Source organism: Miscanthus floridulus, chromosome 8 (genome assembly GCF_019320115.1).
Source record: "Miscanthus floridulus cultivar M001 chromosome 8, ASM1932011v1, whole genome shotgun sequence".
Classification (NCBI taxonomy): domain Eukaryota; kingdom Viridiplantae; phylum Streptophyta; class Magnoliopsida; order Poales; family Poaceae; genus Miscanthus; species Miscanthus floridulus.
Genome location: NC_089587.1, coordinates 55,886,522 through 55,957,792, shown reverse-complemented (window position 1 = coordinate 55,957,792; position 71,271 = coordinate 55,886,522). Strand labels below are relative to the sequence as shown.

The window sequence follows — 71,271 nt, the reverse complement described above, 5'->3', positions numbered from 1 at the left end:
GTCCGCACTTGATGGGTAGTGACGAATATTCAACAACTTCCTGCATCCTGTCCTTCGAATCAATGATAGGACTTGTACAGTGAAACTAAATTTTTTTCAGCCAGGTAGCTAGGTCTTTGTTAATATCAACAATATTTTACACCTACCGATAGATCGAGAACCACTAGTGATCGAACTAACTTCTTCTCTTCTTTTTTCTGTCAAAGAAGCTAGGCTACTTTTGATAAAAGCAAATCCACAGTAGAGGGTGCTTGGATTGTGCCGCAGCAATACTTAACCTGCGTACTTCTCTATTATAGTCGTATACACTTTTTCTATAAGCATTATTAAGAAAATGCCAAGATTTGCATTTTCTTTGAATTTCAGCGTAACAGGGAAAAAATCTTGAACCTGCAGAGACAGAGAGATTCATATGGATACACTATACTATACATTATTTCTTTGTCTGACGTGCAACTGTTCTTATTTTTCTTTATATATCAAAGGCCTCATGTTACACTACCAATGCTGGCCTGTAACTCTCATGTGCTAGTTATCAAATCAGCATTATGGAAGCCAACACGGATATGATCCTCAAGAGCGGCTGCACAGCACAACCGATAGGGAAGTGAGTATTTGTGTGTATATATTATAAGTCGGCGTGAATAGTCAATAAAATTTAGCAAAAACACAAATTGCAACAAAAAAAAGCTCTCGACCCAAAGGTCACCCCTCGTCCGCAATTGTCCACACGGTTAAGCATCACAAGTCTTTTTTTTTTGCATGAAATGTGCACATGTGTGGTTTCCAGGCTTATGTTCGACCTCATCCTTGATGCACTCCCACTTAATTTACTGTCTCACTTGTACTCATTGTTAATACCAAGAAGGCTTTATATTTGTTTGACTAGTTTTGTCTAAAACTTTGGTCTTTTTATTCGGACATGTAAATGATTTCAAATTAAATTTCCAACTGCAAAGTTGTAGGTTTCACAAAAATATATGAATGAATCTAAAAATTCAAATTAAACGTGCTAAAACGGGCAATAGCTATATGTATTGTCTCTTAATAAGAGCCAACTTGCAAAATCAAGGTATACATGTTAGTTCGTGGCACTAAGCTAGCATTATTAGAACCAGTAGTGATTCTAAAGCTGTCACTACCGGGTCCAGCCTCGACCCGACAGTGATATCATCCTTTCACTGCAGGGTCCGGAACCGGCGAGGGTGGGTAAGCTCCATCACTGTTGATTGCCCTCTGCCGGACCTTACGATAGTGATGTCAGGTTTAGACCCGATAGTGATCCACTGATCTATGCTATTGTACAAAGATACTCGAACTTTATACAACCATATGTAATCACACTGGAAATGATGATTATGGTTAAAGAAGAAAGGTAAAAGAGACCTAGATCTTACTAAGATCCTCTAAATCTTTAATTCACTCCCCACAACGAGACCCAAACAACCTATATATATATAATCACCTTTTAGTCTACTGTTATTAGCGGAAACCAAATTAATCAAAAAGCCGTCTGAAAGAGACTCGGACACGACGGGTTATTATATTTATATGTGTGCGTGCACTATATATATATATACACCTGTTGATTGAATTGATTAAGTTTTGCATTGTGTGCAACGCAACATTCATTGATCAATTAGCTGTGTGTAATTAAGTTGACCAACTGCCCTAGTAGCTACCTAATCGTAAAAAGGATATAGAAATGGTAGCTGGTCATAGTTTTATTATACTACGCAATGTGTCTCTTTCACCTTGTTGATCAAGATGTAGATCGTGACAAGATGGATAATATATTTGTATATATGCAAAGGCCAGCTCACTACGGGAATCAGGAAGTTTGCCGAGTGCCAGGGACACTCGGCAAAGCCTAAAAAACCCTCGGCAAAAGGGTTTGCCGAGTGTCGACACTCGGCAAACGACACTCGGCGAATTTTAGTCAGCAAACAGACTTTGCCGAGTGTTTTTTGTCGGACACTCGGCGAAGATTTACACTCGGCAAAATAAAAATGCGAAAAAACCCGAAATTTTTTTTTTTCGGGGAAGGCCACCACCGACCAGCGCGCGCCCGCCTCCATTGAAGTCGCTGCATTTTTGCGCAAAATCCGCAGCTAACGCGACCGGTGGGATTCGAACTCATAACCTCTCCCTAACGTCTCTGCTGCTCTACCACTGCACTACACTGTCACTTATGTCTAGATTCGTTATTTATCCTCATATATTATACTAAACCGAGAGTAAATTGCTTGTTTGAGGCCCTAAACGAATTCAAATCAAAAAGTGGTCAACTATAAACTTTCATAACTTTTCGAGATCTATAATTTTCATTTAGGAAGTTTTTCCATCCGAGGTCGTTTGAAAAATTCGAATTTCAAATTTAAGAGATCCAAACGTAGTTTTGCATGATAAGATGATTTCAAATCAAAAAGTTGCCAACTATATAGTTTCATAACTTTTGGAGATCTACAATTTTCATTTAGGAAGTTTTTCCATCCGAGATCTTTTGAAAATTTCAAATTTTAAAATTTTTAAATTCAAACGTCGTTTTTGCAAGACAAAATGATTTCAAATCAAAATGTTGCCAACTACAAAATTTCATAACTTCTCAAGATCTACAAAATTTATTTTGGTCATTTATTCATCCGACATAGTGGTAGTGACATTATTCACAAATCTTATATATTTCTTCTACTTTCATGAAACTAATGAGAGATGTAGATTTTATGAACAACGTTATTGTCGCTTTGTTAAATGAAGAAATGATCAAAATAAACTTTGTAGATCTTGAGAAGTTATACAACTTTGTAATTGAAAAGTTTTTCATTTGAATTCATTTAGGGCCTCAAAAATTGATTCGAAAAACTGATTTACCGAGAGCCAAAAAAAAATACACACGGTAAAATGCCTCTTTGCCGAGTGCCAAAACAAAGGCACTCGGCAAACTAGATCTTTGCCGAGTGCCAGAAAAAAGGCACTCGGCAAACTGAGAGTAAATTGCTTCTTTGAGGCCCTAAATGAATTTAAATCAAAAAGTGGTCAACTACAAAGTTTCATAACTTTTCGAGATCTATAATTTTCATTTAGGAAGTTTTTCCATCCGAGGTCGTTTGAAAAATTCGAATTTCAAATTTGAGAGATTCAAACGTAGTTTTGCATGATAAGATGATTTTAAATCAAAAAATTGTCAACTACATAGTTTCCTAACTTTTGGAGATCTACAATTTTTATTTAGAAAGTTTTTCTATCCGAGGTCTTTTGAAAAATTCAAATTTTAAAATTTTCAAATTCAAACGTCGTTTTTGCATGACAAGATGATTTCAAATCAAAATGTTGCCAACTACAAAATTTCATAACTTCTCAAGATCTACAATGTTTATTTTGTTCATTTGTTCATCCGACATAGTGGTACTAACATTGTTCACAAATCTTATATATCTCTCTTCTATTTTCATAAAACTAATATGAGAGATATGAGAGATGTAGATTTTATGAACAACATTATTGTCGTTTTGTCAAATGAAGAAATGACCAAAATAAACTTTGTAGATCTCAAGAAGTTATACAACTTTGTAGTTGAAAAGTTTTTCATTTGAATTCATTTAGGGCCTCAAAAATTGATTCGAAAAACTAATTTGCCGAGGGCCAAAAAAATGCACACGGCAAAATGCCTCTTTGCCGAGTGCCAAAATAAAGGCACTCGGCAAACTCCATCTTTGCCGAGTGCCAGAAAAAAAGACACTCGGCAAAGACGAATTTTGCCGTGTGCCGAAAAAAAACACTCGGCAAAATACATTTTTGTCGAGTGCCAAAAAAAAAAGGCACTCGGCAAAGACGAATTTTATCGAGTGTTTTTTTTTGCCGAGTGTATTTTATTTGGCTCTTGGCAAAGACCGTCTTTGCCGAGTGCCTGATAAAATACACTCGGCAAAGCCTCCGGCACTCGGCAAAGTGCCGGTTTCCGGTAGTAGCTCGAGGGTCATGATACATACACCAACTAATAATCAAAGAAAAATTAATTTCGTCGTAATTTACTTTGGTGCACCAACATCATCAGCGGAAGAAAAGAGGGACGAAGAGCAGATTGTCGCTTAGTAGTGGCTCACTTTATTAGCTGAAAAATTGAAAATGAAAGCATATACCTCACATGCATATATCACTGGGTCCCCATGGTGGTTAGATGTGCAAAATCAAGGGCGTTATTTATTAATAATTGAAGAAGGCCAGGGGCAAGTTTTGGACTCAACAGGAAATTAGTTCATTGTCTGGTGTCAAATCTTCTAATTACTTTAGGACACAAAATCGTTCTAGTACATACTACTTCCGTCCATAAATAAGTGTCGCTATGATATTCGTGCCCATCAAACATTTTAAGTTTGACTAAGTTTGTAGAAAATATTAACAATATTTGTATCTCCAAATGAGTTTATTATGAAAATAAATTCAACGATCTATCTAACGATATTAATTATGTACTATAGATATTAATGTGTTTTTGCGTTTGAGCCTACACTTCGTCAGCGCCGCATTAACAAGATGGTGAGGATTTGATATTTGTGTCATATGACATCTTGCATGATTTTTTTGTTTTGTAACAATTGCATTTTTTGCAGACCCCTCCACCGCTCTGTGATTTTGAGCAGTGGATCGACACTGAGATCAAGCTTGAAGATAAGGAATGGATGTAGAAATTGTTGCGTTAGGAGGCAGAGGACAAGAAGATGATGGAGAAGAGACGTGAAGAGGAGGCTGCAAAAAAGGAGCACAAGGAAGAGAAGGAAAGGAGGTGTGTTGCTACGTACAGGGAGGAGAGAGAGAAGAAGCTTGAGCGTGCACGCCGAGCGAAAGCAACGATGGAGGAGAATCCTGATGCCCTAAGAAAGGAAAAGTGGTCTCGTTGCACTCAGTAGTCTCCATTACTTGCTAGTTCTATGGTTTATTCATTAACAATGTTGTCTACTGTTGGCACGTACTTCTAGTATTATTATGTTGTTTAATATGGCATAGTATTGGACTTTTTATTATGTGGTTATTTTCATTATTTATGGTCATAATATTCAACTTAATATTGCGGACATAGTGAAATATGATCACGTGTTGCAAACAAAACCTAACAAAGTAGGGCATTATATAATTCAACACACAAAACATATGAAATGACATGTGAGAACATGTAGCGAACTAGGGTACAAAGTTCCTTCAACTAAACCTAACATGCCTTAGATAATTAAACCAAACAACAAACACATGGATGTGCCATGTGAATAAGATAGGGTCGTCCTAGTAGTGTCGTCACATGCAAATTGTGTTGCACCTTCTCTACAGTAGCCTTCCATTGTTGTTGTTGGTGGTAGCGGGGGTGACGGCTGAGGCCCCTTGTTCTTGTGGTTAGGGCAGGTGCAATATGGATCATTGTAGAGTGCCTTTTATGAATTGGCACTATTGTTGTTGTCGTCCTATTCGTCGTCCTTGTAACCGCTGCAAACTTCCCTTTCTAGATCAAAGATATGGTCCTATAGGTAGTAGATGTACTCCGCATGCGGATAAATAGGTCGAGAATCGACCCACCTAGTGAACCCATAGTTTTCTTTGATCAAGGAAGACTGCAATAAGTATGTCATGTAAATTGTATAGAAGAGGAACATATTGAAGAAACAAATAGTAATAGCAATTACCCATGCTCACATGCATTTAAAGAAATGATGACCTCCATCTATTCCCTCGGTGAACATCTGCACTAGGCAGTCCTCACCATGCATGCATTTTGGCCACTCTTCTTTCCGTTCATCGTATCCTCTCAGTGGTGCCTCTTTGGTGAAATCACTTTTGTTCTCAACTGGGAACCTCTCATAAAGAGCTTCCTCAAAGAAATTAGGACCAAGAGAACCCTCCCACACAATGGCAGTTCCCTTCTCCTTTCTTCTCCCTCTGGACGACCCTCTAGACATTGGTACTACAACGAAAGAAAATACTAGTTGGGCAGTAAGTAGCAATGCATCCAGCATTGCGTATATATAGGCAGAGGCAGGTTTAGTTGTCATTTCAATGTGTTATAACTAGTCACAAGAAGCCTAATTAGTTTCACTAAAGAGCGTATTTCAATGGACACTGAAAAGTCTTGATTTGTTTCCTGAAAATTCTATTCGTCATTGATATGATAAATCACTAAAAAGCCTAGATGCTATAGGTGTACTATGTAAGTGAAGTGATAAATTGCTTCTCTCATCGTACTTCTCGTCCTTGTAACTGAAAAGTCTATTTTCATTGTCTAAAAAGCCTAGATTCATTCACTGTTACTAAAAAGCCTAGATCCTTCTGCAAAGTGTCTGTACGATACGGTTGGACTATACACGTTCTAATGAGTTTCTCTTGTTTTAGGAGCATCCACGGTTACAAACAGAGACATCATTATATAATCCAAACATTTAATCTTTCAAAGAGCACAATACAACCACATCGAACATCACAATCAATATAACATATCCTATATAGTCCAAATAGTCCATAATGTCCATACAGTCCCAAATAGTTATAGGAAAGTAACTACAAAGTCCATAGTCTTATCCCCACTGCCTCCTAGTCTTACCCTTACCCTTGTGACCAAGAGCGATGGTACCTAGAGTGTAAGGGTTAGGTGGACGGCATCGCCTAGTGCCTAAAGGCTATGTAGGCTAAGTCGAGGGGGCGTCCTGGAGCTAAGATGGGCCAAGCTCCTCGTGCCTCTGGTCCACATCATCATCGTCATCGTCCTCATCCTCGTCCCCTATAGGTGCTTGGCTAGAGGAACCTAAGCCTCCTTTGCCTGTGGAAGGAACATACACGGCTTGCATCGTGGCTGTCCTACAACCACAACGAGCAGCCGCACGGCGTAGCCGAAGTGACAGCCTCTGTTGTACATAACTATGTTAACTGAAAGAATCTAACGTATTAATAATATGTTTGAAAAAAATATTTTGAATCTTACATCTAGGAAGCTACGCGTGTCGTCATCCCTGACTCTCGGATAAAAGCGCTCAATGTCTTCAATGGAGCATTTGAGGGTATTGCCCTGCAACAAAGTTCTCAGTAATAATACTTCTCAACAGATAGCAACAAGTTTTGTTTTCTTTTGTAGAAGAAAAATCCACTAAATAACTACTAGGACTAAACCCATCCGAATTTGTACCGTCACCTATAGGTCATCACAATATCCATTTGGTCATGCATCAAACTCCATCCAGTCCTCTTCTGAAGGCATGATTATGTTGCATGATTGAATTAATTATAAGGATGCTACGACTCGAAGGTGCCACTAACTAAAATAGATACCTCTAACACATAATGTATTGGTATGCAACTTAACATAGAAAAATAAGGCAATTGACTTACCACTCTATCCAAGATTGGTCCTGTCTCCACCTGCCTTCCTACACGAGTAGCTAGATTGGTCGTACGCTGTCTTTTCATCGTCGAAGGACTCGATGTTGGCGTAGTCATCTTCTGTCCATTGTAGCCTCAGCCTACAACGTGTTGCACATTGGTACCAAGCTTGGTAGCACCTGAACTCACGGTTCATGTGCGGCTCATTGTTCTCATCCATGTTGTCGTGTAACAGCTCCCATTGTTCAATGTAGTACTGGTGGTGCTTCTCCCAGTCAAAAATCTTTCTGTTCTTCTGATGATCCAACCTACACATATGTCATCATTACTTCAATCCATGTACATGTCACCATATTAATAGAAATGAACCATCACGAGACAATTGAAATAGCAAAACACTTACTTGTGTAAGTCAATGCCAGTTGAGAACAGAGCCGTTGGCCAAAGCTGTCTCACTCCAAATTGGCGTGCAACTCCATCTGGTAGGTGGAACTCGACATCATAGAAATAGATTAGAGGACACCTCATCCTATAGAAGTCATCGTCGCAACCACACATGTTGCTCAACTGCTCCTACGGCACCTGCAACATGTCCAAACAAGATGTTAGATGCTATACTAAACCATTTCAAACTAGTATGGGAAATAAAATTTACTTACACTAGACGCCGTGAGCATGTCTAGATCGTTCATGAACTCAATGTATGCCCGCTGTAACCTCACATGCGGAACCCTAACCAGGTCCCAAAGGTACGCCCACATCGACTGCCAACATGGGGGCTGATCTAGGAACCACTCACGACGATCCAAAACCTTGGGACGGCCAACTAGTAGACGAGCCCACATCCACAACTGGAGCAGGTACACGTATCCACATGTGATGCTGAGGACAAAGTCCGACGACATGCCTCACAAAGCTGCCGGTAAAGAAAACCCAACACAGCAAAACCCCAGCTGTACTGACCCACCTAGTCCCAGTCACTGAGGTAGTGGACCCACATCCACGATGTAGTGTCACATGTGGCGTCGGGGAAAAGAACATAGGCAAATAGGTGTAGGATCCATGCCCTGCAGTAGTACCCAACTGTCTCCTCATCTGTCTCCTCGGGGCACTGTTCGAACTCTTGCCAGAGCTAGGAGATTAGAACTCCAGAAGTGTGAGCCCCTTGCTTGCCAACCTCACGCCCAAGAAAGGCATCTACTCGTGCTCTCCAACCTTCTGACCTGCACTGCCCAGTCACTGTGTTGCCGTGAATGCTCAGACCTAGCATCTTCTGACAGTCCTAGAGCGTGACCGTCATCTCTACAAAAGGCAAGTTAAAGCTGTGAGTCTTCAGCCGCCACCAATATTTTAGACAAAGCAAGATTACATGTCAAAAAGACAAGCACATGAACAAATGTGTGGTAGAACCGTCTAATCTAATGCCTCCTAGGAGTACTGGTCTTCCATTAGACACTAAGTACTGAAGGGAGGGCACCAAATTACGCAGTTCCATCGAGCACACCCCTAGGGAGAACCTGAAAATCCACATTTTTCCATCAGGATCATAAATAAGAGAATAAAGCCTACAACATTCTTAAACCATTTCTTACATCACTTGCCATATAACATCAGAGTATAATATTTATCATTTATAATAGCAGAATATGAACATGTGATTAGAGTTATGAACAATTTAAGTTAACAGTGGAATATAAACATGTGATCAGAATTACAGCGGAAATAAATATCTATTCATGACATGATGAAGCATTGATATGTAAACTATGACAACAGATTATAAAATTTCCATTTATAAAAACATTTAGGGAGAGTTATAATTAAAAACTATGATCATAGCGTAAAAGAAATCCTCTCTGAGCCTACCAGGAGGAATCCACACACAAAGGTCAGCTCTAGCATCCACCTGTCACCTGCAACAGGGGGAAATAAAACCTTGAGTACTCAATTGTACTCAGCAAGACTTACCCGATAGGAAGAAAGAAAAGACTCCAAGGATATGCAAGGCTATCTAGCTTGTGGGTTTATTGCATCTGCAGGAGCATTACTAAACATGCGTCCTTATATTCAATTTTATTAGTAGTCATCATTAGTTCATTAACCAACCATTCTATGTAAGCACCTATATTACTTTCAAGCAGATGGTAAGCAATAAGAGTCATTTTACCATCTTTCATCTTCTAGTTCTTACTACGTTGCTAGACTGTAGACAAGTCATACCAGAACGCCAGCAATTTGCGAATCAATGCCCCTAGCTAAGTACCCCAAAATACACACCCCGCTTGTACCCTAGGCATAAGTAGGATCAACCCATTACCCTCCTATCATGGGGTCTAGGCCCTCGTCCAAACTTGGACAACAAGCCCCAGCCCCTGAGTCCTGGACTCAGTACGGTGCAAGGACCTCCACCCAAAAACCATCCTGAAAGTCGGTCCAGAAAGAACTAAAACCCATGACAAGAGAGTAACAAGTCTTCCTTACGCCCATACCTAAATATGTGCTCGGGATAATAAGTCGGTGACCTACCTAGAACCTAATGCAACGGTCGGTCCTTAACCGACATAGACAGGGAAAATGTGTAACCAAGCTATGCCCTATTGGCCGCAGGACACAACCTCTTACACCCACCAATATCCATACCATATCCCTGCTCGGTCTCTATTTTTTCTTTCCACCATTTTATCATAAGTGATAAAAATATAGTAACAACAATAATATATTTCCTATCTCTCGCGAGTGACATGCAATCGCTCGACTTCTATCGGAGTCCTGTAGCATAGCAATCTACACGATCCTATCATACTAGTAAGACTCATAGGATAAAGATTTATATATGCAAGTGGGTTTCATTCAACTCCTTAAAACTTAATGCGCAACTATAATTTAAAGTGTAGAAAAAGTAGGGGTTATGCACCGGGGCTTGCCTAGGTAAAATATAACCAAAAGTGAGCATTCCATCTTGGCGACATGATCCCTAAAAGTACCATTTCACCAGCAACTCTCAATGACTCCACGATCCATCGTCGTCCCTATTATGGTATGCAATGCGATGTAGAGTTGATGCAACAGTTAATTAACCAGGCAACAACAACTCTTAAAACATAGTACATACTACGAACTAACAAGCTAGCTCTAATGACTAACATACTAATATACGTATCAACATCGTCAAGAAAGTTATCATTTCCCGACAAGTGTTTTTGTTATACAAACCCAAGTTGTTTCGTTATTCCGTTCTATCGATTTAATCTTTATTCGCAATAGGGCATTATTATCAATCTAGCAAACTAATTATTCTGGAGCTACAAAAATTATAGGGAGCAACTAATAATATTAGTAATTTACTTTAAAATTTTTAGAGTCAACATTTTAAAATAATTAGAGCAACCCTAGAAACATTTTAAAACTAGATAAACCAATTACCCTAATAGATAGATCATGATTTTAGGAGCCTAACAAAATTGGTTTTATAATTTTTGGACAACTACACAAATTTATATTCATTTTACAAGTTTACCTTATAAGCTAAATTAGAAATTGCTCTAGAAATCGAAAAGGGCCGGCGTCCATGACCTTGGCCCAACACGAAATGCGCACACGTGGTCTAGTGGAGGCTAGCAGCCCACACGGACACGTGGCCTAGGTGGGGCGGGGCGCGCATGGCCCAGCAAGCCAAACGCGGACGCGCAGCCTAGGCACGGACGGCAGCAGGCCGGCAGCGCAATTCGGCCCTTAGGCGCGCGCGCGGCATGAGCGACCCAGGTGCGGTAGCGACAAGCCAGCCCAGATGGGGTGCTGAGCAGGTCGTAGCCACGAAGGCGCAGGGTGAGCAGCCCACAGGCTGGCCCATGCGCGACGGCAGTTTTGCAAAAACATCCCAATGCTTCTATCTAATTGGTATGCTACTGTTCATATGAGTCACAGCTTCACACCTAGCCCCTTGAAAAATCTTTCATTTATAGTTCTACGTCCTCACCTCCACCTCCAGAGCAGATTACACGCGGGGAAGCCATCACCAGTGGCCACATCCGGCTGTGAGGTCACCGATGGCGGTAGGGAGGCGGCATCACAGCTTACCCGCTGCCGGGCGCACCCACTGGTGGACGCGGCTCGACCATAGCTGGAGCGTGGAGCCCTGGCCAAGCGTGTCCACCCTCGGGAGGGGTGGCACAGCGATGAGGGCGCGCCGGCGGTGATGTGGTGGTATGGGAGGAAACGTAGAGGGTCTACAGCTCTAGCGTGGGGCCGAGGGGGTGCGCGCACGCTCGTGAGGGACTAGGCCACGGACGGGCGACGGACGGCATGGCCACAATGACGGTGCTCCAGGGCTCGTGTGGCTATGCCGTGGTGGAGGGGTAGGGAGGGCAGCGCTGTGGGCTTGCGCATGCAAGGAGCCGGGCGACGGTGCAGCAGTCGCGATTGGAGGCGACGTGGTGCTGCGGCCATCTTAGTCGTAGGCACGAGCAGTCGTTGCCCGGTCGGGCGCTCCATGGTGGCGAGGAGCAGAGAAGGGAGGGGCGGCGCTGCGGGCACATGGGAGAGGCAATGGTCTAGAGTGGGCTGTGGGGGCTCACGTGCACTCGCATCGAGGATGGCCGGCATAGGTGGGTGTAAGGTGCGGCGACTGTGGCCTCGGCAAAAACAAAGTTGAGCGCACGCCAAGCAGGCAGGGAGGGAATGCAAGCAAAGTAGTACATGGCAGCAGCAGTCCGGCCATCATTCTTAAGGGCGCTCTCCGAGAAAGGACGCGAGGGAGCATGCGCACATGGCTCCTACTGCGCTCGTTTAGTGCGGCAGCGGCACCAAGCAAAGCAATCGAGGATAGGGAAAGGCTGGGCAGCAATGCAAATAAATCAGATGACTAATTAAGAGCAGGGGAAAGCACCACCGTCGTATCGGCGAGATGGGTGAGATGAGTGGCCAGCGGCACTCTCGTTTTTATTTCTATTTTGTTCATATTAACTTTTAAACTAATAGCATCACATTGACACTCGAACAAGCATACCCTCATATTCACGATGTTCATGTCTTGCTGATGATATAATCTTTCCTGTTTATATTTTATATTATTCTAACTTCTAAAAATTTATTTTCTAAAACAACTTTATGCATGTACGAGCATAACTAAAGCTCTAAGGTTTTATTATTTAGCAAATTTTACTTTCTACAAATTTTTGTTTATAGAAATTGTTTTTTCATGCCTAATCAAATAAACAAGCCATTCGCTATTTATTTGCCATCAGGCATTTTTAAGCACTAGTCCACATGTCATACTAACTCATAGAAACAAAATATCTAGGAACTAATTAACCCGTTGTTTAATATAATTTGCCAAAATTGACACTTTTAAACATAAGTTAAATTTTAAAATCTGAAAAAAATCATTTCGGTAAATCCTCTTAGGTCTAAACCTCGGTGCTAAGCAAGCTCGTAACACCAGAGGTGTTACAAAATAGCCATGAATGGAGGCAATGATAGAAGATAATACCTATCAACCAACATAGTTATGGCCGCTGAGTTGAACTTGGGCAACCCATGACGAACCTGAAAAGAGATGACATCCAGGCCAGCTCTTTGTAGGAAAGGAGTGTACCTATTGTCGTACTACATGTCCAAGAACCCATTGTGGGTTCTAGGACAAAGGAGCGAAAGGCCCTGCATGGAATAAAACATAGTCTCCTGTTACTTCATGAACACATGTACGCTCACAAAAATTTGAACAAAATATATAGATTATTACCTGCCCCTCCACTATGAGACGTCCTCGGTGGGTCGCCTCGTACGTCAGGTCAAGCAAGTGGAATTGCACCATCCTACAAAAAAATCAATGAAATAGAAATTCAATATATAATGAAATATAAACTTAGAAATGTACAAGTAATTGACACAATTACAAGCATAAATTGAGACATGCATAATTAATTGAATGAATACAATAAATATAAAATAATGAAAACAACCAAGTCGCACCTCACTAATCTACCAATGGCAAGTTCGTGAATTGTGGCCCAATCTACCATACTTGTCGCACTCGTACTGCTCAGGGTCAGTAAGAAATGGGGTTCCTCTCCCACGCCTCGTTCTTCTGGGTATCTGATCCATAATCATCATGTGCCTCGTGCTCTTCCTTGATCCACGCTTGTTCCAATGGTAAGCGGAATCCGTAATGTACTTTGTCCTATCATATGGAGGACACTCTCTAGGGTCCCGAAAAGGCACAAAACGAAGGCTCCATGTGTGCACAAGCGTGTCGACACTGAACTCATGAGGTATCCTACTCTCGATATTATAGTTGTGATGCCTAGCTGCTGCCACCAAATGAAAACATAGAAAGTGGTACTGCCTTGGTTTACCATAAGTGCATGTGAAATCTTGGAGGATTACCATATGCATCATTGACCCTCAGACCTCACTATCGGACGTTGTACCGCCCGTATGCTTGACCTGATAAGTCCTCGTGGTGTGGTCAAAACATGTAACCTCATGTGTGCCAGCCCTTTCACTTGCCTTCTCTAGGTGTGCCTTTGGTTTCAGAGTCCATATCTCTCCATCACTCTGCAACTTCAATGCATGGGTGTGTCTATCGTTGAACTAGGCAACAAGCTTATAGAAGGTGAATTGAATGATTACATTCACGGGCATACCACGTATCCCTAATAGCAACTTATTGAATGACTCTGCCATGTTGCTACACTAAAACTCGTACCTCCATCCACCGGCGTCGTGAGCTCTTATCCATTTCTCCAAATCCAGCATCAAACTTGTGAGCCATTGTCTACCTTGTGCATTTGATGCGGTTCTACCCTGCTCCAACTTTTTCTGAAAGTACTTGTCCTCAAGCTGTCGAGCAGCCTCCTGGAACAGATCAAAGTTATCCTTCACACCATCCTTCCGGAGCAGATTCTCGGTAAGGTGCTGAGTACACCAATGATGGTGCAAAGGTGGATACCCCTCTATCTGCTCTCGCACGGCATTAAGTATGCCCTGGTGCCTATCAGATATGATGCCAACCTCCCTGCTAGGCCCAACCACATGTATCCAGACTAGCCTCAAAAACCATCCCCAACTGTCATTGTTCTCCTTCTCAACCAAAGAAAATGCCAAAGGAACCAACTTGTTGTTCGCGTCATAGGATATGGCTATAAGAAGTGCGCCCTAGTATTTACCAATCAAGAATGTATCGTCAATGGAGAAGAAGGGACGACAGTGCCTAAAGGCCTCGACACACTAAGGGAAGCACCAGAAAGCACGGAAGAATATTTGCCTCTCCATCCTTCCATGTATTTGGTTTTGGGATGTACTCATAATGCATGCATGGATTCACCGCTTTGATTGCATTGAAAAGTACTGGCAGTTGCTCATACCCATCCTCCTAGTCCCCATATATCATCTTCCACGCTCGCTGCTTAGCCCTCCAAGCTTTACCATAAGTTATCACATAACCTCCAAACAACGCCTCAATGGTCCTAATAATTGTCATAACCTTTATGTTGGGTTCTCCCTGCAATATTTCCATCAACCGCATGGCAATGAGGGTAGATGCAGCGGCGAAGCCAGTGCATATGTGTTGGGGTCATGTAACCCTGATAACTTTGTACGAATCAGTGGAACCCCGCATATTCCGACCAGCTACGACCCCATCAAATTGAGTTCATGAATCTGTACGACCCCGGTAGCAGTTTAGTCTAAATTCACCGCTGGGTAGATGTCAACTATCGATGCTTTAGTGTCAGCACATGGTCAGCACAAATGTGTGGCCCAAGAACTTTTGTGATCTTCCACTTTCTGGTGACCTTTTGCTTCCTTGCACAAACCCTCCATGGGTAGCGTTCTTTATCACACACAACTGTGTAACGGCGCTCCACATATGAATGCAAGACCTTGTAAGGTCTCTTTCGTATCACTGTAAACACCTACAACCACCTCTTCATTGCAGGGAGGTCCTTGAATACCCTCCCATTCTCAATTACCATGTTAGGGCCGGCTTCAGGAGATTGTAAGAACTCATCATCATGTCCTTCTACACATGTCTGATCGGAATGAGCAAGATCGCTGAACTCATGAACTCTAGGATCACGACGGCTAGGAAAGATACGCCTCAGCATCTCAACATCACTCTCTGTTAGCTCTCCAACAGGACGATCATCATCAGAATCAAGAACCCTTGCCATCTCATATGGCTCCAAATTATTTATAATTTCAACACTATTAGAGCCACAAAATCCATCTCCACATAGCACTTGCGCAGCAACAGTGGGCATATCCATATTGTCAAGAATGTCTACTGCAACATAAGTAGAAAAATAAGAAAAGAATAAAAAATTGGATGTAAGGAATGGGGTAAGCTCCCAATAATCATGCGGATAAGACACTCACTCGGATGATTCTGTGTCAAAGGGATCTCATGAGGAGGATCTGCCACAACATCATGAGTCTGACAAGCATCTTCAACTAGCATATTGGGGGCAGATTGAGCATCAGGAACCATAGGTGCAACCTCCACATCCATATCAAGTTTCAGGACGGGAGGATCGAAGTGTGTCTGCTGACCCATTGGTGGGAAAAACCCATGAGGGGTGGGATCAACTAACACCCGACGCACAACCACGTCCAAACTTTGAAACTGGCACTTCATAGCCGATCTAACATAGTTCTCCTACTGGTATGCACACCCAATTAGGATCATCTTCCTAAGGATGTTGGGAGGGGAACCTAGGTGAAGTACACTCTCCACTGCGATGCCATCATCATCATCAGCTCCATGGCAATATAGCTCCTCCCGAGCCCTTGCAACCAACTCACTAAACGATGGCTTCTCATTGAATAACACAGGCACGTTTTGCATCTCAACAAATTCAACATATCCATAACGATCTCTTCCCACGGTGCCTCCATGATATATGCTCACTAGATTATCCATCTAGTAGTTCAAACAAAAATTAAAATACAGTTTGTTTAGTCCCAATTAGCTGTTATATAGTACCTCTCTAATAGATACTAACCAACTACACCATAAATAATTATGTCACTAGCTATCTAACTATATTTATCTAACTATGTTTATCTCACTAACCAAATCAACTAGCTATCTAACAACTATATCTATGTACCTATGTCACTAGTTATCTAACTATATTTATCTAACTATATCTATCTCACTAACTAAATCAACTACCTACATCATGTCATTTACTAGAAACTACCAAATAATCTAAGTAGCACTACAATTCAAGCTAACTAAGTACCTACATTGCATATTCAAAAAATTTACCTATCCAAGTTAATGCAACGATGCGACGCGGAGGTCGCGGCGCGCTGGGAGCAAGGGCCATGTCGCGGGCAGGCGCGGGCGCAGCCGGCCGGGGCTACGCGCAGTGGCGGCGGTGCGGCAGCACTGGTTCGGGGAGCGTCAGAGAGAGAGGAAGAGATAAAGGAATGGAGGGCCCATACATAAGACAGGGCTTGGCGCCAATAACCACGGCGCAAGGTTGACGCCAAGATCTACGGCGCCGAGCTCGGCGCCAGGATCTATGACGCTAAGCTGTCTGCCAAGTCACCACCACGTCTATGTCGAGCCCAAGACCTAGGCGCCAAAATCTATAACGCCGAGACATGTAAGCTCGACGTCACCAATAATAACGCCGAGATAAGGGTCTAGATTTTAAAATCATAACTCTAGAGATATATTTGTGAAAATAAAAAAAAGGCTAAAAAACAAAAAAAAATGGTTTGGATTGCGCGTGCGTGCATGCGGGCGCTGCTTCTGCATGCATACGTGTGGCACCTGTGCATGTGCGCGGGCGTGCGTGCGAGCGGGAGATGGGAGGCACGTAGGCGCCTGGAGGTGTCGGCCACGAGGGTGCCCATTACTCGCCTCGGGACTCGCAATGAGCTCGCTCGCAAGACTAGGGCCGCGTTTAGTTCATCCGCCGATTCGGCGCCGCCCAAAAAACAGGCGCACTGTAGCTGCAGTACTATTTTATTTTTATTTGATAATAATTGTCCAATCATTAACTAATTAGGTTTAAAACGTTCGTTTCGTAGAGTACAACTAAACTGTGTAATTAGTTTTTGATTTTGTTAATATTTAGTACTTCATACATATACCGCAAGTTTGATATAACGGGAAATCTTCTTTTTACATAGTGTCAAATTTTGAAAACAGGGAACTAAACAAGGCCAAGGAGCTGCAGCAGCGCCCCCGCAGATCCCGGGCGGGGCAGCACCTGCACCTGCATGCCACCTGCACAGCACCGGCGCAGACCCACCACCCCGCCCGCCGTCCAATCGCTACCGGTCAAGTCCCAGCTCGATCGATGGCATCGATCAGCACGGCATGGCCGCGCGTGTGCGTGCGTGCGCGCCTGCCTGTATTTGCGGCAGCACCGGTCAGTGTCCCCATGCGCGCGCGCGTACTCCGTGCATGTGCACTGCAGTCTACTAGCTCCTCTGCCTACGCGGCGGTCAAGCAAGGGCCTGTTTAGTTCCCTTCAAAACGCTAAATTTTTCAAGATTTTTCGTCACATCGAATCTTTGGACACATATATGGAGCATTAAATATAAATAAAAAATAAAACTAATTACACAGTTTAGACGAAATCCACGAGACAAATTTTTTAAGCCTAATTAGACTATGATTAGACACTAATTACCAAATAACAATGAAAATGCTACAGTATCGTTTTGCCAAAATTTTTGATAACTAAACTGAGCCCAAGTGCAGGTAGGCAGGCACTACCCACGGCTGCCATGCCGTCGTGCTTCGTGCGCGCCCATGTGCATGCCGCGCGCTTCCTTTAAGTAGCTCGTTCCAACACCAAAACTTTAGGCCGCATCCAATATTTAAACACATACATAAAATATTAAATATAGATTAAAAAATAGTTAAATACACATATTATAACTAATTTACTAGACGAATTCTTTAAACCTAATTAGTCCATGATCAGTGCTACAGTAATATATGTGCTAATAATGAATTAATTAGGCATAATAAATTCGTCTCCAGATTTTATAATTTATTTTTTTATTAATATTCGAATACACATACAATATCTCTATATAATATTTGATGTGACGACTAAAACTTCATGCCTTTGAAACTCAACGAACCAGCCGTGGATCGTCATCATCGGGGTCTCCCACGCACTCCACCATCCTCTTGCCCGGCCTGCTGCCCTTTCCTGTCCTGCCGACCAGCCATGCTTTCTACTGTGCTAGTTATAGTTGCTGCTGTGTCCTAATTTTCAATGGACGTCAATCACCTCCGTACCAATTAATGCAAAAACGTTATTCCTACTGCTTCATCAGCAGCTAAATAACTGTCGTTCTTTGTTTTTTATCGTAAATTTGATTAGATTTATAAAAAATACGTATAATATTTATATCTTTAAATAAATTTATTATAAAAATAAATTTAATAATCTATCTAATAATATAAATTATATATCATAAATATTAATAATTTTTTATATAAAATTAGTCAAAGTTATTTTCTCGGAAAGCGAGAATGACATTTATTTAGAGACGGATAGACTATACCCTAAAACAAGTTACTGCTAACTACAACAGTTGTAGTATGATAAGAGGGTTTTCGGGTCTCTAGGAGTTATACCTAACCATATTAAAAACTTGTTTGGTAGAGCTCTGCGTAGCTCCAACTCACCCGTAAAGCCAGAATGATAATAGAAGGGACAGTGAAGATTGCTGCCCTACGAGGAGCTGAAGCTAAAATGAGCCCTCCAATTTGGGATCTTAGTATAATTGTCGGATATCTATACCCGGGTATCCAAGCCAAAGGATTAAAGAGCACCACGTCGCCTCATTCGATGGTTAAAGACGCAACTACGGCCTCGTCCGACTCCGAGAGTGAAGTTTCCGCATCGTCCGACTCCCAGGGGCCGGGACACGCCTCGTCCAGTCCCACGGGGAGGGCCCCGCCTCATCCGACCCCCGTGGGTCAGATTTCGTCTCGCCGGCTCCCAGGGAGCGATTTCCGCCTCGCCCGATCCTTGGGGATTGGATGTGCTACCGGATCAAAGTAGTGATCCCAGGGTAGGCTCGAACCGCTTCAACCACTACAGCATGGAAGCGCACGCCCGGGAGCACATCTCGGGCATGTTCTGATGCAACTGGCGGTCGCATCGGGCCATGCTGGGAAACTCACGTCGCCCATCGCGTCAACAGGCCAGCACTGTGCTGCCAACTCCCTGCCTGACCATCGTCCAACGCCAGTCAACCGGCGTCCGTTGACTGGCACTGTACCGTTAGCCACCCGTATGGCTTCTGTCAGAGGACCCTCTGACCATTCTGTCCGCTCGGATGGGACGACAGACAAGAATGGCGCATGACGCCCGCACGTAAGCTGCAGCGGCCAATAGGACCCTGGTACGATGTCGTTGCCACCATGATCTATAGAGTCAGCGGGACCCATGTGAAGAGGAGAACAACGCACCTCCGGGAGCCTTATTTCTCTTTCCTTTTTTCCTCTTCCCTTCGGCTGTAACCCTGCTTTCCCTTGGCCTATAAAAGGGAAAGTAGGGCGTCCCACTAGAGGAAGGGTGATTCATCGAACAAACACACCGCATCACACCCGAGACTTGGGAGGTACCTCCCTCCCTCACCAGTTTGTAACCCCCTATTACAAACTCAGCGCTAGTAACACGAGCAGCTCGAAACTGGACGTAGGGACATTCGGCCCGAACCAGTATAATCTTTGTGTCATCTTAACACACCATCCGAGTCAGACGCGGAATATACAAATTTACTAGCTGGTGCTTACTCGAAACACCGATAGTTGGTGCGCCAGGTAGGGGCCTTTTGCGCGTTTCAACATCAACACCAGGCCTCGGATGGCTAGTCACGACATCAGTTGAGTCTCGGGCGCCCACGTGCGCTTCGAGGACCTAGACATCATCGTCATGGCGGAGGGAGAGCTAGTGAGAGCGCCTGTCATTGCCCAACCCCTCCACTCCACCGGCCTCAACACGATCACCGAGGCACTCGAGGAGCTATGGCTGCATGTGCCGGAGGCCCGTACCCCCGACAGTGGGTAGCTCCTCGACTTCAACTACGGAAGGTTGGAGCGTCAGCTCGGTGTCTTCCTAGGACCCTAACCATCCTGGGATGACCTACGCCACCTCACCTTCTCATTCGCCAACATCGTGACCTAGCTTACCGGGGAAGAGCCGCTCTCCCCAGAATATCTCATTCGGAGCACCACGATAGTGCTCCCATTCAGTCTCTGCAACGCCGCAGAGACCGTGTTTCATCCCCCACAAGCAATGAGTTCATGGGGGTGATCGAATATGTCGCATAATCTTTCCATGACCTCCTCATAGAGGAGCTAGAGTCGCTATTTGGCTCTGACTCCAGTAGGAGGAGCCATCACCCCTCTCGTCAATGTTTTATGACAGGTACCCCCAAGGGGCATGTCGAGAGCATCCAGAGGAGGAGGCTACCCCGACCAACAACCTTGACGACAAGGTCGAGGGGGATGCAGGAGCCCCACCTCGCCTATGGGTGGAGCAGCTGAAAGCCCGACACCTAGAGCTTGAGGAAGCATGACTCCAACTCGAGAAGAAACGCATGGAGCTCGATCGTGAGATCGAACGCCACAGAGACACAGGACGCGCACGCGCCATGGCCATGACGTGAACCGAAGGATCATCGAGGATGATCAAGCACTCCCACACTTCGTCTAGGCATGCTAGAACATCATTGCTGTGGTAGCCTTGCTTAGGGGGCTTCCGGAGCCCACGACACCCAAGGATCGATGGGCCCACCATGAGGTTCGAACACTGCTCGATCATACGGCTGTGTAGCAGGCTGAGAGCTCGCTATCTCAGTGATGGGAGCTCGACACCAGCCAACACTCGCCCTCTATGTGGCCCGATAGGGATGCAGCAGTCCACCAAATGTTGCACAGTGGTAGGTCGCGCATCATGGTTCTGGTGCAGGAGCGCCTCAGCCGTAATTGTGATGCGTGTGACACCCTTGATGCCCGCCGGTGTACCCGCAACAATGCGGGGTAGGGGGCTAGCCACGGTTACCACCCTCGATGGGTCAGACGATATGACTGCGAGGAGGACCGGAGTCATAGCCCTGAGCCGACGGGGCCTAGACTTTCAGTTGGCATATCCTCAAGGCAACACTCCCACCCCGATACCGCCCGCCGACTAACGTCCCAAAATACTCTGGGAAAACAAACCCTGGCTTGCGGCTCGAGGACTACCGGCTCGCATGCTAGGTCGGTGGTGCGGTCGATGACAACTTTGTCATCCACAATCTCCCCCATGTTCCTAGCTGATTCAGGGTGAACATGGCTGGAGCAGCTTCCGCCCAACTACGTTTAGGGTTGGGCATACCTAAAACAAATCTACCTAGGGAACTTCTAGGGCACTTACACACGTCTTGGGAACCCTTGGGACTTGAAGAACTGCCGACAGAAATTGGGTGAGACTCTCCGTGAGTACATCTGACGCTTCTCTTGGCAGTGCAATGAGCTTCCCAATGTCGTCGATGTCAACATCATCGGAGCCTTCCTATCAGGGACCACCTGTGAGTCCCTGGTCCACAAGTTGGGATGTTAGGGCCCATGACCTACCAAGGAACTCCTCGACATCATGACCAGCCATGCTTCCGGTGAGGCGGCGGTTGGAGCAATTTTTTATCGCTCCAGAGGCAAGGCAAAAAGGGATGAGAACACCGACGAAGGCCCCTCCGAACGCTCCAATAAGAAGAAGAACCAGAAAGGGCGCGAGGGGCTTGCTCGTGGCCACCACCGAGTAAAAAGCCGATCGAGCGACGGTTGAGGGCACCCCCAATCACTTCTACAAGCTGCTCGAGGAGCCATGCCCAAACCATGCTTTCCCCATCAAGCACATGTACAAGGACTGCTCCCTCATGAAGCGTTTCTTCATCGGCGGCTCTAAGAAATGGGAGCAGAAGAAGAAGCCTGAGGTGGAAGCCGATGACATCAAAGAGAAGGATGGTGGCTTTCCATCGCTAGATGGCTGTCTCATGATCTTCGATGGGCCAGAGGCATATGGCTCCAAGTGCCAACAGAAGCTCAAACACTAAGAGGTCTACGTAGCTGAGCCTGTCATGCCTATTTTCCTCAAATGGTTGGGGTCTCTCATAACCTTCGACCGATCTGACCACTCGGATAGCGTCACACACCTAGGCAGGTACCCGCTCATGGTCGACCCTATCATTAGCATGAAGAGGCTCACCAAGGTACTTATGGATGGAGGCAGTGGCCTCAACATCATGTACGCTGAGACTTTTGATGCCATGGGCATCGACTGGTCGCGTATCAGGCCGACCATGGCACCTTTCCACAACATCGTACTGGGAAAGTAGGCCATACCGATTAGGCAGATTGACCTACCCGTCACCTTTAGGAATCCATCCAACTATAGGATAGAGACCCTCACCTGTGAGGTAGTCGGGTTCCCCCGGTCTGCCCGCCATTTTGGGGCGACCATGTTACGCAAAGTTCATGGTCGTCCCCAACTACACCTACCTTAAGCTCAAGATGTCGAGCCTGCATGGGGTCATCACCATTGGCACTTCCTTCTAGAGGGCCTATGAGTGCGAGGTCGAGAGCTGCGAGCTCGCTTCGGCAACCCTAGCTTCCGAGGAGCTCGTAGCCATCAGGAAGGACATCACCGAAGGAGAGCCCGACGCAAAGTGGGTGGTCGGATCCTTTGAGCCTATGGAGAACATCAAGGAGGTCCTCGTCGACCCTGACAACTCCGCCAATAAGACGGTGCGCATTGGCACCACCCTCTCCCCCAAGTAGGAAGGCGCGCTCATCGACTTCCTCCACACCAATCGATATATCTTCACATGGGAACCCTCAGATATGCTGAGAATTCCGAGGGAAGTCGCTGAGTATGCCTTGAAGATCAGGCTAGGCTCTAGGCCGGTCAAACAATGCCTTAGCCGCCTCAACGTGGAGAAGCAGAGGCTCATCGGTGAAGAAATTGCTAAGCTCTTAGCAGCCGGTTTTATCAAGGAAGTATACCACCCAGAGTGGTTATCTAATCCTATTCTTGTAAAAAAGAAAAGTGGAAAATGGAGAATGTGTGTCGACTACACGAGCCTCAATAAGGCATGCCCAAAGGATTCATTTCCTTTGCCACACATAGATCAGGTAGTTGACTCGACCTCAGGGTGTGAACCCCTATGCTTCCTTAATGTGTACTCCGGGTATCATCAGATCATGATGAAAGAGTCTGACCAGCTCGTGACCTCTTTCATCACCCTATTTGGGTCATTCTGCTACATTATGATGCTGTTCGAACTCAAGAATGTCGAGGCTACATACCAGCGCTGCATGACCAAATGCTTTGGAGACCTCATCGGGCAGACCATTGAGGCTTACATGGACAACATCGTAGTCAAGTCCAAGCATATCAACCAGCTCATGGCTAACCTAGAGCAGACCTTTAGGAAGCTCTAGGAGGACAGCATCAAGCTCAACTCCAAAAAATACATCTTTGGGGTCCCAAGGGGCATGCTACTTAGATTCATTGTCTCCGAGCGTGGCATCGAAGCCAACCTAGTAAAAATCTCAGCCATCATGAAGATGGGCCTAATTCCAAACCTAAAGGGAGTTCAAAAGATTACTTGGTGCCTCATAGTGCTTAGTCGCTTCATTTCATGCCTTGGTGAGCGGGGCCTCCCCCTTTATCAGCTCCTAAAGAAAACCGACCGGTTCGTGTGGACGCCTGAGGCTCAGGAGGCACTTAACAAACTCAAAGTGCTCCTAATGAAGGCCTCGATTTTGGTCCTGTTGGCTAAGGTAGAGCCCCTCCTACTCTACATCACATCTATGACTCAGGTGGTCAGTGCCGCCTTGGGTGTAGAACAAGGAGAAGAGGGACACGCCCTCAAGGTACAGCGCCCCGTATACTTCATTAGCAAAGTCTTGTCCAACTCCAAGACATGCTACCCCTTGATCCAGAAGCTCCTTTACGCCATCCTGATCACCAAGAGGAAGTTGTGCCACTACTTCAACTCACACCAGATGATCATTGTGTCATCCTTCCCCCTCGACGAGGTTATCTAGAACCGGGAGGCCACGAGGAGAATCATGAAATGGGCGCTCAAGCTGATGGATCAGGGTGTCATGTACGCCCCATGAATGGCCATCAAGTCTCAAGAACTAGCTGACTTTGTGGCTGAATAGACTAAGACCCAAATGCCACCGGCGGCCATCGATCAGGAGTACTGGATGATGCACTTCGATGGATCACTAATAAAGAAGGGTGCTGGCATCAGGCTTGTTTTTGTTTCCCCCCTCGGGGTGCGCATGAGGTAAGCAATTTGCATCCACTTCCCGGTTTCAAATAATGTGGCTGAGTATGAGGCACTCGTCAATGGCTTGCGCATCACCATTGATTTGGGCATCCGATGGCTTAACGTCCGAGGTGACTCATAACTGGTCATCGACCAGGTTATGAAGGAGTCAAGCTATCACAATGCCAAGATGGTTGTGTGTTGTCATGGAGTCTGGTAGATGGAGGACAAGTTTGACAGCCTCGAACTCAACCATATCCCGAGGCAACTCAACGAAGCAGCCGACACATTAGCGAAGATGGCATTGAGCCAAGAGCCGGTCCCTACCGGCATCTTTGCTAGCGACCTATATAAGCCCTCAGCCCGATACGAGGAACCCAAATAGGCTGGCCATGAGCCACCAGTTCTAGGCTCGAGGCCTGACCAACCCTCAGTCCCAACCAACCTAGAGGTCATGGAACTCATCGAAGACCTAGTGGCAGAGCCCAACCCTTCGACCGACTGGAGAACACCTTATCTTGATTGCCTCCTCCATGAGGTGCTCCCTACCGACAAGGCAGAGACCCAATGGCTCGCGCATCAAGCCAAGTCCTTCATCATCATCAAAGGGGAGCTCTACAAGCATAGCCTCACCGGGATCCTATAGCGCTGTATCCCCACCGAGCAGGGGAAGGACCTGCTAGAAGACATCCATGGAGGGGTCTATGGACATCACGCCGCACCTAGAACCTTGGTCAGAAACACATTCTGGAAGGTTTCTACTGGCCGACCATGGTGGCCGACGCTGAGCAGGGCATACGCACCTACAAAGGATGCTAGTACTATGCTCGGCAAACTCACCTACCGGCTCAAGCGCTCCAGACAATCCCCATCATGTGGCCATTCACAGTTTGGGAGCTTGACCTAGTAGGGCCCCTCAAGAGGGTGCCCGAGGGCTTCACGCACTTACTTGTCACTGTGGACAAGTTCACAAAGTGGATAGAGGCTCAGCCAATCACCATGATCAAATCTGAGTAGGCCGCATTGTTCTTCACGGACATCATCCACCGATTTGGAGTCCCAAACTCCATCATAACCGAAATGGCACACAGTTCATGGGGAAGAAATTCCTTTGGTTCTACGATGACCATCACATCCACGTTGATTGGGCTACCATGGCGCACCCCCCACATGAACGGATAGGTCGAGCATGCAAACGGCATGGTCCTACAAGGCCTCAAGCCTAGGATCTTCAATCGTTTGAACAAGTTTGGCAAACGGTGAGTCGCCAAGCTTCCTGTGGTACTCTAGAGCCTAAGGACATCCAGCAGTCGGGCAACCGGTTACACATCATTTTTCATGGTCTACGGCTCCAAAGCCATCCTACCAACTGACCTCGACTACGGAGCGCCAAGGGTCAAGGCCTACAATAAGCAGGGAAACGAAGCATCTTTGGAAGACGCCATGGACCTACTTGACAAAGCATGTGACATCGCCCTGCTCCGTTCAGCCAAATACCAGCAGGCGCTACAATGGTACCATAGCCAACGCGTGTGGGGTCATGCCTTTGGCATAGGCGATTTAGTCCTTCGCCGCATCCAAAGCAACAAAAATCACCACAGGCTTTTAGCACCATGGGAAGGACTGTACATCATCACAGAAGTACTCCGACTCGGCACCTACAAGCTCAAGACTAAGGACGGCAAAGCCATCGCCAACGCCTAGAACATCGAACAGCCACATCACTTTTACCCTTAGTCTTCTAGTTCCAAAGCTTTCAATATGCTTATCAAACTAAGTGATGTTTCTGCAAAACCAAAAAATGTTACCTTCTATCGGGTTCGCTTCCGATCTGATCGGATTGCAGTAATACCCAACCTCGGCAACTACCTAGAAATACACAGAAACATTTTCTCATCCAAATCTCCTTTTTATGACAAGACCTAGAAATAAGAATTGCCAAAAACTAACGATGAGTAAAACTGGTCGGAGTGCAAAAAGCCTACGCCCCGACGGCTATGGCATCGCTTTGCTCACCAGCGTGATCATTACTTAGTCGCTCGCAACCTAAGTTTCTATTGCCTTAACATAAAACAAGGGTCAGATCGCAATGAACTTTATGTATATATATATACATATATATATAGGGGCCAAACAAAGTTTCCAGCCATAATAAAAGTCTTTATAGAAAGACCGATGCCAGACTCGGCTATCTAATTAAACATTCTTGGCAGGATTTCTTCTTTGAACTTCTTTGCTAGGTCTCACGCTGGGGGCTCCACTTCCTTCTCAATTTTGTCTAGCTCGGCATCAGTGTAGCTAGCCACAAAGCCCTCATCGATCACCGGCAGGTCGATGTCTATGTAGTGGGAGCGGGCAACGGCAAACGCGCAATGGACACCGGTGTGCAGGGCCTCCCTTGTGAGCGCACGGGCCCGATCCAAGATCTGGGTAACCTGCACTGCGAGTGAGCTCGTGTCCATGGCCGGGGCAACTCTGAGGTCATCAAAGACCAACCCAATGGCTGCACGTAAGGCGTCGTGGTTGTCGCTCTCCAACTGGAGTTGACCCCGCACCTCGAAGAGTTGCCTCTGAAGGGCTGCCCAAGCCAAACACCAAAGAGTGTCAGAAAATCGACTTTGAATGACAACCAAAAGGGTAACCAGAGCCTCACCATTCACTTGCTCCTCGAGGACCGTCTTCTCCCTCTAGAGCATGCTAACATCCTTGGCCAAGGCGGCGGCCAGGCCCTCGGCTTCTTCCTTCAACTTTTGCTCATTTTCGAGCACGCGCCGAGCAAGGTTGAGGGCTGAGCGGAGTTGTCCAAGCTCCGCGGCATCTTCCCTGGCCTTGACGACCGTAGCCTTGAGCTTGTCCTCATCCTTGTTCATGTGTTGACGGGCTTCCTATTCCTTGGTCTAGAGGCTCGCCACTTCCTCCTGCAGCCATGGCACTTCGACAGCAAGCCCCCAGACCTCCCTCTCCTGATGGAGGAATAGGGACTTCTCTCTGCTGCGCATCACAAGGGACTACGAAAAAGTCAGGTTAGAATCATATAAACAAGGCTCAAAAGTAGAAAACACGAAGACACAACAAACCTAGCCACCCAGGGCGATGTCATCCTTCAGCACCCCCAACGCATCAGTCAAGGAGCGGACTACGAACTCAAGTCCCGAGCGCACACTCGTCCAGTCCTTCTCCTCCACTAGGTCATCAAGGGTGAACACCGAATCACTCAAGTCTAGCCGCCTGGATAATCAGAGCTGGCCTCCTCCCCACGCAAGCGGATCGTTGCCCAGCTAGATAAGGGACTAGGAGGACCTAGCCCCAACCGAGGGGTCAGCCGTGGCAACCGTCGACGTTGGCCCGATGGGGGCTAATGGCACCCCCTCCGTCACCGGTGCTCCCTTAGGAGTGGACCCTCCGATGACTGAGGAAGCTGGCAGTACAGGCTCCAAAGTCTAAGCCATCGTTGCTTCCACAGGGGATGCCTCGATCACTCCTCATCTCGTCTGCCCCACTTCGGGCGCTGATTCCACGAGCGCCTCCCTGGCACAATCGGCACCTCTGCCTCCCCCGCTTCCTTAGGTCACGCCGTGTTCGCCTCGGCACCATCACAGTGTGCCCCTGGCACCATGCCAGCCAGCTCTCATGGGGTTGGCCGATGCACCAGGATCTTCTACGACGCCAACGTCAGGGGTCTGCGGAGGCCGGTCCTACGAAAAGCACCAACGTCACACAACAAAATCTAAGAACACAACAAAAGGACAAAGAAATTATTAACTCACCTCGACGCCATTACCCAAAGTCATTTTGGGGGTTGGCCGCTCAACTCTGACTCTGCCACGTCGATGATTGGCTGCTTCAATCCCCCGGTAGGGCCGATCAGAAAAGGGCAGACTTGCTCTGCCAACCTCAGGGGTACGTCCTCCCCCAATGATCTCGGAGGCACATTGGGGTCGGTCGGAGCAGGGTAGACTTGCTCCACCAACTTCAGGGGTGTGTCCTTCCCTGCCAATCTCAGAGGCGTGTCCTCCTCGGTTCACACCAAGGCGTGCTATGGAATCAGGGTCAAGTTGACCCACCCCACATCGGCCTGCTCGTCCTTGAGCACTAGCACACCCCACGGAATGTTAGGGTCCTCCTCCTTTTCCTCCTCCTCATCGTCGTCACTCTCCTCCCAGCCTTGTCGACGCCTTCCACGCTAGAGCTTCGCTCGCTCCTTCTTTGCCTTCTTTCGATCCTTCTTCGCCTTTGCCGCCTCAGCCGTGGCGCGGTTTGCCACCCTCCACGTCATGTCCTCTAGCAGTGGCGGGTCAGAATCACAGGCGATGAGGCTAGGCTACAAATTCTGGTGGTTAGAATTTGAGAACAGAGGAGGGGCGGCCAAGAAAAGAAACTTAAAGAAGGCTTACCAGTTCGACGAAACCCTCGTCCAGCCGCATCACGGGATGACCTGGGACTAGGTACACCGGGGCAAGATCCATCGATGGATCTGTCAGGAACTCCATCGCTGTAGGGACCGTGACGTCTAAGAGGGGGGTGTGAATTAGGCAACTTAAAAATCTAACTCTAAACTATGGTCTCTTTTTCTAACCCTAGCAAAACCTATACAATAGATAACCTATCTAAATGTGCAACTATGGTTTTGCTAGTGTGTTGCTGTCTCTACCGCAAAAAGCGTAATACGATCAATGTAAATGCGAAAGCTAAAGAGCAAGGTAGAGATATGCAAACTCCCGTCGATGACTTCGGTATTTTTACTGAGGTATCGAGAAGCGCGCAAGCTTCCTCCTAGTCCACATTAGAGCCCCTCGCAAGGAATCCCTCGCAAGGGCCAAGCTCCCAATCGGGTAACTCTGTGAATAGCCTTGGGCCTTCCCCACGCACAAGTGGGTCTCCGACGTACCTTCCGACAAGCCTCTCTAGGATGCTCCCCGCCGTCTTCACTATCAAGCTTCCGGCCAAAACGCCGCGGGCCTTGTTCCCTCTAGTATACGGTGGCGGCCACACCACAAATGCAGTTGGTGTGATCTCGCAAGACTACAAGCCCCTCCGATATACAATAATGGTGCTCGCAAGCACCGAGTGATAAGAGGTATACAAACCTCACTAAACACTAGACCTAAACCAAGAGCAAGTGCATAAGCGGTAATCTAATCAACATAAGCACTTCGCAAAGCACCTACGCTAATCACCTAATAAAACACTAAGCACTATGCAAGTGAATATCACTAAAATAGTGTATCAACACCCTTGGTATGTTTCCTCAGCTCCACACACCTCAAATGGCCAGTTGGGGGTCTATTTATAAGTCCCACTGAGAAAGTAGCTGTTGGGGACAAAATCCCACTTTTCTGCTACTGATCGGACGCTGGAGTCGTCCTGATCGGACGCATCCGGTCGTCCCGACTATTGGAGTCGCGAACAACTAATCGGACGTTGCCAGCGTCCGGTCACTTGCCACCGAACACGTCCGGTCACAAGTTCGCCGCTCTAGAACCTCTCTGTACTTGATCGGATGTTGTTGTCCTACATCCAGTCGGTTTGCCGCTAGCGTCTGGTCCAGCATCCGGTCGCTGCTGCTGTTGTTGAGCCTCTGATCGGAGCGTCCGATCGCTTTTCGTCCAACGTCCGGTCGCTTCTGTGAGCCCGTTTCTTTACGATCTTACGTGCAGCTTGGTTCCTATCTTCATGTTTGGACTTTACTTGATATCTTGAGTCTTCTCTTGTGCTCCTAAGGTCTTGCTTGAGATGTTGATCATCGGATCATCACATCGCCTTTGTCCAAGTCACGTCTTGCACCCTATTGAACTACAAAACAAACACTTGCAAATTCATTAGTCTAATTTGGTTGTGTTGGTCATCAAACACCAAAATCTAAAGTAAATAGGCCTAGGGTCTATTTTCCTTACAATCGCCTTATTGAGGCGCTGTGCCATTTTGCCGATGTTGAGAGCCTCGTCGGCGACCATCACCGTCCCTTCGGGCGAGGAATCCGACTTCATCTTATACATCGGAATGGGGCGTGCCATTAGTGGCGCTAGCCTCCTGACATGGTATGCTCCGATGACGCTGGTCCCACGAAGGCCGTGGCGCTTTAGAGTCACAACGGCCTTGAGCAGGTCACTGAGCCTCTTTTGCTCCTCTTGATGGGCCCGTATCTCCATGCCCCCAGCACCTCCTCGATCAGGCGGTCGGTGAAGATTAGTGGGGGGCAACATCGTCTTTCTTTAGGTAGAACTAGAGCTTATGCCACCCCTTGTTGGACTTCGACAAGGGGATGGACATATACTCCAACGCTCGACTGCCCCGTAGACGAATGCTCGCACACCCCATCGGCACCGCTTGCTCTGGCTTCTTCTTCTGTAGCTCGACGGTGAAGAAGTACTTCCATAGCTCGAAGTGGGGCTTGATCCCCAGATACCCCTCGCATAGCACGATGAAGGTCAAGACATGCTTAATCCCGTTGGATTTCAAATGTTGTAGCTCTAGCCCGTAGTAGTGCAGTAGCCCTTGGAGGAATCGGTGGGGAGGAGTCATGAACCCCCGCTCGTGGAAGGGGATGGAGACGACATAGACATCAGGCGGCGATGGCACATCCTCGCCACCAGGTATGATCCACTCATTTGTCGCGGTCCTTGCGCAGAGAAGGCCCTTCTTGACTAGACCCTCCATGCACACGCGAAGAACGCCAGAGCAAGGCCATGGCTCCATCGAGGAACGAGGATGGCGATGCAGAGATCTAGCGGCGACGTAGGGCTAGAGAGCGAGAACTTCGTCGGTGGTGGAGTGGAAATAGGGAAACAAAGGCTAGGACTCAGGAACGAAAGGTAGAAAGATTAGAAGGGCAAAGGATGCGGCTGCGCGTACGGAGGCTGGGGAGAAACCGCTTCGTTTATAAGGTAAGGGTGAAACGGGCAAGGGGCAAACCGTCCGCCTAAATTAATGCGCCACATGCCCTACCAGATCAGTTTCCTTCGGAGCCCGAGCCCTCATTATTTCTCGCAGCATCAGTCACCTCACCGCCTCATGAGATGAGCGCGTGCCTACCCTAATCTTCCCCGCAAAGGATATGTCAAGCGATGGTTTGACTTCAAAGGCCATGGGCCACCGCAGGTAAGAGGGATACAGAGCTAAAAATGCTCCTACGGCCCATTAACGCCTAGGAGTTCAAAGGCTGGCCCACTAGTGGGTTCACGAATGCTTTAGGGCACCTTAGAGTGAGGGGAGGCTAAGGACAGGCCCGCTAGTAGCCAGTACCCAAAGCGCATGAAGCGCCACGGGTGCCTGACCCTCGTTTCGAGTCTTGGATGATGCACGGTCCATGATTTTTCCCCGAAGAAAGGCATCGAGCCGTTAGACTAGTCAAACGGATCCAGGAACTATATGGACCGGCCACAAAGAATCTAGAGTCAGTCACCAGATGACCTTGAATCAAACCCCCATGAAGGGTATGCTGAGACTCCACTCGAACAAGCCTATTAACAACTCACCGAGCACCGCGCTCCGTCCAGCGAGAAAAGCACGGCCCAGCTCAGCCCTTTTGTTCTAGCGAATGAACGCATGAGGGATGACGATCACAAGATAAACTGACCCCCTGACCGGGGCCCTGCTACGCACGGGAGCTCAGGGGCTCGGCATCGTAAGGAGACAGAACACGCGGTCGTAGACAAAACGACGAGTATCATACGCAACTTGCCATCCTACAAAACGACAATAACAAACAGTACTCTCGTGCGCCCTCAAGCAACAAATCACGGGAAAAGCCTTTGCAAGAGTGTCTCACTCCTCCGAAGGCTCGAGGGATACACCCACCAGGTGCGCTCGTGCGCATCCAGTGGAAAATGGATTATCAGCGCGTGTCCTCCCTAGGGGCTGGGCGTCCATGTCCACTTTTGCCAATCTCCCACATAGAGGCTTGGTATCTAAATCCTACTCGGTTACCCTACGCGGATTAACAAACCGAGGGGAAAACGTCGAAATTCCAATAACGACCCGCCTCCATGGCATAACGGCCATAGGAGCAACAAATCGAAAAAAGCCTTTGCAGGAGTGTCTCACTCCTCTGAAGGCTCAGGGGCTACTGTCGGATATCTATACCCGGGTATCCAAGCCAAAGGATTAAAGAGCGTCACGTCGCCTCATCCGATGGTTAAAGACGCAACTACGGCCTTGTCCGACTCCAAGGGCAAAGTTTTCGCCTCGTCCAACCCCTAGGGGCCGGGCCACTCCTTGTCCGATGTCGAGGACGAGGTTTCCATCTCGTCCGACCCCCAGGGGTCGGGCCATGCCTCGTCCGACCCCGGGCCACACCTCGTCCGACGCCGAGGATGAGGTTTCCGCCTCGTCCAACCCCCAGGGGCCGGGCCCCACCTCGTCCGTCACCGAGGACGAGGTTTCCGCATTGTCCGACCCCCAGGGGCCGGGACACGCCTCGTCCAATCCCACGGGGAGGGCCCTGCCTCGTTCGACCCCCGTGGGTCGGATTCCGTCTCGCCCGGCTCCTAGGGAGAGATTTCCGCCTTGCCTGATCCTTGGGGATCGCAATGCTACCGAACCAAAGCAGTGGTCCCAGGGTAGGGCTCGAACTGCTTCAACCACTACAGCATGGAAGCACACGCTCGGGGGCATGTCTCGGACGTGTTCTGATGTGACTGGCGGTCGCTGGGAAACTCACGTCGCCCATCGCGTCAACAGGCCATCACTGTGCTGCCAACTCCCTGCCTGACCACCGTCCAACGTCAGTCAACCGGCGTCCGTTGACTGGCACTATACCGCTAGCCCCCCGCATGGCTTCTGTCAGAGGATCCTCTGACCATTCCGTTCGGTCGGATGGGACAGAAGACAAGAATGGCGCATGACGCCCACACGTAAGCTACAGCAGCCAACAGGACCTCGGTACGACGTCGCTGCCACCATGATCTACAGAGTCAATTGTGCTTCCTTGAGCCACCAATACTCAAGTCTCCACTATGAATACCCATTCGCCAATCCAGATCGGCGGGTTCCAACTGAGCATATCTCTAGGAGCCTTACCACAAAGTCACTCCATAGGAAGTTCACCTAGTTTCCCACCCGGCCCTATAGGTGTTTGAAAATACCAAGAGCAATAAGTCTTTAACCTTCACTTTATAAGAATCTAAGCCAAGCACTCAAGATGTACACTAAGCATACTTTACACAAAGTGATGATATGATAATCCTATTCATGCTATTTTTCCGATGGATAGAAAGGAAAATGCAGGAATATGTTTTGCCAGATGATACGCCGGGGGACCACATCACATGCACCACCAGATCATACGGCAGCCTCCAGTAGGTTGGCCACTTAACATACAATCGAGAGCACCATTATTGGATAATCTTCCAAGTACCACATAGGTACACTAGATCAATCGATGAACTCCAGTACCTTAGTCACTTGATACACATTCAAGTCCCAGGCTCACCGGATGATCCACCGAGTGCCACCTAGGCACACCGGATCATACAGTGAACTCTAGTACAGTGCTACAAGATGATCCACTAGGAGGGTCAAAATCATCCGATGCACATTCTAATGCATATTTTCAGCCTGTTTTAAGTTTGATCTTGTTCAAATTAGCTTCTTTAAGATCCTAGACTTAAAACCTATCCAATGGGGGACACTATTGCGGCCTAACTTGGCGAGTTTATACCGTAGCATGTGTGCATCCAAATGCTCTGTACTTGACTCCCCATCAAACTACAGTCTGGAGTCCCCTTAATAGTACATCCAAAGATAAAAAAACAATTACCTAACCACTACGTAGAGGCCACTAGATTTAAAAATAAATCTTTTGCTATTTTTTACCTCATTTGTGATTTCTAGAAAACGAACGTATAAAAACAGTTGGGCTAGTCATCTCATAGAAGCTTACCAGTCACCTCTATAAATCATGGCGGTAGTAGTAAGATATCCTTGTGGTCATACATCGTGGGCACCTAGATAGTTTAGATTCCAATGACTATATTGCCCTGGATACTTGATGGGTAATATTGTCATTGTACGCCTGACTATATTGCCCTGGATACTTGATGGGCAATATTGTCATTGTACGCCTCAACGTTGAAACCTATATCCAGTCCAATGAACTTAAATTCAAGATCGGAGGGCATAATATAAGCAAACACGCCCTTAGATGCACGGTAAGACCAACCGTTGGTCCGTACCGTTCTCCGTTGGCATAGGTAGCATCGACGGGCTAGCTGAGAGCGAGTCTTGAGAGACCAGCTGCTAGGGTAGGAGCTGGTTCACAGAAACGGATGCAGCTAGATGGCCAGAAGCGTCTGAATTTCCTCGATGTTATCACCTGGCACACGTCGGCCTACACGACCGAGATACAGCAGCGGTGGTTGCGACCCGTACATGCCCGGTCCGTTCTCCGTTGGCATAGGTAGCATCGACGGGCTAGCTGAGAGCGAGTCTTGAGAGACCAGCTGGTAGGGTAGGAGCTGGTTCACAGAAACGGAATATAGATGAAAAAAAACTAATTACACAGTTTGGTGGAAAATTAGAAGGCGAACGTTTTGAGCCTAATTAGTCCATAATTAAACACTAATTGTTAAAAAAATAAAAGTGCTACAGTAGCCAAATTCCAACTTTCACCTCAAGTAAACAAGAGCGTTATCAACTGGCACACGTCGGCCTACACGACCGAGACACAGCCGCGGTGGTTGCGACCCGTACATGCCCGGTACGTCTCAAAATACTTCGGACGATGCCATCCCTTACATATACACAATCAACGCCTACGTGGCGCTTGCGTGTGTGTATATAACTGCTCTTCGTCAACTACTTTTGTCTTTTCAGTTCTCATCAAGTGCGGCCTAGCACTGCTTTGACAAACCAGAAACGATCCAGTCGCCCTCGGCAAAGATGAAAAAAAAGAGGAAAGGAACCGATGCATAGAATTTACCCTTTTAGGACCTGTGGCCATATCTAATGCATACCTCTGGACATTGGTTAGGCTAGTTCCCATCATCACTCTACTTCTCTTCTTCTGGTCATTCTTTACCCTTGTAAAATTCAGTTACTTTCGCTTCTCACTAGATTTTGTCCGTTAATTAATTAACTCAAGGTAATAACCAAATTAAATATGGGCACTCCTATGATGGCTTATACAGTACTCCGTCTTTATCTTATTCCTGACTGAAGATGCATTCTTATATTACCATGCACGTAATATTCTAGCTGTGTTTAGTTCGTAAAATTTGGGAATTTGACTATTGTAGCACTTTCGTTTTTATTTGGCAATTAGTGTTCAATCATGGACTAATTAGGCTCAAAACGTTCGTCCCGCGATTTTCAACCAAACTTTCAATTAGTTTTTTTTCGTCTACATTTAATGCTCCATGCACGTATCGCAAGATTCAATGTGATGGCTACTGTAGCACTTTTTGGGAACTAAACACAGCCTCTGTCACATTGGGAAACAGGAGTATTTAACAATCAGATCAATCCGGCACTTTGGATTCTTTTTATTTGATTTCTCCAATGGAGTGTCCAGGACAAAAGGTTTCTTCTTTTTGCCATTTCTTTAGTGCAATGTCACATATAAGTATATTGCGTACGTGCACCTGATATGTTTATAGGATAAGATTATTCGAAGCAATAACTTGCATTATATATGTGCACACATGTGCTCATCTAGTTCCAATTACGTTTGTTAAATGTTTGCGCTAAGCAAAAGATTCCAATCCGCAGCCGTTTCGCAAGAACATTCCTCCGACCGAGCAGTTTGATAATGTTTTGTTGCCATCGGTTTGTCATTATACATACACTTAACAAAAGATGGCATTTGTACAATTTGATTCTTTCCGGTTAATAGTATAGTGCATCCTCTCTCTAGAAGATGTAGAACGCTTTTTAGGAACGGACAGGCTAGCGTCCAAACGTCCGGTCCTAGGCCCGCGTCTGGATGCTGCTCCCCGCGCCTGCTTCGTGCCGCACGCCCCGCTCGCTCGGGTTTCGTGCCACTCTAACGACTCGCGCCCCACCCACGCCACCCGCTGCTCCCCACGCCATGTGCCTGCTCCGTGCTGCACGCCCCGCTCGCTCGGGTTCCGCGCCACTCGAACGACTCGCGCCCCACCCACCCACGCCGCCCGCCCCCACGCGGGTCCACGCCGCCCGAACATCACCAGCATCGAGAAAAAGGAGACACCGAGTCGAGGCAGCAGAAGGCGTGGACAGAGACGCAACACCCGATCTACTTTTAAAACAATCAGATACAACACTTGCAACATATGTACGAAGACAGATGAAACGTTTGAAACATGCATCTGAAGCACTTGAAAAAAAATACATGAAACACATGAAAACCATTGCAACACATACGCAACATCCAGATAAAACACTTATAACATATGTGTGAAACATAAAGCACTTGCAACATATGTGTGAAACATATGCAACATCCCGATAAACACATTTGCAACATACGTATGAAAAAACAGATGAAACATTACGAACAAACGTTTACAACATAGGTGTACACCCATTGCAATTTACAACATATGCAACATCTCGATCTACTTTTGCAACATCCATACGAAACCCTTACAACATAATTCTGAAACAATTGAAACACATAAAACACACGCTTACAACATGCGCTTTCAGCGCAATGTCACCTTGCTGCTTGGACGAATGGAGCTTATCGTTGTGAAGCTCGACGCCGGCATGGAGCTCGATGCCACATAGAGAAACGAAGTCGCCGGTGCCCGTGATGGACCACAAGCGGAAGAAGGCCCTGATGCGGATGTCGTCGAGCCCCGAGATGCGATGGTCGTCGAGGCAGCCGTGAGGTTGTCGCTGAAGGCGGTGAGGTAGATCCTCGCGGGTAGCACGATGCGGCAGCCGGAGCGGAGGTCGACGGCGAAGTCGTGGGAACCGACGTCGAGCGTGTAGGCACGCGCGTGTTGGCCAGGAGCAGGCCGCGCGGGAAGCCCCGGAGGCGGAGCTCGTCGTACGCGGTGGTGGCGGACGGTGACGAGGTGGAGTCTGGGCGGGCGAGCGGGAGCAGGAGCGACGCCGCGAGGAGGGCGGCGCGCCATCGCGGGTTCGTTGCGCGGGTCAGAGACCGGGGGGTGGAGCTGTGGATGACCTGGAGGGCGGAGGGGAACGGAAGACATGTGGGGGCGGCGAAACAATCCGGAATGGGAGTCGACCCGTTCAAACGTCTGGACGGGAGTCGAGGGATGGACTCCTGCGGTTACCTAGGCCGCCCGTCCGCAGGTTTAGCAAGGGCGTCCGTCCTAACCCAGCATTATCGTTTTAGGAAAGCATCTCCGATTTATTGGACTTTTTGGGCTGTTTCATACAGAACGCACTGGTCAATGGGCAAAGAGCAAGGCTGGGGTATCCAGCTAAATAATAGCCCGAAAACAAGAACCAACAAAAGGTCACGGACGCACCTGAACAATCCGCATTCAGCCAACTGTACAGGATGCACCATGACTTTGAACTATATGCTCTAGCACACAAATTACGCAAGCATAGCAATGAGACTGAGTTCCACGGAAGAAGACTTAAGCTGTTAAGCATGTTTACAACAGTGACAACAGCAGGACAAGCAGAAACATAACATAAGACAAACACCCTGCATTGTGTCGAGACAAGGTTTTGCAATGCTAACTAGATCTTTCTATGCCTGGTAAACCTTCACCAGCTGAAGCAGAGTCGGACAGATACTAACAGCCTCCCTTCGGCCTATACCATAGATCCTTCCTACTCATTCTCATCTATCCAATCACCATAGATCCTGCTGATCTTGTCAGGGCCCTTCCACTTCTGAATGGGCCTCTGCAGTTGTCCAGATCTCTGGCTGACGATGGTGGAGCGCTGGGACTGGATGCCGAGATGGTACACGTCTGCATGAGGGGGCATAGCAGTGGACGCAGCAGCAGACTCTGCAGGAGCTTTAGCAGAAGCACCAGCTTGCTTCGAGTCAGGAGTGGACGCGATATCCCTGCCATCTATGTCCACAAGGCCCCCTCCATACTTGTGAAGTTCTGCAATTATAGCTAAAACATGTTAAGACTTTTAATAAAACAAAGAACTTGTATGTCGTTGTGCCTAAATGAACTAGCTGGTGTATTAAAAAAATAGTTGCCCATGATCCAAGCACCAATCATCCACCTGACTGCAATTCTGTATTTGCAATGAAAAATATCCTTTCTCAAAGGATCACCTCAGGCAAGACATGAAACAGAAATGTGCTATGCAGGATGAAGGACTGCAACAGCAATACCATATGTCCATAACTGATTTAAGGCAGCACAAGATAAAAATTGCAACAGAAATACCACATGTCCATAGCTGACCCTGAAGCAGCACAAACACAAACCCTCAAAAAGGCAGGTAACTGGGCAAGTGATACTTTTTGTACGACACCCAATAGCTCATTGGCTGAACAGAAATGAAAACTTGACACAGACAAAGGCCAAAATTTATGAAATGCTTATGAATAATTGCATTACAGCTTGTAGTACCACGATTGTAGAAAGCTATCGGATAAGCTTATTTTGCTGCCACCGAACCCAACCCAGCATAATAATGTCCACAAAATCGAAAACAAAAGGCAGACTATGGAACTACATTCTGATCAATGACACACCCTCACTCAGAAATCACAAACTTTGAAACCAACCAAACCCCGCAAGAATTCAGTATATGCTACATGTCAACACCTACCGGCATGGTTCACTCATAAACCATAAACATCTCACAGCCCAAACATATTTCTTCTAGGAATTCATTAGTGTATTGAGAATCGCAGCATATACTTCCAATCATATGACTGAAAAATAATTGACAAAACAGTAGTTCAAATCAGAGATACTACTATGAAGAAACTACATAAACCAGCATGGTTTACTCCAGAAACCATAAAGATCTTATAACCCCCAACATTTTTTTTTCCTGGCGATTCATTAGCATGTCAGAAATTATGCATAAACTTCAATCACACGACTGAAAATTAATTCAATGAAACAACATTTCAAATTATACTACCATGTATTGTCGCCAATTATGAAACAAAATCAGTAATCCAACCTATGAAACTTAATACTGTGGCTAACATTAAGGACTACAATGTTTCTACTAGAAGTAAACAACAACATAGTATCATGCACAAACTACTTGAAAGAAACACGAATCATAATTGAATAAATCAGGTCCTAAATTGATGGAGCAGGAAGTATAACAATTTGATGATTAAAGGCTCATACGAACCAGAGACTCACCAGCAGAACCATGAGCAAAGTGGCATTTGCTCCCAAATGGGCAGTATCCAGTCATCTCCCACTTGTTACAGATCCTCGTCTTCCAGTTGGACGGCTTCTGCACCATCACTCCATTGGCAGAGGCAGCAGCATTGTATCCCCCACCACCAACCGTTGGCGAGAGACTGATGGCCACGCTCTCCCGCGCCTTGGACTGCTCATCGTGCAGGAAGGTGCACGCGTCACCATAGGGGCAGCCCTCTTCAGTATAGAACTTCTTGCAGTGGCGGCCCTTGTACGCCCTGCCCCCCTGCGAGCCGCCGCCGCCACTGTCTCCAGCGACGACACTTCCAGAGGTCATGATGGGGATCTGGTGCTCCTCCCGCTGCTCCGTGGCCTCCTCGTGGGCGGCCACGATCTCCTGCCAGTTGGGCGGCGGCTTGCGGAGCTCCTCCATGCCGTGCGCGAAGTTGCAGTTGGTGACGTAGGGGCAGGTCCCGGCCCGGAACTTGCAGCAGAGCTTGGTCTTGAAGAACATCTTGCCGATGGCGCGCGACTTGCTCGTGCTGCTCCCGCCCCCACCATCGCTGCCGCCGCCCCCGCCGCGAGCTTTCTTGCCCGGCGGCGGCTGCTCGCTCCCGGCCCGCGAGGACGGGTTCCGGTCGCCGTAGCCCGGGTCGGCGTTCCACTGGCGGTAGTCGTCCTCGGTCGCCCAGATGGCGGCGTCCCCGCCCGTGGACGGCGCCGCGTTGGTCCAGGCGTCGGGGCCTGCGGCGTCCGGGATGATGTGGATGGCGTTGGTGTAGTCCATCGCCGCCGCTGTTAGTGCTGTCCCCGAAGACGAACTTTGGGGCCCAAACCCTACCTTTCGATCCCGCGCGCACGCGCCGGAGAAGAAGAGAGAGAACCTAATCTAACAGACCACAGGTGGATGGATAATTCCGATCAATGAGAGGCCGCATCTAAGAAATCCGCAACCAAATCAACTGGATAGGGACGAAGGAAGAAAGAGAGGGATTTGGGTTTGGTTTGCTCACACCGAGGAGAATCAATCCCCAAGTCGCAGTCCCGCGTGTCGACGCACCGTACCCCGTCGCTGCGGGGCCGACGCCGGCCTACGCGCCCGCTAGTCACCGCCCGTCCTCACCTGCTTGCGGCCGTCGTCGAGGCACGACGGTGCCGCTGAACTGAACTGGCCGAGCATTTGGGGGCTCCTTTTCCTGCGTTGGTTAGGGTTGGTGTAAGCCCATGGGCCTAATCCAGCTAGCCTCGCCTGCAGGCTTGCGGCCCAGCACCGCTAGAACAGAAGCTGTTTCCACTGCTCTCGCTCATCGGGAAAAGGGGCTAGAGAGAGATTGAATTGTACGTGTGGTTCGGTGGATTTTCGGGTTACTCTAGTGCAACTCATATACTTTCGAGTCACTTTTAAGTGCAACTTATATACAAATGATTTGAGTTGTGCTTGAAGTCCACTCATTTTTGGCGTACCATTCTGATTCAAAAAATGTAAATAAACTAAAATTAAAGGTATAACTGACCACGGAAACAGAACATGCAAAACATGAACGCCTGATTTTGCTATCCTCTTGCGGACTTGCGGTGCAGTCAGTTTGTTGTCAGCACAGTTCAGAAAGTAGGAACAACAAAGCAAACATAAAAGATCATATCGACAGATAGAATAGAACGCTACTCCACAAGCATATCAGAATGACAAAAAAGCATGATGAATCATCACTCGTCAGAATTCAGGCATGCAATTTCACATTCTTGCTCAAGCACACAGCATCATCCATGTTTCCTCAGGTTCAGGAAAACAAATCTTACCGATTCATCTGTTCTTTTTATAAGCACCAAAAAAAAACATATGAGCAGCATAACAGGCACACTTCAGGAAAGATAAGACCAAGCGGCGAAACATTGCTTTGCACGCACGCTGTTCATGGAAAAACATTATTGATGATCGCTCATCAGGACCCCAAGCATACCATTTCATACACCATTCAAGCGCTCAAGCACATTCTAGAATGATAGAAAGGTAAAATTGCCCCATGATCATCCATATTTTCTCAAGTTTCAGGAAACCAAGCCAAATCCTACCAGTTCATTCATCTATTTTTCCTAAGCAGCACCCCTTTTCATACGGTAAGATCGAAAAGGAAAGAAGTTACAGCAATGGAAACATATGACCAAGAAGTTTGGCCACCTCAGCCACCACCAAGACCAGCTGCAGCTCATAGACATACCTAAGGTGCCCTCCGCTTGCAACAGTAACAACAGTGCATCTGAAGACCAAAACAAGAGCATCACTGCACCTTTTTAAACAGATAAAAAAAACACTAAACAGAGCACACAAGTAATGAAGGGTAAATAGGACCAAACCAACAGAGAAAACTATAGCTTCTCAGCTTCCCAATAGGCAAATCAATACGTACACCTGGATTAATTAGACCATAGTCACACAAACTTTGAATTGCCTCTCATAAAAAGGGAACATTATCCATAAACAAGCAAATAATAAGATCAGTTTTCAAGGTGTCATAACACAACCAGCACTTTCAAAACCGCACCAGAAAGCTGGCCACCTTCCTTCGCATTACAGCACTTGGTCACCGCCAGTGTTCTAAGCCTTCTGTCCAAAGGCAATGAAAACTCAATCAGTAGAAATTGCCAAAATACCCCGACAATTTCATAATAATCATGTGACATTAAGTAACCATATCTGCCTTATAAAATAGTATCAAATAAAATAAAAGGCTGCAGACAGCAAGAGCATCAGAAGTAGCATTCGATCGAGGGCTTTGCAGTGTGCAAACCATTATATAAGCTGCAAAAAAAATCAGAAAGCTGTCAGTGATAACATACATAATAAAGCAAAAACATAGCATAGAACAGACTAATGTCATGCCGAATATAAGACAGAAATGAGAAAAGCATCAGTTGGTTATGTTATGACTGTGACAAGTGTTCCCAGCTTGAAGTAACAGAAGGAACTAATTTGTATACTATGCCCACACACCAGTAGCTAATATTCAGTTTATCGAATGCATACCTTCTAAAAAATACTCTGCCATTTTGTTATCTACTCTGCAACTCAAATAACAGAATATTTTCCAGTTTGAGCAGATCCAGGAAGATTTAGTGCCTGGTTGGCACAATCCTCAAGGACACGTTTCAATTCTGCTTTCGCCTTCTTCACAGACGACTCTGTCGGGCCCTCAATAAACAGGTAGAGCTTGCGCTCATTTGCACCAACAATTTTTCCTTGAGGAATATATGTTCCCCTTGTAGTGATAGCAGCACCAGTCCAGTCCTGGATAGGGGCCAGTGTCTCTTTGTGAGTGATCCTCCAACGGGCATTCTGTGGGAAATCATTAATCTCAAGTTCAGCCTCATAGTGTTCTGGAACTGCATGGGCCTGTATCCTTGCAAGATTTTGTTGTAAGTTCATTGCAGCCTTAAGTGCCCGAGCAGTGGCCTCATCATTTTGCTGGTTTGTTGCTGTGAGTAAAGGAATCAAGGGGACTGTCGCAGACCCTGGTATTTGCTGACTAACATTATTAGCAGCCTTGTTTGCAACCAAAGCAGCAGCTGCATGAGCATTGGCAATAGCTTGTGCTGCCAGGTCACCTCCTGCCTTACGCACTCCCCCCTCCTCATCAGAATCTGAATCTGACTTGTCCTCCTCATAACCATATTCCCTTGCCTGAGCCTTCTTTGCGGTCTTCCGTGCTTCATCTTCTTCCTCATTAAACTTGAAACCACTACCACCATAGCCTGTACCATGGGCCTGCTCTGTTCCCTGTTTCACCTTAGCCATAAACCTATCAGCCAGGGCTTTTAGGTCCTGTGGAACAGCCTGCTCAGAGAGCTCCAGAGCCTTAACAAGGTCTGGTGCATACCGCTCCTCCTCCTCAGAAATAAAAGTCACGGCAATGCCCTTTCTACCAGCACGCCCTGTTCTACCAACACGATGGACATAGTCCTCATAATGGTTAGGGACATCATAATTGACAACCAGTTCAAGTTCTTTTACATCTAAACCTCTAGCAGCAACGCTAGTAGCAATCAGCAAGCTGCAGACGTTGCTCTTGAAATCAGCAATAGTTGATTCACGGTCAGTCTGATCTTTGCCGCCATGAAGGGACAGACATGGATACCCGTGCTGGAACAAGTCTTTGAGTAGAGAATCACATTTATCTTGTGAGTGAACAAAAACAAGGATTTTCCCCTTAACATACCATTCACCAAGCAACTCTAACAGCCTGAAGAACCTCTCGGTGTCTGGTCGCACCTCGACCAGTTGTGTGATATCTTTGTTCACGACACTCCTCCCACCCACTTGAATTTCAACAGGCTTAGTAAGCACCTTGCGTGCCAGTATCTCCACCTGCCGTGGAAATGTGGCAGAGAAAAGTACCGTCTGCCTATCTGGCCGGGTATTCTGAACTATGCGAGTAATCTGAGGCTCAAAACCCATGTCAAACATCCTATCAGCTTCATCCATCACCAAGAAAGTCACTCTCCGAAGGTTAGTTATTTTTCCACTGCTAGTGCAAAGGATATCAATCATCCTTCCTGGCGTACAAACAACAATTTCGGCACCCCTCTTCAATTCGCTGATCTGCTGTGCAACTCCCGAACCTCCATAGATTGCAACACAGTTGATGCCAAGCACCTTAGAGAACTTCTTAATGTCTGAATGTATCTGCACCACAAGCTCTCTAGTAGGAGCCATAATGAGCCCAATAGGGCCATCTCCAGGGACAACAGGGGGCTGATCTTTAACATGCCTCAGCATCGGGAGGACAAATGCTAGAGTCTTGCCAGATCCAGTTTTTGCGATGCCTATACAATCACGCCCACTCATTATGATCGGCAAAGCCTGTGTCTGTATAGGCATCGGTTTCTCAAAACCAAGCTTCTTGATGGTGTCAAGGAGCTTGCTTGTCAGCCCACTCTGCACCCATGTCTTTATTGGCTTGGGCACGTCTTTACCATGCACCTTGAGCTCCAAGTGCTTCCGGTAATCTACCACTTCCTCAGATGTCATCTTGGAGATGTCCTTCACCTCAATATAGAAATTCTTCCGGAACGGTTGGTAGTCAATCTTCGAATGGTCAACAATTGCCAACTTCTCAGCCTTTGTCTTCTTGACGCGCTTTATGAATTCCTCATCATCCTCGTCCTCCTCTCCAGCCCCATCATCATCAGCGTCATCGTAGTCCGATTCTGAATCATCCCCTTGCATAATTCTCCCCATAGCCTTCCTTGACCCTTTCTTATCCCCATTACTAAAGGCATCCTTTGAGCTCTTACCATTCTTGTCATCTGCACCTACAGCAGGGGCGGTGTCCATTGCTGCTGCAGCACTCTCCAGCTTGGCAACCTCTGGCAGCACCATGGAGTTCATGAAGGCATCGAGCGGATCAATCTCGTCCTCCTCCATCCCAGCACCACCGTTGGCATCGCCACCCCCATTGGGCAAATCCACATCCATCTCACCAGCGCCGCCATTCTCCTCAGCCTTGTCGTCCTCCTTATCCCCTTCCTCATCAGACTCCTCGCCATCCAAGGTCCACTTCTTCCCCGCCGCCTTGACGCCATCAGCCTCGGCCGCCGCCGCAGCGGAAGCGCCACCGGCACCGCCGCCGTCCTGCTGCTGCTGCTCGCGGCGCTTCTCCTGCCACTCCTTGATGCGGCGGCGCCTGCGCTCCATCTCGTCGTCGAGGCGCTGCTGCTCGGCCTCCATGTCCTCCTCCTTCTTCCGCTGGCGCCGGCGCTCCGCCTCCTCGGCGTCCACCTCCTCCTCCTCCCGCGACGCCGGCTCCGGCTCCGGGTCCCGGTGGTGGTGGTGCGAGGACCGGCGGCGGCGCTTGCGGTCCCGGTCGTCGTCCTCCTCGCCATCCGCATCGCCGCGCCGCCTGGACCTCTCCCGCTCCTCGCGGTCCCTCTCCTCGCGCCGCCGCGCCCGCTCGTTCTCCTTCTCCTTCTCCTTCTCCCTGTCCCGCTCCTCCCGCTCCCGCGCCCTCCGCTCTTCCCGCTCCCGCTCCCGCTCCTTCCGCTCCTCGCGATCCCGCTCCTTATCCCGGTGGTGGCGATCCCGCTCCCGGTCCCTGTCGCCGTCGTCGCGGTGGTGGCGCGAGGAGGAGCGCTCACGCTCGCGGTCTCGCTCCTTGTCGCGGTGGTGGCGAGACGAGGAGCGGTCGCGGTCCTTGTCGCGGTGGTTGTGCTTGGAGGTGGATCGTTCGTCGTCGCCTGAGCCCATGGCGGCAGCGGCGGCCGGCGGCGAGCGGGTGATGGCGCAAACCCTAGACCAGGATGTGGTGGTGGGGATTTTCCTCTCTTTTTTTTCTCCTCGTGCTGCGATTTTTTGCCTCCACTAGTGTTACGAGTTTTCTTTAGCGATAAATATTTGCGTGATTGTATCGAGGAAAGTCGGAAACTGGAGTGGGCTTTGTGAAGGCCGCCGACTTCGGTGTCTGCGGCCCGGTGAGCTGCTTTATTTGTCAGGTTCCGGACGAAACAACTCCGCCGTATTCCTTTCTGGGTCGGGTTCATCATGTGAACCAAATTATTCCTAAAATGAGTTATTTGGTTTCGATCGATTAAAGTATTTTAGACTAAAATTTGTATTTTAGTTAGACTAAATAGTCAAACACTTAATTAAAAGTGGACTAAAATTATTTAGTCTTTAGTCCACAAAACTAATGGGACTAAAATAGACTAAAAGGTGTTGGGGACACTCATGCCTCTTATTTATTGTCCTCTCTCTCTACTTTAGTCCATTTTAGTTTAAGGAACCAAATACCACTTTAGTTCACTTTTAGTTCATGGACTAAAGTGGATTAAAACTTTTAGTCCATGGACTAGAGAACCAATCAGGAACTTAAATTTCTCAATGGAGTAAATTTCACTTTCCTCCTGATCCTGTTACTTGCACATTGAACATCGAGCTCCATAAACTTATCAGGTTTTATAGCGGCATTAGTACTTGTACATTGTACATTCGACCTCACGTGTTTTGAATTGGATTTCACTGAGCTCTAATATATTATCAAACAACCCTATCGCTTGCAGGTGTCCTTCTCGCAGTCGAGGATTGGCCCGCCAAAAAAAAACCACCTAGGACCTATTTGGATCCAAGGATTTTCAAAGGAATTTTGGAGGAATAAATTCCAAAGGAAAGGAATCACTCCGTAGTGTTGGGAATGAAGGAGTATTGAATTCCTCTGTAGTAGTGCAAAACAAAGGAAATAATACATCCACTCTAACCTAAGAGAAAGAATCTTTGCTCTTCCTCTTTTGCTATGCTTGCGCATGTTCGTAGTTTTTCCCCCTCCATTCCAAACACCTCGAAGTATTTATTCATGTGTTTTGAAATCCTATAGTTTTCCACTATTCACTCTATCTTATTTCTGTGTTTTTTTCATTCCTCTATTTTGTATTTCTTCATTCCCTACTTCATGACGAGGAGGCAACCGATGACCTTGCGGAGAGAGCCCAGCGACATCCACCACAGCTCGATGCCCACCACCAGTGTTGAGATGGTAAGGACGCATGTTGTCATTGCAGCCGCCGTTGTTCCCCATTGCCAGAAGCAAAGACAGTAAGGGCCCAGTCAAATCAGAGTAAAAAATAAGAGTTTTTTCCCTTTTGAAGGGTGAAATCAAGAAATGAAGTATTTAAGAACCAAATCAAGAGGCGCTTCGGCTAGACATATAAAAGCAGCGAGCATTGGCGGAACCCACAAATGCTAGCAACATAACGGGTTTTCGAAGAACCAAAACAAAAGAGAAATTCTAGCAGTTCAAGAAATTCAAGTACTCCGGCATAGAGAAATCCTTGCCTTCAAGGTCCATGTCATACACGATGGGGCACTACTCCGACAAGCTCTTAGCACGAGTCGTCAGATGACACTCCGGTCGCCGCCGCATGTGCGTGGATGGTCAACATCAGCTCCAACGCCGTGGTGCAAGAGACAGCAAGCGTAGCCATCGTGGCTGCAAGAAGTAGCTGCAATAGAGTGTGACGGTGGTCGGATGAGCAGGCCGACACCGGAGATGACGAGTGTTTTAGCGGCGATGAATGGCGTGGTTGGGTATTGAGAGAAGTCATGCTTCGGTAGACACTTGCTACAGGACTGTGTCTTCGAACTTTTGAGAAACCCAAAGGAAACGATGGGTTGAAACAATTTCAATTCAAACCACTCACAGCTTGAAACCGAACCCGTCTAAAGCTTTTGAAGACACGGCCTAATTAAAACCAGCCAAAGCCAACTCAAAGCAAAACTCAAAACTATCAAGCCCATTTCTATATCCAAACTGTTACACACAAACATATTTGCTAGTTAATTAAATGTCTGTATCATTGAACTAATTTAATGCAATACTTATTTCTTATTTCCTCGAAAATGATATTTAGTACTCCCTCTATTCTAAACTATAGGATATTTTGACTTTTCTAGATACGTTATTTTATAATATATCTAGACATAATGTATATATATCTAAGTGGAACGCTCAGACATGGAAGTCCGTCCCGTCGGACGTGGCTCCTCCTACGCAGCGGACCGACCTCTCAAAAAAAAATCCCCCACTCTGCTCATCCACCCGTCGTGGCGTGGCTCGGCGTTTTCGGGCCGCTCATCCGTCCGCCCCGCCGCGCCCCCTTCCTCCACCGCGCCGCACCCCATCGCCAGCTACGCCACAGCCCATCCCTGCGAGCGGACGGCACTGAACGAATGCGGCAGAGCGAGCAACAACGCTGGAGTAGCAGCAGCAGGGCCGCGCGCACTGCTGCACTGGCGAGCTCGAGGAGCCGCCGTCGAGCTCCACAACGACGAGCGTCTATTCGTCCAAGGAGCAACGTCCAAGGAGCAAGATGACATTGTGCTAAAAGCGCATGTTGCAAACGTATGTTTCAAGTGTTTCAGATATTTCATCTAGATGTTGCAAGTGCTGCCCGTCCGCGACAAGCCATTCGTTTCTCAAGAAAATACGTACGTTCCTAGCGTCCGCGAGAAACCACATCAACACCGACACGCACAAGCACGGCGACTCGACTTCGACTCCTCGTTCGCGGCGGCGACGCGGACGCGAGACGCGCGGCTGCGGGCTGCGGGCAGCGGCGCGACCGCGCGAGACGCAGGACGCGACGTGCTGCGATTTCCCGACTGACTCGAATCGGATGTTACCCGTAGACTTGGCAATGCTTACGCCGTGTGTTATTTAGGCCCAACTGTTGTTGGCGGTGGTGATTTGGGCCGGGTTGTTATTTTGGGTTCGGGCCCGCTTTGTGAAAGGCCGTTAAATGGCCGAATGAAGCGCCGAAGCCCAGTTGGCTTTGTTTGAGGCCTTTTGTGCCTGGCGAAAATACAACACTCAGGAATCAGAATGCATGAGAAAGGTTTTACTTGACCAAACTCTGCCGTTGCTGCATTGACTTCAGAAATCAGAATGCAATCTGGGGCCTACAAGCTATGATTCCTGAGAGAAATGTCAAGGTTAAAACAGTCCACATGAAATACACAAGTGACTCCTAGTCCTAGCTAGGAGATGCTAGCTACATCTTCAATGTAATCCACAAAGATAGGTGTTTTTTTATAGGAACAAAAAATGGTTATCGCTAGCAATGACGATGAGTCTAGCAAATGGATGGCTATATGTTTGCGTTTAGAATTTGATTTCTATGATCTACCTATGTCTCTTTTCTTGCGTGTCTCGTGAAGTTTAATGTTGACGAGTGAAAATATGAGCGTCAATTTAGTAATAGTAAGATATACTTATATGTCAATATGTATATTTTTTGCAAGGATTACATGGCAATAGCATCGATGCCAGAATCAGAATTAATGTTGTGGTCTGTGGAAACTTTGCGCAAGAGAAGTGAAAACGAAATAGAAGACGCTGATGACAAGCGGGCAAGGCCGCCATGCATGCGTGCATGTTGATTATGGCTGATGCCCGTTGATAGGCCAAGGAACACTGGAGCAAGAGAAGTTGACAAGTCTAGAACAGTGCAGCGGTCTGCATTGGTTCCTCCTAAATCCTAGTACGTGCTGCTCCGCCTCGTCTCTAGATCTGGTGCAAGTATGGGCATGAACCTCTTGCACTGAGCACAGTGCTAAACGAATTACAATAATCCCCAATGCAAGTCAACGATGCCGCATTCAGCATGAACACAGTAGTGCTACTTGTTCTAGTTATTCTTGGGCATGTCTCCTCCCTGACCTTTTTGCACTCCATGGACGACATCTCATGGTCATGGAGTACGTGTCGACTCGACTGATAAACAATTTTTTTTTGAATGCGTCATGAACACACTGTAATCGATCGACGATCTCGCCGATTTCTGCACTCGATTACAGTATTAATTGTTGTTGGTGGTGACAAAGCAATGCAAGTTGATGAGAGACAAAGATCCAGAGGTAGCTCCCTATTAAATAACGACATCACGTGAGCTCTGATCAATGCTCGTGCATGGATCCATAATATGGTCAAAGTAAAACCTAGCCATAGCCAGCCAGTAGCCGACTCTCCTCCTACACGTAGTACATTATGCCTTTCTTCTCTTCCCTTATTTTAATACTACTATACGAATATCTAATCTTATCATATCATATACTGTAATGCTATAACCTAGGGCCTGTTTGGTTCCATGGGCTAAACTAAAATGTGGGCTAGAATGCCCACTTTTAGTCCCTAAAATACCAAACACATGGACTAAAATTTGGACTAAAGGGTTTAGTCCTCTAGTCCATGAGGGGGTGACTAAATTGGACTAAAGTGTTCTGGAGACAATCCTGCCCCTCGTTACTCCCCATCCCACCCGTGGCCAGCAGCTATAATATCTTCATCTCAACAGGGGTAATATTGTCTTTATACAACTGCATTAATAGACTTTAATCCCAGGAACCAAACATGATCCAGACTAAACTTTAGTTCTTGGACTAAAGGAACCAAACAAAGCCCCCCCTAGATAGATTCCTCTCGAGGTTGCCAATGCAGCAATGCGCTCTCTCTCTCTCACACACACATGCGCAAACGCATAGTACAGTGGTGCTCCTACTAGCTATGGCGATCGATGAGTGAAGTCTCCATCCTCTGGCTGTGCAGCGGTCAGCGTGCAGCCTACCAGACCTTCCTTGCTTCTAGGCTCAAATGTCTATATGCCTTGTATATTTCAGGAGAGAGAAGAGGACACAAGGGGGATGTGTGGCACTAGTACGCGTAGTAGTGCACTAGTAGCATTATTGCTAATCAATCCGCATTATCTTAATCATTGGATGGAGGCAGAGCAAGGGTAGGCACCACATGAATGAAGAGCGGAGAAGATGGGACCTTCCTCTCCTCGGAATTGAAGAGTTGACATTGGTCCATGCATCATGTACTACAGCTAGCGCGAATAATGGATGTACATGTACTGGCCTCGCTCTACACACTACCACAGCACGACAAAGAGAGAGAATGATAGATCAAAAAAGGTATCACTCATGACCTCAAAAAGTTAAGAGATCAAACAATCGTCTCCCCAAATCACTGTGTAGATCTTTTTGTTTTTGTGTTAAATTAATCCTAGTTGTTTAATTTGCTCTCAGATTTCCTACTGTAGACCGGATCAGGGCCTTGCTTTTGGGCATTGCCATAGTTGGTTCGGCTACAGCATGCATTTTCTTTCTTTTCTCTTCTTGATTATTGAGATAACTATATATACTCTCTTTAACGCTCCGGGAATTCCCAGCCTCTCAAGCCTCCAGCTACTATTCAACACTGTTTATTTTTATTATTTTAATATATTTATTTCTTTGTTTTTTCCTTTCCATTTTTTCCCTTTGTTTTTCTTTTCCCCATTTCCCCTCCCCTGCACGTACCTTCCTAGTATGACTTACTCATTACCTTCCTAGTTGTTATGACTCTGGAGGAAATCTCGGTAATGGGGTGATACGCCCACAGTACCAAGACTAATGTCTTTCTTTTCTTCGAATCGCAATACAGACATAGATGTTCACTCACTCTGGCCCAATGATCGTACGCCAACAAACAGCATATAAAGATGTGCTTGCAACACTTGTACAGTTGCAGTACATATGGACAATTTCAACATGGTGGCATATTTTTTTTTCTCAGATGGAACATTTTTTTGTTCTATTGGAACATTTTCTTTCCCTTCTTGGTGGAATTTTTTTTCCTAAGCTGCCATCCATTTCTCTCTCTACTATGCTGCTGGAATCTCTTGAAGCATTGACACGATGTCGTGTCCCGAGGCTACTCTTAGTGTGCCACTGTGCCGTGAGGACTTCAGGCTATGCCGATGCCGACTCCACCCCCCACCCCCCCCACAAGCATAGTCCCCCTTACTGTAATCCTCTTGTGGCTCTACACTCTCCATCACTAGCTTGCTCGGCATATCAATGGAAAACATTCAGGTGGCGTACTCACCCCTCCGGTAATTAACTCAAAAAAAGTCGAAAGGTGATGCATCAACAGCAAAGAAAAAAATGTTATACAAACAAGAAAAAATGTTCTACCTGAAGATAAAAATGTTTGAGGGTGTACGATAAGATTACTTCACAGCGATGACTTGTGAATTGTTCGAAGAACGTTCTCCACTACTCTTATATAGACATCACTAACATACTCTCAATGCTTGTAGCCCATGGTTTTCAATTTCACTCCAAACCTCCACGCTGGAGCAGTTCCATCAATTTATGGAGTTTCTGGAGCACCCCTTGCATCCATATTGTATCAAAGTGAACTAGAGAATCCTTCGACTCCATGGAGTTTGTTGTCTGCTCTAGAAATTTAGTGATGGATATTAGGGAGGGAGTTTACTTTATGGAGCTGAAAACATATATACCCTTTCACCCACAACTTGAAGCAAATAATGAACCCCACACCCATATGTACCTCTAGGTGCACATCATATATATTTTCCTACGAACAAAAGGATTAGTCCTCCTTTGAAACACAATTTTTTCCTGAGTTCTACGTTCATTTTTCCTGTGAAATTAGTCGGCTACTTTAAAATTGCTGCACGATTCCTGTGAAAATCGATCTAGGTTTGAAATGGGCCTAGAACTTCTCGTTTTGATAAATACTTTCGGTGACAGATGAAACAAAAAAATCATATCATCGCCGATGCACTGCAAATGATCTCGCGCATCAAACTCGAGAGCGCCCTACGTGCAAATTCTAAAGCTGTACCGTAGCCTTGAGAAGCGAGAAGTCTAAAGGTTGACAACTGCAAGAATATGCCCTTGTTCTAGACCTGGCACCACACCACACCCACACCCACACGGCCGGCCGGGTAGCTGAGCTGAGCGAGCGCTACAGTCGGAGAAGTACGTTGGAGCCAGTTATCTAGGAGAAGGGACAAATAAAACACACTACAGCAAGCCCTAGTACAGTTGATCGTCAGCATCTAGTGATAATAAAGTACAGTGGCAGGCCGGACAGCATAGCATAAGCATTTTGAATCATCTGAATCCTGAGCCCGGCCTCACGTGCCCTGCTGCCCCATCTCTCTCCTAGCCTGCGCTGCCGACAGTAATTTAGTAGCCAAAGCTAGGGTTTGGGCGACGTGCGTGCGTGCTTAATTTACGAGGAGCACTGACAAATCGACCCAGAAGTTGCGGTGTCAGCGAGGGGTTGAAGAAGACGAAGGAGAAGGGGAAGAAGGTCAGCACCAGCTGCTGCGTGCCCGCGGCAAGTGACAAGTCGCAGCCCAGCCCAGCCAGCCAGCCCGGCGCAGGGAGAGGGAGGCCGGTCATGCTGCCTGCAGCTGCAGCCTGCTGCGGCACGCGGAAGCCCGCCCGCCCGCGCGGTTCCCGAGGCGGCTGGCTGGACGTACTGCCATTAATTCCATGGAAGACTCGGCCGGCTCGAGAGAGACGGAGATGCAGATGCCGTCCGTATGCGATGTCTGCCTCGTTCTTCCATGATGGTCAATCGATCAGCTGCATGCTGTCGTTTCTGCGGCTTGTGTTTCCGAGGACGGGATTGGATTAGGGGGTGTTTGGTTTTCTGGACTAAATTTTAGTCCATGTCATATCGAACATTCGGATGCTATTTAGGAGAACTAAATATGAGTTAATTATAAAACTAATTACACAGATAGAGACTAATTTACGAGACGAATTTATTAAGCCTAATTAATCCGCCATTAGCACATATTTACTGTAGCACAACATTGTCAAATCATGGACTAATTAGGCTTAAAAAATTCGTCTCGCAAATTAGCCACAATCTGTGCAATTAGTTATTTTTTTCATCTATATTTAATACTTCATGCATGTGTCCAAACATCCGATGGAACAGGGACTAAAATTTTACTGCAGAAACCAAACACCCCCTTAGCCTCCTCCATTCCATCGATAACGCACTAATCAAATAGTAGTACTAGGAATAGGAGTACACCGGAGAGCGAGAGATGGCCTGTCTCGTCTCGTCATGTATACTGCCCCTGTCTAAACATACGGAGTACATTTTAGAATAACGCTTAAAGTCTTAAATGTTAATTTAAATATATCAAGGTTAAGTTAGTTTCACTGCCACAGACACAGAAGAATACTCGCGAGGGCAACCAAAAAAAAAATCAAGAAAACCATGAAAACCGCTAAATAAATTAATTCTAAGGGCCAAACGTCAAGGTAGAACCACCAAAAATAGAGAGCAAGAGAATTTCGATTATCTTGGAGGCCGGCCAAGACAAATAATTTCCTTAGGTGCTTAGTCGCCAATTCAAGAAAATATAACAATCCCAAGGACCCGCAAGGATATCCTAAAATTTTATGAGTGGAACCATGAATCAAACTCACGACTAAATACACTTTTATGATGAGCTTCCATCGATGTATGATGAGCTTTCCATCCTAAAATTGTATGATGAGCTTCCATCAACAATAAATCAGTAGATCGGTCGGCCACTGCAACTTTCATATTAATCATTTGAACAGTCAAGGTCTTTTAAAAATTCTAAATTTTGAAAAATCTATGAACTTAAAACACTTATTTGGGACACTAATTAAATAACTCCAAATAAAAAATATTTCAACTATAATTGTAGATTGTATTGATAACTACAACTTTGGTATATGTTATGTCATCATCCGTGGTTGTTTGAAATTTCTAAATTCTAAATTTCAAAATCTGATGTCTTCAAACAATATTTTGGGACTAAATGATTTCAAATAAAAACTTCTCAACTACTAAGTTACATATCACGTTGAGAGGTAAATTTTTTATATAAAGTTCGCCTTAATGTGAGTTCATATGAAAGTTATGAATTATTTTTTGATATAACTATTTGTAGAGGCGGATCTCTTAAGATGTCCATATCTATTATAGATGGCCAAATGGGCCAAGCATGATGGGCCAACATGGGCCCGGCCCAAAAAAACACGACACTAGCACGGCCCGGGCACGAAGCTATAGTGCCAGTGCCGGCACAGGCAGGATCTAGGGCCATGCCAGGGCCATAGGTCCGGCCCGCAGTGCCGGCACGGGCATGTCACGGAAATTGGGCCAGTACGATGCATCCCGATTATTCTTAGCCGTTGGATTCATTTAGAGCATTTGTCACCGTTGGATCTAAAAAACCTAGGTTTATAAACAAACTCCCACCTCACACTCTCATTCTCCTCCCTGTATCCCTCTCGGTCGTCATTTGCTCACTCTCAGCACCACTCGAACAGAGGAGTTGGAGGCGTGTGGCTTGGGTTGCGGTGGCGCGCGCAGCCAGATGTGCGTCTTCGCGGCGGCGGCGAGGTGCGGCCGGGGTCGTGTCCCCATGGCAGCGCCGCATCCTCACGCAGGTGCTGGCGCGCGGCCAGGAGCACGTCCTCGCAGCCGACGACACGTCCCCGCGGCGGCGTAAGCGTGTCTGCGCAGCAGACGGAGCATGTCCTTGCGGCGGCGCACGGTGGTGGCGATGCAGGCGCGGCGGCGCGCAGCTGGGCGCGTGTCAGCAATAGCAACGGAGCCCGGCGGCACGACACGGCACGCCTAATGGCCTGTAGTGCTGTGCCTGGGCCACGACCTGGGCACGGTGACACGATACGGTACGGTACGGCACGGCAGTGCCTGATAGTGTCGTGCCTCGCCGTGCTAGTGCCGTGTCGTGCCTGGGCGGCCCGTTTGGCCACGTATAATATCTATTAACTAATCTCTAAAGACGGACCATTAGAGTGTCCACCTATATTAAAAGCGATCTTTAGAGGCGTTAGTTTTCAGATGTATGCCTCTCTTAATCCATTTATGGAGACGGGCGCTTATGAGGTTCGTCTCTGTAAATGATTAATAGAGACGCACGACGCACATTTCCCTTGTGGTCACCTGACTATTTATAGAGGCAGTCCATAGATGTGCTCGTCTCTGTTAATCAGACAGGTTGTCTCCTAAAACCATTTCTGTAGTAATGTTATGCTGCCACATGCAATGGCAAGTGGGCCCAAGTCATGAGGGAGGCCTCTGTTAATTGAAGAGGTTGTCTCCTAGAACCATTTCTGTAGTAATGTTGTGCTGCCACGTGCCATGGCAAGTGGGCCCAAGAAATGAGGGAGGTTGACACCTCACAACTACATATTTTGGGTGACACCTCACACAACTACATATTTTGGGTGACACCTCACAACTACATATTTTGGGTGTTTGTGTTAGTAGAGAAAGCAACTGTAGTCTCGGTTCCCAACTTCCTTTAGTCCCTATTTTTAGACCATGCAATCGGGGCTAAAGGTCTCTATTTAGTCTTGGTTCCTACAACTGGGACTACAACCGGGACTAAAGGTGTTTATTCGGTAAAAAAAGCGCGTTGCCATCTCAACTCCACCACACATCTAGCTTAGATAAGATATGCTTTTCTTTTAAAGTCACTATGGAGGCACCTTTAGTCTGGGTTCGAGACGCAAACCAGGACTAAAGGTACCTTTAGTCCGGGTTCGTGTCTCAAACTGGGACTAAAAGTCACACTTTAGTCCGAGTTCGTATCTTAAACCGGGACTAAAGCCTCCCACACTGACACATCTTGGTAACTGTTACAATCGGGAATAACAGGTGAAATTGGTCCTAGTTTATATTACAAACCGAGACTAAAGATCTCAGTCCTCCCTTTAGTCACGGTTGTAATTTTATATCGGGACTAAATACTTTTTGGTCATCGACAAAAGATCGTTTCTCTACTAGTGATTTGGTAGACTGTCTGGTGCCCACTGGATCTTTCATTAGAGAACGACACTTTGACGACTGACAAAGCATATGCCAAACATTGGACGGCTCATCAAGACCATCTGTCAATGCACGTAATTGCCAGTTTTAGTAATATATAACCCAAAGCTTTTTTGCAAATATGGATTTTTATGATGCAATGCTCATGCTAATGATGTTTATGTGGACAAAATGCATATGGGATCGTTACAAAAAGCTAGCAAAAGTTCTGATCAAGATAGATGTATCAAAGGAAGATGTATGACCACTAACATTGATGGAGACATGGACCAATAAGATATATGCGCTTTTCCAAGAGGGTATTGCTTAGGGGGTGTTTGGTTTAGGCTGCTAAACTTTAGTTGGCTAAATTTTAGCCCATTTAATCACTTTTTACCCAAACACATGGATTAAATGGGACTAAAAGGTGAGCTAAAGTTTAGTCACCAACGGGGAGCTAAACTGGACTAAAAGTCTGGCTGCCTCACCTTTTAGTCACTTTATATCTAAACACCGTGACTAAAAGGAACTAAAAGACCTCTTTTAGTCTCTTTTAGTCCACCAAACCAAACAAGGATAACTAAAGTTTAGCAGCTGGTTTAGCTGGCTAAAATTTAGCAGGTTCAATCAAACAGGGCCTTAGACCTGGTAGTCCGAGGCCATAGAGTGAGCTAGATGGAAGAGCAATATAAGCCAGAGATTGTTAGTAGTGGAACCACATTGTTTGGCAAACTAATGAAGTTGTGGATTGTAATACCGACAATGATATATACCTATGTATAAAGAATGATGTGGTGGGGAAATGTCACAAAGGTGATACTCCCTTCGTCCCTAAAAAATTAATTTTTAGATTTATCTAAAGTCATTTTTAAAAGTATGACCAAATTTTTAGAAAAAATATCAAGATTTATGACACCAGATTAGTATCATTATATTAGATATTATAAACTATAGTTTCATAGTATCCTTATTTGGTACCAAAAGTATTTATACTTTTTCCTATTAATCTAGTGAAATATAAAAGGAGTTTGACTTAGGAGAGCTTTAAGAATTGATTTATTCAGTGACAAAGGGAGTATAACCTATTGTACTCTCCGTTCCAAAATAGTTGATGTTTTAGATTTGGATACAAGAATTAAGGAGGAGTAAAAAGATACGATGCATAGAAAACAAAAAGGAGGGATAGAGACGTGTTGGAAAAAGAAAAAAAATGTATTTGAAGAAGAGAAAGATGCATTAAGAAATGAGAACGTCAAATATTTTAGAACAAAATTTAAATTTTACAAGGTCAAGTATTTTGAGAGTGAAGAGTACAAATCTTGAAAAATATATAGCTCAATATCATGGGGACAGGCATGAGAACGCGACAGTGAGAGGCACAATGTGGAAAGGGGGGCCGTTGATGGAGCATAACGATAGTGAAAGACACAATTCGATGATAACATATATACTTATATACTTGTACTTATAGATAGATACTGGTATTAATTTATAGCTGTGCGATTAACGCAGGTCGCCCTGCTAGTACGAAGTAGGAGTACTACTCCGTAATCCGTATACGTAGAATTATTACGAGAGAGAAAAAAAAAACAAAAGTACGAGTTAACTATAGTTTCAGATTGTTTTTTCTGTGAGACGAGAGAGAGACAGCCGTGCGTGTTGCAGAGGACTAGAGGAGCACGTAGGAGTACGTGCTTGTTTTTTTGTGTCATAGTAAACGGTGTAGCAGCGGAAAGTTCTGTTGACCGACACCGTAGTCCGTAGCGGAAATTTCCCATTCCAACACCGATCATGCAAAGCTGAGGTGACCTTGAGTGACCTCACGGCCGTAGCAGCCAGTCTCGTCTGTCTACAGTCTACCACTAGCCCTTTTACGCTAGCTGCTAGCTAGCCCTAGCCTCTCAACAGTGAAGCTCTTGTCTGTAAAAAAAAAAAAATTAGTAAAAAATTGGGAGGGAGCGAGCGAGTCTGTGGCCAATGCCAAGCAGCAATTCCAACGAACGGCCCAACCCACCGAAAAGGTTTCCATCGCATTCAAAGCTGTAGGTTTTCCTATCCACAGGCACAGAACGCACCCGTGTTCGTTTATTTGATACGTCGTATAGATAGAATTTATCTAAAACTAAACATTTTCTCCTAAAAACTTCTAAAAACTTTAGAAATGGTCAAAAACTTTAGAAGCTCCACCCCTCCTAAAAGCTCCTAAAATTCATCTTGGACCCCACTATCCCTTCTTTATTGTCTACCCTTCTGCTAGTACATTTATTGCTTTTAGTCAGTTTTAGAAAATGGAACTGAGCACTTTTTTAGAGGTTTTGACAATCTTAAAAAAACTCCTAAAATTTTTTAGGAGCTAGAAACCAAACCAAACATGACCTAAATCAGCACCGGTCGGACTCTGTGTTCTCTCTCATCAAGTAGAGAGAGAGGGGGGGGGGGGGGACCGGACGGCCGGTGCCCCTGCTGTTCTGTCTGATGCTCTGCATCGCCATGAATGGGAGCAGAAGAGAAGGGAGTGGTGTACGGAGTACCGAGTAAGTACGAGTATTCAATTGTCATATACGATTCCAAAAACAAATTTGTCATATACTGTACATGCATGCACATTCAATGTGCTGTAGGAGTAGTAGTATTGCTTTTGCTTTGCTGACAGGCCGGTTGCACTTGTGAATACCATGGCATTCCAAGCCATCCGGTCCAGCAGACACAGTGAATGCCGCCTTAAAATAAGCTGGTACTCGATCACACTCCTACTAAGGCCTTGTTTAGATTGAAGAAAATTTCAAACTGATGAATAGTAGCACTTTCGTCTTATTTAGTAAATATTGTCCAATCGTGGACCAACTAAGCTCAAAAGATTCATCTCGTGATTTCCAACTAAACTGTGCAATTAGTTATTTTTTTTTACCTACATTTAATACTCCATGCAAACGTCCAAAAATTGATGTGATGGAGAGAGAGTGAAAAAATTTGGAACTTTGAAGGGAACTAAGGCCTCGTTTAGATTGCGAAAAAAAAGTGAACCCGATGAATAGTACCACTTTCGTCTTATTTGGCAAATATTGTCCAATCGTGGACCAACTAGGCTCAAAAGATTCATCTCGTGATTTTCAACTAAACGGTGTAATTAGTTATTTTTTTACCTACATTTAATACTCCATGCAAGCGGTTAAAAATTGATGTGATGGAGAGAGAGTGAAAAAACTTGGAATTTGGATGGCATCTAAACAAGGCGTAAACAAGGCCTAATTCATTCAATTCCATGATGCTTTATGAACCTTTGCAGTCTTTGAATACCAAGTACATACATGATATAATTGAGGACAGGTGCTGTCTGCTGTGTGTGCACGTGTTTTACTTTTACCATGCAATCTAATATATACTACTACTTTACTTTGCGAAAAGAGTGTCACAAAAAACACCTAACAATTCATCAACTAGCCAAGCCAGATACCCTAAGAGAGGGTGTGTAGTCCTATGCATGGTGCATGGCGTATATATGTGCTCCAACTCCAACATCAGTGACGCGCACGCACTTTACTATTTGGCAAAAGTTGCCAACGAACAATGACGCTCAACTTTGTCAAGCAGCACGCAGAAAAGTGAGACGACATGCGTATAAACCTGCAGCCACCTAGCTGGATCGGAGTTCATACAAACCAAGCGGGAGAAGCAAATAGCTTGTTCGGCTGAGCAAGTTCGACTTGTTTTTTTCAATCGGAGTAGTATTTTTCTCTCATAAAATTTCAGCATAAACGGACAGTGCTTTATTTCATCCCAACAGAACACTCAGAAAGTCGCCATGTGCTTGTTGTGCACCACCCATCTATGCATGGATGCAACAAACAAGAGTTGAAAGAGAGAAAGGGGTTTTTGGCTCGCCATTAATCCAATGCAGATAAAGTAGTTTGCATGAATGAATGTGTAGAGAGGCAGAGGTTTGTGGCTGCATGGTAGCAAGGAAAACATGTGCCAACAACCCAGCACTCACACAACAATTAGCCCCAGCAGCAGCAGCTGAGCTCTCATCTCATCCCAATCGATGATCCAAAAGGCCTTTTGTTCATGCAAGCAGGCTGCCATGCAAATGCAAAAGTGGTGGGTTGGAATATCTCTTTACCCCCTTCCTTAAGCAAGCAAATCCAGCGATCTGCCCCTGCCATTCAAACTGTCATCTTCTTCCAGCTCTGTCGTCGTCCAGGTCCAGTCATGGAGAGGGCGAAAGCTAGCTGCCTCTGCATGACTGCATCTGTGTCCGCCGTGCCCAGCCCAACAGGAACAGGGTGTTGCTGCTCAGGTCTACTGCTGCCTCCCATCATTAACTCATCATCCACCGCCCCTCCTCTCTCTCTCTCTCTCTCTCTCTCTCTCTCTCATCAAGTAAACTACGCTTTGCCCATCACACTCACACACACTCTCTCTAGCTTTTACATTTTTACCCTTGTCTTTCTCTTTCTCCTCCCACCCCCCAATCACTAGAAAAGGACAGTGTCGCCCCGTCCATCCCTCTAGCTGAGCTCAAGCCTCCACAAGTTTCATTTCACAAACAAAGAAACGAGCGAGCGAGCGAGCGAGAGGGAAAGGAGAAAGACAGCTCTCTTTGACACCTTACCTCACTCGTCTGCAACAAGCAAAGTGTAGTTGCGAGGGATTGCAAGAGAGAGTAGTGTGTGTGATCGATCCATGGAGCTCTTCCCCTCCCAGCCGGACCTCTCCCTCCAGATCGGCCTCCCCGCCAGCGCCACGCCCCACGCCCACCACCACCACTGCGCCGCCGCCCTCAGCGCCAGGTTCCTCGCAGCGGCAGCCGCCGCAGGTGGCGGCGTCGGCGGCGGCAACGGGGTCCCTGGCGGCAACCCGGCGGCGGCCATGGCGCCGTCGCTGCAGCTGTCCATGCCCATGCCGCTGCCGCTGCCGGTGCAGCTGCCCATGCCGATGCCGATGCCCCCCAACGCCGCTGCTGCAGGGGCGGGCGGCGGCCTGTACTACCACCCCGACGCCGCAGCCATGCTGCGGCCCATCCGCGGGATGCCGCTGTACCAGCACCCGCACACGCACGCGGTGCCGCCGACGTTCCCGCCGCACGCTGCAGGGCCGGGGGCGGCGGGCCCGTGCTTCTGCGAGCCTTGCCACGTCGCCGCGGGCGCCTGGCGCCGCGCCGGGTGCGGCGTCGGGGCGCGCGTCGCCGGGTTCCCCCCGGCCAAGCGCGCCGCCAGGGCGCCGCGCATGCGCTGGACGTCCACGCTCCACGCCCGCTTCGTCCACGCCGTCGAGCTCCTCGGCGGCCACGAAAGTATGTACATGCCCTCTTCCGGTTCTTCCGGGTCCATCGTCACCCCCATGCACATGCATCTGCCCTTGCTTTGCCTGTCTCTCTAGCTACCTTTCTTTGTGTTGTGTTCCTCTTCCTCCATGGCTTCTTCTTCTTCTTCTTGATGCGTTCATCCATGAGTATGACGCTGTGCTCATCACTGACGATTTTACTTGTTCTTGTGCATGATGATGAACTTCCAGGGGCAACGCCCAAGTCAGTTCTTGAGCTCATGGACGTGAAGGATCTCACCCTGGCTCATGTCAAGTCTCACTTGCAGGTGCATACTCCGATCCTTCCTCTTCTCACACACTTGACAATTTACACCTCCTATATTTTATATTTTGATAATTCCGTGACAGTAATATACCGTAGAACTGCACTTGCTAGCAAGTAGGAGTAGCAACACCAGCTAGCTGGATTAACCAACCGCGTGTGGTGTGGGTGAGAAACAAGTTAACATAAACACATGCAAATATGGGGATCCGTTCTGCTCCTGGCTCTTGTAGTTTTGCTGCCTGCTCAGTGCTAGAGGAGCCTGCCTGCTTGCCTGTTGCTACTAGTGCTAGTCTAGTGCACAGTGCACACTGCACACTGCTCGATGCTGTATGTGTGTGTACATGCAACAGATGATATGCATCAAAGTGGAAGAAAGTGAGCAAAGGGTGAGAGCAGGGCAGATGGGGCTAAAGTCTGAACTCCCCTGTAGTGTCTCCCTCCTCCAAAGATCCTGCTGCATCAGAATCTCATCCCTTGTAAAAACCATGCATGGAAACTTATGATCATCATTAGCCAGCTAGGTCCATGTATCTCAACTTTGCCCTTGTTTAGATCGCGAAATTTGGAATTTGGGGTTACTGTAGCACCTTCATTTTTATTTGGCAAATAGTGTCCAAACATGACTAATTAGGCTTAAACGTTCGTCTCGTAATTTCCCACCAAACTGTGCAATTAGTTTTTCTTTTCGTCTACATTTAATGCTCCATGCACGAACCGTAAACATTCGATGTGACAGGTACTGTAGCAACTTTTTGGAAATTGGGGTGGAACTAAACGGCTTTGTTGTAAAAGCAAAAAATGCAGGTTTCACATCTAGGCCACCAAGCAAAAAACTGTACTCCACTCTTTCTAGCTAGGAGTAGTGTACTACTGTCATGCACACACGAGTCACACACAATAGTTACTCTACTTTGCATGCCTGTCAATAATGTGAATGGGGTTCCTGCTAGCTACTACTTTCCCCTTGCTTGTTGATTTCTGCCTTAAGGTGTCAAATCAAATCTTGCAGCAGCATGCACACGATGTTGCTCCTGAAAAATGCAAATCTTATGATGTGCCAAAGATTCCCCTATTTGTACCGCAAGTTGCTTCAAATGTGTTTCGTACTAGATAGGTAGATAGATATGCTTTGCCTGGCTCTAAACTGATCTTTTGCCATGTTGCTGCCTGCTGCAGATGTACAGGACCGTGAAGAACACCGAAAGGCCGGCAGCTTCGTCAGGTGAATAGTACAAGATTTGTGCTTTATTTGCTCGCGCGCTTTAGAATCAATGCTAACATGACATGAGTGATGAGAGAGCCAGCTGCTGCTGCTGCTGCTTCAGCCTTCCATTTTATTCTCTGATCTTTCCATCATCGATCAGCTACTCATCTTCAGCATCACTTGTGTTTCTGATCCTTTCCTATGGATATGCCAATGAGTACATATGCTAATCTTATGCTTGTTGCCTAATAATTGTGTCTTTTGCACGCACGCGTGGGTCCTGCAGATCAAGCTGATGGGTTCGAGAACGGGTCGGCCGGCGAGATCTGCGACGACAACTCCTCGCTCGATCTGCACGGCACCCTCGGCAGGCCAGAGTCGGCGGTGGCTCGCCATGGAAGGTTAGCTGCCTGTAATGATCATGGGAGCAGCACCGGCGCTCATGGTGCCCTCTGGAATAGCTCCTCAAGGTGCATATATATACATATGCTTATTAATCTTATGATAAGTACTACGTGTACCACATATGTGCATGAAAACAGTGAGCTAAAAGAGTAGGGTTATATTAGAATTAGACATGGATGAAGAACTAACTTTTGCCCGATGTCAACTTACATTGTCAATCAAATCTTGAGCTTGTTGCAGTGGGGTAGTTTAGTCAATAGCTTTATTAGGTCATGAAAAGGGGGAAGCCTCTTTTACCCACATGCACATCTCCCTTACTGCTCTCCTAAGAATCAGTTCCCAATAATTATGATGAGCTCAGGAAAGCGCCCCTACTTCATGGAGACGACCAGCAAACCTTTTGACATGGATCACCTAGTAGTAGGTGTCTGTATGTGCCTGAAGCCTGCCTCAATTATGGCCTCTTATGTATGCCCGTGGCCTTTTTGTCAGTATAGTAGTGTATGCATGCGGTTCATCTTAAAGACAAGTACTTGCAGGAGCACCAACATTATATTTACCATATACTGCTAGTATGCAAGTATATATACTAGTAGTAGTGTATCCACGCACTTGTTTTGGCTTCAGTAACAGTAATAGACAGAGCAACTATCAAGTGCGTAATAATCTATCACTAACTGTTTTCCCCCAGCCAGTACCAGATCTTATTACTGCCCTAGCTAGTTAACTAACTATTGCGTGTATATATACTTTGTTATTAAGAATTTATATATGGTGTTGGTGACAGCATTTCCTAATAACTTGCTCCACTGCCGTTACAGTATGTATTACAGTAACATGCAGTGTTACAGTCTCCAGCTCTTTTATGCACTGCATCTGCATGTAGTCACAGTGTTAGATCGAGTTGCTTGCGACGACGCAACGTCCGTACTAACTGAGCTCTGTGTCTGTTGGTGGCTTTGTTCTGTTGTGTCTACAGGGAAGACTGGACCGGCTTTCCCAGCGACTCCAACACCGGGAGCATGAGCATGCATTCTCGATCTCTCAAGGTACGTAGATATATATACTGCTACTACGCAAGAACACTACTGAACATGTTGCATCTCTGAATATACTGAACATGTCGACCGATCGACTACTCGTTTGTGCACGCAGGATCAGACGATGCAGTCCAAGAGCCTCGAGATCCTCTCGGACATGAACAACTCCTGCGTGTCGGAGACGACGTCGTGTGCCAGCGGGTTGAACCTGGAGTTCACCCTAGGCCCACGCATCAGGCACTAACATGCAAAGCAACCAGAGGTCATCGTCTCGTCGACGGCGACAAGCAGGATCGGAGGATTAGCTAGGCTATTGGGGGGGGGGGGGGGGGGGGGGGGGGGGGTGCTTTGCTTTGCATGTGTTCATGGGATATGATCGTGTTAAGATGGATGCATTGATGGTCCCGGAGAGAGGCACCATATATGCATCTTTCACTGTTAAAAGGAGGCCATGGACAGACGACAGCAGCAGCAGCAGCCAGGGAAAAGGATTAAAGGTGTAGGAGCATCAGCAGCAGCTAGATAGTGGTAGTGGTAGAGGTGAGGTGATCGATCGAAAGCTAGCTAACAGCGCTGCAATGTAGGGTGTGTAATGGATGGAGTAGTTGTTAGATCGAGCGCGTTTAGGATCGGAGGATCTGTTTAAAGGGCTTTTTGCAGCAACAATGCATGCATGAGCCTGCATTGCATTGCTATAGGGGCCGGAGTACGTCCAAAGTAAAAAAGAGGGCGGCCTGTGTTGTTGCTTTCTCCTGCATCCGTCACATGCCCTTGAGCGCTCCATTTGCATTGTTTTGAGCTCAGCTTTTCTCTTTGTGAGATGGGATAAGACGATCACCAAATCCTTGCAATATATGCTTATTATTACTCCAGGAAAAATGCCTGTCTTCAACTGCAAGCACTTCACTGGTTAATTCAGAGAATAATTAGAAGCACACATTTTTATAGAGAACTGTTCAGGGGTTCCCTCACTTTCAACTTCTTGTCGGAAAGTAACTTCCAAGAACCAATTTGAATGAATTTTGGATTTCTTAGCTAGGTATGTACAACTTGTTGAGTTAGGCTGGTGCTCCCTCGGTCCGAAAAAGAATACAATTCTATCAGTGATAAGTTAAACTATCTTAATTAGACAGCCATATATAAAATGGTATCAATATTTATGTTGTTAAATATGTATCATTAGATTTATCATGAGATGTATTTTTGTTGTATACTTATTCGGTGTCATAAATAATAATACTTTTCTAAACAGAGGTGGTATATTCGGATCAGGATGCCAGGGGCAAAGAAATGTCATTTGACATCAGGTCAACTTGAAATTTTGAATACTAAAATTTTCAACAGAGGAAGTTGCATCTCTTTACCGCAGCGAAAAAGACAGGGGAACATGCTGTGTGCTTCATTTACTTCCTCTCCCTCCTCTTTCATTTCTCATTCATCTCCTCCGTATATGCAGCGGCCGGTCTGGCCGGGGTTTCGGGAACCGCGAGCAGTTTTAATCAACCTGCATGCATTAATGCAGCATGACCTGCAAGATGCAACTTGTGTCATGAAAGAGTACTGCATTGTCCACGACACACCGTGGAGGAGTCCAAGATGCAACTTTGGATGACTGATCAGACGTCGTCACATCTATTAATTAATTGTTGTGTGACGTGGTTTTCAAATACTTCGGCATCACATGCTTCCTCCGTAGCAAAATACTCCCTCCCTCTAAAAAAAATATACAATTCTCGCTTATCGAAAAATCAATCAGTTTAAATTTTAATAAAAATTATATAAAAAATACTAACATTCTTAATACAAAATTAGTATTATTAAATTAGTCATAGAATATATTTTTATAATAAATTTATTTGAAGACATAAATATTAATATTATTTGCTATAAATTTAGTCAAACTTGAGCTACTTTGACCAATATGTATCCCATAATTATATTCTTTTCTGGACGGAGGGAGTACTGGTGTACTCCAGCATAGTTTCTGTTAAAAAAAATACTACTACAGGTTGCGTGCCAATTAAGACGGTTCAGGTTTGACTAAATTTCTAGTACTCTTCGTCCACAAAAAGAATACAACTATAGTTTGTTTTGACCGAGTTTTGACTAAATTTCTAGTATTAACATTGATTACGAAATATACTTTCATAATAAATTTAGTTGGAGACATAAATGTTAGGGGCTTAAGCGTTTCTACCCCTGTTTTGATGTCTATTTGTGATTTTGCCCTCGTTTTTTAACTTTATGATTTTACCCCTGCTATTTTTAAACGAAGGATGAGTTTACCCCTGGTATGTTAAATCTCTCTAACGGTGTTAACTTTTGGATGAAAGGACAACTTTGTCCATACGTTTTTACCCCTGTTTTATTATGATATTTATGTTTTTACCCCCATTTTCATATCAAGAATTTAGCCATTTTGATATAGAATTATACAATTCAATCAGTGCAAAACTCAACAAATTTTAGAAAAAATCAACAACATTTCAACTAACAATCCATATCCATATAAACAAAAATTAATATCACACAATTCCTATGTTTTGATATATAAAGCATATGAGTGAATGTATTCTTTTAGCAATTGAAATATGATATAAAATATTGTGTTGTAAATAATTTAGTCGCAAAAAGTTCTTAAAGGGCTATCAACAACAATCTCTGCTTTCGAAAAATCTTATAGCACATATGTTCAGTGAAACATTTGAGCAAGCAGTAGTAATCCCTGCTCAAATATATCCCTGCTCCTTTCAACCAGCAGCATCTATTCTTCGTCAAAAAACAAGCAGCAGTTGTTCCTCGTTCCTGCGCAAAGTAAAAAACAAGAAACATGTGCTCTGGCCAACAAGCAAGCAAGCATTAACGAGCCGCGCGGCCATTTGCTAGAACAGAGAGCCACACGGTCATTTGCTCGAACAGGTGGTGGGCGGACAAACCAGGTCGGTGGCTGGCCGAAGTGGCCGCGCCTGGCCCCATTGGCCGGCTGGCATCAGCCTCTGGCCGGTCGTGCCTTGGCTGCCAGTGGCCCTGGCTGGACGGGGGCGGCCGGCGGCGCCACTTGAGGAGGCCGCGACAGCCCAACCCTCGGCACCGGCGAGCTTCCTTGAGTCACGGCGACGGCACCGGTAGTTGGGGAGGACAAGACGGAGGAGATTTGAGGACTTCCATGGTGGCTGTCCTGAAGCAGGTCGAACGCAGGGGCGTAGGTTGAGGCCACCACCAGCTAGCCGAGGGAGGTGGGTTGGGCGGCGGGCGAGCCTCCAGCCACACCAGAAAGTGTAATTAAGCTTTAATTGTGGGTTTTGATAATAATAACCACGTAATTAGAGGATTATTGAGATTTATCGAGAAGACAAACAAGGCATCTATAATCGAGGATGTTATAAGAAATGGAGGAGCCCCCAATTATAAATATTGATGGCTTTAAATTCAAAGGAAGTTTAAATTCTTTTATATTTTGAATTTGAGTATAGAAAAAGCCGTACTATAAAGGGGAACACAATGCTTAAGCTAACATATGATACCAAGTGCTCAATCCTACACATATATCCTCAGTTTCACAGCCAAGACAGCCAGCACTTCACTCTTACCCTTGTTGTCTTGCTTTGAGCCACGGCACTGCCACGACTTAAGTGACCGTTTGGAGCTGGGGTATTTATACCTTTCCCCTTCTCCCCAACGTCTTTCCCTTTTTCCTCAACCATCCAGCTTGTGCAGAAACAGAAAAGTGCTTCCCTCTCTCCTTTATTGGTGACCTTGAGCCCCCAAGCTTCTCTATTGTTTTCTCCATCAATCCTTTAGAGAAAAAGATGACAAACTCGATTAGAGAGCAGATCCACTGATTCTCAACATCTAAAGAGCACTTGGTTTACGTTTTGGCCGACGGTTGTGTTTGTTACTCTAGAAGCTTGGCTCCTAGCCGGCTAGAGCATCGTCCGTGAAGCTTGCCAACTTGTGTGGTAGCCTTGGAAGGTTTGTAACCAACTCTTGCAGTTAGTAAACTCACCCCTCATCTCAAGAGTTAAGTCTCTTGACTTGAGAACAAAGAAGGATTGCAAAGCCTTAAGCCTTAGTGGCTAACCTCAACAACGTGGACTTAGGCATAGAGCAGCAGTGCCGCGGGTTGAATTTGACAAAAGTTCAAGTTTTGTTTTAACGAGCTTATTCACCCCCCCCCCCTCTAGGCTAACCAGAGATCCTACAAGTGATATCAGAGTGGGTTACCTCGTGTGCGCTTCACCACGTGAGGTATGGAGCCCGAAGGAGGAACTAGGGGCATGAAGCCGGTGGATGTTGATCCGAAGCGGGTTGATCTGCACGACACCGACAGTAGCGAGTTGAGCGTGTCGATAGCAAGCAACACCACACTACCACATCTTGAGGCTACCGATGCCGAAAGAGCTCTCAATGATGACAAGAGAAGAAAAAGAAAGGAAGCAAGAAAGCTAAAAAGAGAAGCAAGAGAGAAGAAAAAGAAGGAGGAGCAACGGTTAGAAGACAAGAAGCAAAGAAAAGAAGAAAGAAAGCTCAAAAGAGAAGTAAGAAGAAAAAGGAGAGAAGCTTGGAAGAAGAAGGAAGAAGAAGAGAAGGCAACAAATGCATCATCAAGTGACATATCAAGTAGTTCCGAAGATAGAGATTATGATGAGTCCTACCAAGTGTCAAAGGGGGCTAAGAAGGAGAAGAAAGGAAAGGGCAAAGCCGACAACAACAAATATGCCACCGTATCCTTTAACTATTCTTTTATGCCTATGACTAACCATGATCGGAGGTCTTTCATCAATGTTTCTGTGGGCAAGCTACCTCATTTTGATGGGACTAACTTTGCCAAGTGGAAGCACTTGATGAGTGCCTATCTTATAGGTCTTCACCCTGGCATTTGGGAGATTATTTGTAAGGGATTTGAGCCACCGGTTGATCCCAAGAACCCAACACTAGAAGAGATGAGAACCATTCACCTCAATGGTCAAGCCACAAGTGTGTTGCTTAGTGCTTTGGATGGTGATGAGTACAATAGAGTGATTGGGGTTGATGTTGCCAAGCAAATATGGGACACTTTGCAACTAGCACATGAAGGGGTTGACAAAGTGAGAAAGGCAAGAATTGATTTGTTGATGTCAAAGCTCAACTGGTTTATAATCTTGGATGGAGAGGGGCCACAAGAGATGTTTGATATGTTAATGGCAATGGTAGGCAAGATTAGAGGCTATGGTTATGATGAGCTTGATGATCACAAAGTTATCAAGATTATGTTGGAGGCTTATTCACCTAGAAATGAGTCCGTAGTGATTCTAATTAGAGACAAGAAGAAGTTTGAGTACTTCACACCAAATGATATACTCTCTCCGGTTCTATAAAACAAGTCATTTTAGACATTGACATGGTCTTTAAGAAATGACTTTGTCTGTAACTTTTTGCTATAAAATATTTATAAAATATAGTCAATATATACTTTTATGAAACTACATTTTAAGATGAATCTACTTACATTATTTTTATATTTTCAAACTCAACCCAAAAGAAGTTATTTGTAGTCAAAGTTTAAAATGTTTGACTTAAGACAACCTCAAAACGACTTGCTTTAGAGAACCGGAGGGAGTACTTAGGAGGATCTTGACCTTTGACATGTAAAGAGAAGAAGCAGAGAGGAAGAAGCTTGGAGAATTACAAGCAAAGCTAGAAGGCATCAAGATCAAGGATGTAGCTCTCAAGGCCAACAAAACAAGCAAGCAAGGCTCTACAAGCAAGTCCAAGATCAACAAGCAAGCTTCAACTAGCAAGTCCAAAGCAATCAAGCAAGTCCAAGAAAGAGTAGAAACCACATCATCCTCAAGTAAAAGTGAAAATGATGATGATCAATATAAGAAGGTTGATGATGTTGCTCTCTTTATAAAGAGGTTTCACAAGGGGCTAAAGAAGCAAGGTTACAAGGTAGTGAAGA

General features: G+C 46.3%; 4 protein-coding genes across 10 annotated transcripts; 2 read left to right on the top strand and 2 right to left on the bottom strand.

Moving 5' to 3' along the window:
• The first annotated feature begins 22,554 nt into the window (after positions 1-22,554).
• Positions 22,555-23,161, top strand: LOC136469105 (uncharacterized). The gene is made up of 2 exons (XM_066467427.1): positions 22,555-22,704; positions 22,940-23,161. The coding sequence occupies exons 1-2, from the start codon at positions 22,555-22,557 to the stop codon at positions 23,159-23,161; spliced, it is 372 nt and encodes a 123-aa protein (XP_066323524.1).
• Positions 23,162-38,175: 15,014 nt separating this feature from the next.
• LOC136476433 (zinc finger CCCH domain-containing protein 56-like) lies at positions 38,176-41,417 on the bottom strand. Of its 3 annotated transcripts, none has more exons than XM_066474252.1 (3): positions 40,931-41,417; positions 39,915-40,801; positions 38,176-38,690 (listed from the first exon to the last, which is right to left on the bottom strand). In XM_066474252.1, the coding sequence occupies exons 2-3, from the start codon at positions 40,702-40,704 to the stop codon at positions 38,395-38,397; spliced, it is 1,086 nt and encodes a 361-aa protein (XP_066330349.1). In that variant the 5' UTR covers positions 40,705-40,801; positions 40,931-41,417; the 3' UTR covers positions 38,176-38,394. The 3 variants fall into 3 exon arrangements, with proteins under 3 accessions (XP_066330349.1, XP_066330348.1, XP_066330351.1); XM_066474251.1 differs by having other exon boundaries at positions 39,915-40,806; positions 40,931-41,416; XM_066474254.1 differs by having other exon boundaries at positions 38,176-38,678; positions 39,915-40,806; positions 40,931-41,398.
• A 412-nt stretch (positions 41,418-41,829) lies between these two features.
• Positions 41,830-46,293, bottom strand: LOC136476432 (DEAD-box ATP-dependent RNA helicase 42-like). Of its 4 annotated transcripts, XR_010763577.1 has the most exons (4): positions 42,943-46,293; positions 42,461-42,717; positions 42,273-42,327; positions 41,830-42,175 (listed from the first exon to the last, which is right to left on the bottom strand). XR_010763577.1 is itself a non-coding variant. In XM_066474250.1 (2 exons), the coding sequence occupies exon 1, from the start codon at positions 46,156-46,158 to the stop codon at positions 42,985-42,987; it is 3,174 nt and encodes a 1,057-aa protein (XP_066330347.1). In that variant the 5' UTR covers positions 46,159-46,293; the 3' UTR covers positions 41,830-42,717; positions 42,943-42,984. The 4 variants fall into 4 exon arrangements, 1 of the variants encoding a protein (XP_066330347.1); XR_010763575.1 differs by having other exon boundaries at positions 42,273-42,717; XR_010763576.1 differs by having other exon boundaries at positions 41,830-42,327.
• A 15,329-nt stretch (positions 46,294-61,622) lies between these two features.
• Positions 61,623-65,630, top strand: LOC136472135 (probable transcription factor KAN2). 2 transcript variants are annotated; one of them, XM_066469862.1, is made up of 6 exons: positions 61,623-62,384; positions 62,606-62,682; positions 63,858-63,903; positions 64,172-64,286; positions 65,270-65,339; positions 65,446-65,630. In XM_066469862.1, exons 1-6 carry the CDS (start codon positions 61,775-61,777, stop codon positions 65,572-65,574), a joined length of 1,047 nt encoding a protein of 348 aa, XP_066325959.1. In that variant the 5' UTR covers positions 61,623-61,774; the 3' UTR covers positions 65,575-65,630. The 2 variants fall into 2 exon arrangements, with proteins under 2 accessions (XP_066325959.1, XP_066325958.1); XM_066469861.1 differs by having other exon boundaries at positions 64,172-64,355.
• Positions 65,631-71,271: the final 5,641 nt, after the last annotated feature.

Excerpts from the sequence above, each read along its gene's own strand:
- LOC136476433 (XM_066474252.1), bottom strand. The coding sequence starts at position 40,704 with ATGGACTACACCAACGCCATCCACATCATCCCGGACGCCGCAGGCCCC. Across the intron at positions 38,691-39,914 it reads CTTTGCTCATGGTTCTGCTG|CTATAATTGCAGAACTTCAC; the intron begins GTGAGTCTCTGG and ends AACATGTTTTAG.
- LOC136469105 (XM_066467427.1), top strand. The coding sequence starts at position 22,555 with ATGGTCGACCCTATCATTAGCATGAAGAGGCTCACCAAGGTACTTATG. Across the intron at positions 22,705-22,939 it reads TGGCACCTTTCCACAACATC|AGGGCCTATGAGTGCGAGGT; the intron begins GTACTGGGAAAG and ends ACTTCCTTCTAG.
- LOC136476432 (XM_066474250.1), bottom strand. The coding sequence starts at position 46,158 with ATGGGCTCAGGCGACGACGAACGATCCACCTCCAAGCACAACCACCGC.
- LOC136472135 (XM_066469861.1), top strand. The coding sequence starts at position 61,775 with ATGGAGCTCTTCCCCTCCCAGCCGGACCTCTCCCTCCAGATCGGCCTC. Across the intron at positions 62,385-62,605 it reads GCTCCTCGGCGGCCACGAAA|GGGCAACGCCCAAGTCAGTT; the intron begins GTATGTACATGC and ends ATGAACTTCCAG. Across the intron at positions 63,904-64,171 it reads AAGGCCGGCAGCTTCGTCAG|ATCAAGCTGATGGGTTCGAG; the intron begins GTGAATAGTACA and ends TGGGTCCTGCAG.